This window comes from Panthera leo, chromosome A1 (genome assembly GCF_018350215.1).
Source record: "Panthera leo isolate Ple1 chromosome A1, P.leo_Ple1_pat1.1, whole genome shotgun sequence".
Lineage (NCBI taxonomy): Eukaryota > Metazoa > Chordata > Mammalia > Carnivora > Felidae > Panthera > Panthera leo.
In genome coordinates this window covers 85,410,919-85,483,007 of record NC_056679.1, presented here as the reverse complement: position 1 = coordinate 85,483,007, position 72,089 = coordinate 85,410,919, and the positions used below count along the sequence as shown (strand labels likewise).

At 39.0% G+C, this 72,089-nt stretch overlaps 3 pseudogenes; 1 reads left to right on the top strand and 2 right to left on the bottom strand.

Moving 5' to 3' along the window:
• Window positions 1–18,463: 18,463 nt before the first annotated feature.
• Window positions 18,464–47,234, bottom strand: LOC122199783 (annotated as a pseudogene).
• Window positions 21,829–21,923, top strand: LOC122203145 (annotated as a pseudogene).
• A 15,005-nt stretch (window positions 47,235–62,239) lies between the features above and the next one.
• LOC122229651 lies at window positions 62,240–62,857 on the bottom strand (annotated as a pseudogene).
• Window positions 62,858–72,089: the final 9,232 nt, after the last annotated feature.

Genomic DNA, 72,089 nt, shown 5'->3' with positions numbered 1-72,089 from the left:
AGGTTTTCAGATACTGGGCCTGTTAATAATAAGAACCAGGAAAGACATAAAATCTTATGAATTCTGCCACAAGAGGGAGCAAGCAGTGTGAAGCAATACATCCACAGAAAGTTGGAGAAAGCCACATATATAACAGGACCAACAAACAGTGTATCCCACTGCCTAGTAAAGATCTGAGATGTCTGCTACTTCAAATGTAAAAACTCCAAGGAACATGAAGAATCAAGGAAACCTGTCACCCCTGAAAGATAACAATAAACCTCAAATATTTAAAATCAAAGACAGAAGATTTTTCTATCTATTTGATAAAGAGTTTAAAATAGCTATTTTGAGGAAACTGAAGAGCTTCAAGAAAACAAAAAAGAGAATTCAATGAAATTAGGAAAATAATACGTAGAGGACAGATTAGGAATTTAACAAAGAGAGAACTCATAAGAGAGAAACAAATTCTGCAGCTGAAGATTACAATAAATTAGGCAAACGATGGAATAGAGGGCATTTAAAATAGACTAGGCAATATGAAAGACAGAATTAGTGAGCTACAGAATAAGAACTGTGAAATTACCCAATCAGAGGAGAAAATGAAAAAGAAAAAACAGGAAAGAAAAAAAAAGCAGTGAATAAATGATACAGATGTACAGACCACTAGCAAATGTACAAATAGCATCACTGGAGTTGCAGAAGGAGAACAGAGGGGAGCAGAAAGTTTATTCAAAGAAATAATAGCTTAGAACTTAGCAAACCTGGAGACAATTGGACATCCAGTTTCACAAAGCTAATAGATCATTCTATTATATCAATTCAAAACAACTTTCTCTAAAGCATATCATGATGATACAGTCAAATATCAAAGACAAAGAGAATCCAAAAAGCACCCAGAGAAAAATATATTGAAACCTACAAAGTAAACCCCTGAGGCTATCAGTGGATTTCTCAGCAGAAACCCTCAAGACCAGGAGACAATGGAATGGCATATTCAAAGTGCTAAAAGAAAACAATTTCCTGAAAAACAAACAAACAAACAAATAAACAAAGCAAAAAACAAAAACAAAAACAAAAGTGCTCTATCTGGCAAAGTTATCCTTCAGATACAAAAGACAAATAAATAATTTAACAAACAAAAGCTGAGGGAAATTCATCACCATTAGATGTGCCTCGCAAAAAATGCTGCTGTAGTTCTTCAGGGTGAAATAAAAGGACAATTATCAGAGACATGAAAACATATCAAAGTACAGAACACAGGTAAAAGTAAATATACAGTTACATTTAGAAACTACTAATCCTATAATGGGATTGTGAGTTATTAACTTAAGTAGGCTAACAGAAAAAGAGTTGTTTTTTTTTTAATTTCAATGCCAGTTAGTTAACATACAGTATTATAGTAGTTTCAAGTGTTCAATACAGTGATTCAACAATTCCATAGAACACCGTGCTCATCACAAGTGCAGTCCTTAATGCCCATCACCTATTTATCCCATCCTCCACCCACCTCCCCTCTGAGAATCCTCAATTTGTTCTCTATAATTACGGATCTGTTTCTTGGTTGCCTCTCTCTTCTTTCCCCTATGATCATTTGTTTTGTTTCTTAAGTTCCACATATGAGTGAGATCACAGCAGACTTCTCAATGGAAACAGTACAAATAAAATACAGAAATTTCTTTAAAGTACTAATATTTTAAAATAAATATGGAATTCTTCATCTAGCAAAATATATTCAAACGTATATATAATACAGAGACTTATTCAGACATACAAATGTTAAAAGAATTCATTACATCCAAAATAAAAGAAATTTTAAAAGATGTTCTCCAAAGTGGGTGGGAGGACCCTTTTTCACTGCTGGAGGGAATGCAAACTAGAGCAGCTACTGAGGAAAAGAGTATGGAAGTTCCTCACAAAAATTAAAAATAGAACTACCTTAAGATCCAGCAATTGCACTATTAGATATTTATCCAAAGGATACAAAAATACTAATTCAAAGGGATACATTTACATCAGTGTTTATAGCAGTATTATCAACAATAGCCAAATTATGGAAACAGCCCAAGTACTCTTGTTTTGATGAATGGATAAAGAAGATATGGTATATACATCTACAATGGAATATTTACTAACCCATCAAAAAGAATAAATTCTTACCATTTGCAAGGACATGGGTAGAGCTAGAGATTATTATGCTAAGTGAAGTCAGTTAGAGAAAGACAAGTATCATGTAATTTCACTCATATGTGGAATTTAAGAAACAAATGAACAAAAGGGAAAAAAAGAGACAAATCAAGAAACAGACTCTATAGAGAAAAAAAAACAAACAAACAAAAAAAAAAACTAATCATTACCAGAGGATAGGTGGGTGAAGTGACAGAGTGAATAGGTGATGGAGATTAAGGAGTCACCTGTTGTGATGAGCACCAGGTAATGTATGAAATTGTTGAATCACAATACCCTACAGCTGAAACATTACACTGTATGTTAACTGACTGGAATTTAAATAAACTCTTAAGAAAAAACAGACCTATTTTGTTAAATGTTTTATGTGCACATGAAGTGAATGTACATTTTGCTGTCCTTGACTAGAATATTTAATAAATGCCACTAAGGTCAATTTGAGAAAAAAATAAGTTGTTCTCTAATTGTGAGGAAACTATAACAGATAAAGATCAGGATCTACAAAAAGAGTGGAAAGAATGAAAAATGATAAAAGTAGAGAAAACTATATTTTAATATTCAAATCTCTTTAAGAAACAATGGAATGACTAACAGAAAATGAATAACATAGTGGTGTGGTTTTTCTAATTTAAGTAAAAGTAAAATGTATGTCAAGTATAGTGCAAAATCCAGAAGAGGGGTAAACAGAAGTAAACTACTGCATGTTTTTTAACTTTACCTGAACATAGTATTACTTGAAGTTAGATTATGATGAATTAACTATATATACTGTAAACACTTGGTTAAGAATCTATCAGGCAATAAAATGTAATCACCCAAAACTATTTAATCAAAAACAAAGCCAAAATAATAGGAAAAAGACAGCACAGAACACATGGGCCAAATAGAAAATAAACAGAAATGTGGTACAATTAAATGCAAACATATCACTAGTAACGTTGATTATATGTAGCCCAAGTGACGCAATTAAAACACAAAATTTGTCAAATTAGACACATATAAACATGACTATGTTCTGTGTATAAGAAACTCACTATAGGGCACCTGGGTGGCTCAGTAGGTTGGGCGTCCAACTTTGGCCCAGGTCATGATTTCACGGTTTGTGAGTTCAAGCCCGGCGTTGGGCTCTGTGCTAACAGCTCAGAGCTTGAAGCCTGCTTCAGATTCTGTGTCTCCGTCTCTCTCTGCCCCTCCCCCTCCCCAGTTCCCTCTCCCTCTCTCTCTCTCAAAAATAAATAAACATTAAAATATTAAAAAAAGAAACACTATAAAAAACTCACTATATAGAAACAAACATTAAAAATAAAAGGAGGGAAAAGCACTATGCTAATAATAATATCCAAATAGGTGGAGTGGCTCTTTATTCATATCTGGCAAATCAGATTTCAGAATGTATAATATCATCAGGAATAAAGATGGCCATTTAAAAATGATAAAAGAGCCAATGTATCAAAAACAAATCTTAAATGTTTATTCACCAAATAGATATGCTTCAAAATACATGGGAAAAACAAAACAAAACAAAACAAAACAAAAAAAAACCTGGTAGACCTGGAAGGCAAAGCCAACATATAGGATTACAGTCAAATATTTAAATCTCTTAGTAATTGATAGAACTAAAAAGATGAACATCAGTGAGGATACCTTAGACTTACACAAAACTTTGACACTCAGAAAACACTCCACAAGGCAATGGCTGAATGCATATTTTTTTTCAATTCTTCATAGATTATTTACAAACATAGACCACAATTTTTTGCCATAAAATTAAATGACATATGAGCCAAACACAAGGCATGGATCTAGTCTGAGTCTTATTTAGCATGAACCTACTGAAAATATCATGAGATGATTAAGGAAATTTAAATAGTTACTGAATTATTAAGCCATGATTGTTAACTTTATTGGCAACAATATTATGGTAGTGGAAATATAAAACTATAGATTTTATTTTATTTTTTTAAATTTTTTTAACGTTTATTTATTTTTGACAGAGAGAGCATGAGCTGGGGAGGGGCAGAGAGAGAGGGAGACACAGAATCCGAAGGAGGCTCCAGGCTCTGAGCTGTCTTCACAGAGCCCAATGCGGGGCTTGAACTCACAGGCTGCAAGATCATGACCTGAGCTGAAGTCAGATGCTCAACCGACTGAGACACCCAGGCGCCCCTAGATTTTATAGATACATAATGAAATACTTGAGGAAAATATATATTGAAGTACTACCTAACAAAAAAAAATGTCCTTTCTAATTTTTACAAAATTATTCTTCTGGTTTCTCTTAGCCTGTAGTCAAAGGAAACCTGAAACCTAGAACTTCATATTGATAGCTCACAGAAAGAGCTCTCTAATCCTGTAGCACCAGTACCCACAGTGACCAGATGGGCATATATAATAGGATGGAAGCAGAACACTCCTCTCTGACTACGGGATCTGTAATCCTACAAGTATGGGAAGCAAGCATTCCTGTTGGTCTTTTGTTCCACATCCTCTCATTGCCTGGGAGGGAAACAGGCACAGTCATGGGAAGTGCACATCAGAACAACGTAACAAAAGTTCCAGTTTCTAGTAAGAAGACCAGGAAAAGACCCCTAGGAATACGAAAATGGTGGGGAGGTAGCTGAGATAATAAGCAATCCTATGAATCTGTGTATAAACTAGACTTGTATCCAGACTGTAGAAGCCTGAATCTAAAAGTAAAGAGCATATCCAAATCTTTGAAAACAAAAGTATGTGGTAGACTTCCATAGACTCCAAACCATGCACACTGAATGGGGACAGATAGCAATCACACTGGAAATACCGACGTAGAAAGCAAAAACCACAGGTGACAGTAGGACCTATGGCTGAACCTAGCCAGGTGAGATGCAAACTCAAAGATCATCATTCTCCATAGGATGTGTTCAAACACTTGAGTCCCATAGAATTCAGTTGACCACAATACAATGCCACACTGTCTGGCAAATAAAATGTAAAATCTTAACATCTCTAATAAGAAAAGTTAGCATACATATATATATATATATATATATGCACAGATATGTGTGTGTGTGTGTATTCAATATATGTATATATTTTAAGTTTGTTTTGAAGTTCATTTATTTATTCTGATAGAGCACACAAGCAGGGGAGGGACAGAGAGAGGGCTCCTCACTGACAGTGTGTAGCCTGATGTGGGACTCAAACTCACAAACCCATGAAATTATGACCTGAGACAAGACCGAGAGTCAGACGCCCAACCAATTGAGCCACGTAGGTGCCCCATGAAAATATATTCTTAAAAAGTGATGAAAAATTAAAAGGTTCATCTCAACAAGCGGGGCACTTACTAACAATGTTAATAAGCCCCATTTTCTTCTCTAATTGTCCTCAGGCAGTAAGAAATCAGTGCTATGAGGGGTGGGGGCGGGAACTCTTCCCAATTAGATTAAGGTCTTTAGTAAGGAAAGGAAGAATGGACATGAAGTAGTCAACTAGAAGTCTGTGCCACAATCCCTCCCATGCCCCTGTTGAGGAGTCCTAAATTACAGATCTTTGTATCTGTATACAGATGGAGATATGAAGACCATAGATTATTTATCACAAAATACATCACATATGTGAGACACTCCATGTGTCATACATGTATGGATTAAATAAAAAATCCGTATTTCACTTGAACTACAAGGCCAGTGGTTCAAGAGAGATAACCAATGCCAACTAAATGGACACAATGACTTGTCCTTACAAATCTGTATTTGATACTCATTAAGTCATTAATACTTCAGGCTAATTTTTGACACATGTCACTCTTGTAAATATATGAAAAGTTGCTAAAATAAATTGGTTATTTCTGTGACAATGACAACAATGTCACTTAGGGATCATTCTGCCTTCAGAAATGTTAAAATGTGAAAATTTCATACTTGTATATCCAAAACCTTATTCATGAAATAGGAAAATTTCCAACATTGTTGAATATTTTGTGCATATTTTCAACATGACATCTCTTTTCCACCACAGGCATACTTTTCTCAAGAGAAACTACCAAATATGTAACCATGTCTTGTTTGGTCTCATTTTCAAACCATTCTAGAAATAGGGTTCTATGTTTGACCTGCTTCTGTCATTCAGCAGTGAGACTCACCCATGCTGATGTGCACAGCTGCCAGTGTTGTGTACTATCCCAAGGCACATACATAACCACAATTCATCAATTCTCCAGTTGATGAACATGGGAGAGATTTTCTGTGCTTTGCTCCATAATTCTCATGGTTTTCTTCTGGAACACGTGTGTGAGTTTCCTGCGGGTACTGACCTAGATGTGGAATTGCTTAACTCTAGATGATGGCTTTTCTTACTCTAATTACTGAAACATGGGTCTCTACTCTTTCTCCTCCACCATGAGTATCCTTTCTTTATTAATCCAACAGATGTAACATTTCTGTCAGTCGACCTTCAGAGGAAAAAGAATGAGGAGGGAGAAGGAGGTGCTCCTTGGCTGACAGGATGTGACCTTGAGGACAGCCTGAGGACCCAAAGACAGACAGTGGTGAGGGCGAGGAGCAGCTCTACTGTGGGCTCTAGGAGGAAAGGTGTGAGTGGGACTGTGCCAGGCAGGGAACTGGGGTCTCAGGCGCCAGCTTAGGGGATGTCACAAAATCTTTTGAGGTCATTACTATGCTGTGGAACATGTAAATTAAAAAAGACAATAGTGTTTTATGGTGAAAAGGCAAGTCTTAATTATGCAATGCACAAAGGAAGCTATCTGGAAATAGCTTGCTCTCATGACCCTTATGATGGACTTACATGGTTACCTCCTCCGCGGTCACAGATGGCAAGCCCTCACCACACCCTGCTGACTGCCTGACTGCCTCCATGCTCTTCCCCTCCACACTGTCCCTACCTCACCAATATTATTATTTCTTAGTAAAGAGCTTATCTCACTGAAGCTCTTGCTGTCAGGAACTGGTTTCTGCTGTCTGTGCATTAGGAAGAGCTCTGAAGCTCTGAAGAAACAACTATTGGGAGGACTCTGAAGAACTGAAAGTGAGTCAGGATGAGAAACAGTGAAGGTAACCCCACTGACAATGAGGAAAGGAAGTTATTTTTATTGTGACCCTCACTTAATTCACTCATGGATTCTACCACTGAACATTATCATTCCTTGTGTTAACAAAAAGCCCACAATCAGGGTACCTGGGTGGCTCAGTCAGTTAAGCAACTGACTCTTGGTTTGGCTAAAGGTCATCATCTCGCCGTGAGTTTGAGCCCCACATTGGGTTCTGTGCTGACAGTGCAGAGCCTCCTTAGGATTCTTTCTCTCTCTCTCTGCCACTCCTGCATTTTCTTTCTCTGTCTCTCTCAAAATAAATAAATAAACTTAAAAGAAATAAAATATTAAAAATTAAAAATTAAAAAAAAAGCCCACAATCAAATACGAACTTGTGCACATGGTATTTGAAGCCTGTGGCAATCTGGACCCACTCATTTTAAACATCTCGTTGGCAACTGCTCCTTCACTGAACTTGAGCCACACTTGACCAGTGAGTGTCTCCTGAACATGTTTCCTCTTTCCCTTTAGCATGTGGTACTGGGGAAGCATTGTTCCAATTCTGACTCATGCTTCAGTTTTATACCCTCAATACAGCTTATCTCCCTACAGAGACTGTGAACCCCTTACAGGCTTTACTCACTAGGTTGCACACCTCACCCTATCTTGTTCAGAGCAAAGACTCTGACACACAACAGGCACAAAGCCAGCGATGTACCTAAACAGTAATGATCTGGTCCTATTAAACTGGAACACTTTGATATACCAAGACCAAGTCAGATCTGTCCAGACTAGTTCACTAACAGTGCATTTGCTCATCCCCTTGATTCTTCCCACCTCTATGAGCAGCACTACCATCCACTCATCATGTGGAAAACCTGTGTGTCATTTCACATCCTCGATCAGCCCTCATTCCCTTGCCTAATCATTCATATGTTCTATAGGGTCCATGACCACAACTGTTCCAGGTGCCTGTTGTTTCGGCCTTTTACCATCTCTCCCTGCATGGCCACAGTCCTAATGGCTTCTCAGATTCCATCTTTCCTGAGCTCACGTATGCAGGGACCATTAAAAGTACAGGTGTGGTCAAATCACTTCTGTGCCCCACATGTCTCTGTAGGTCCAGCACTCCAACTGCCTGGGCACATTTTCCCCCATGTATCCCCTGCTGCTCCAAGGACACTGAGCTGTGAGCTTCCTAAACTCACCCAGCTGGCTCCACACTTTGAGACTGTGTAAGCTCTAGATACATAGATACGTGTAAATATCTATATGTGGATGCACTCCCCACTCCGCCTTGCTTTTTTATATATACCAGCTATTGTCACAGGGCAAGGCATGTAGGAGGCATTTCAGTGCTTCAAGAAATGAATAAATTGACCCACTTCAGAAAAATTATGTTTCCCCATCTTTGAAATGTGTGGGTGACTTGTGATGGCATGTGATCTCCATGCTAGTTGATTATCTCTGACTTTCATGAATGGCTAACGTGTGTTCCCTCCAGACTAGGAAGAGATGAACAAGAGTTGCAGGGATAAAGACCAAACCTCTGACGATGGTCCCCTACCTGACATGGTTTTAGACCAGCTACTCCTCAGTTTCTGAGATAACCTGAAAGACAAAATAGAACAAACCTAGTCAAAACAAGTACAACGTAGTGACAAGATCTTGATACATAAACACCATTTTTCAATAGAAAAGAGCCAGAGCAGGAGGCGCTTATGTAACTCAGTCAGCTAAGCATCTGACTTCAGCTCAGGTTGTGATCTTGCAGTTCGGTGAGTTTGAGCCCCACGTCAGGCTCTGTGCTGACAGCTTGGAGCCTGGAGTCTGCTTCGGATTCTGTGTCTCCCTCTCTCTCTCTGCCCCTCCCCTGCTCGTACTCTGTCTCTCTCAAAAATGAATACACATTAAAAAAAGAAAAAAGGGTGAGACTCCTTGGAGAAGCAGTTGATTGCAAGGATGCTATAGGAAAATATGAGCTGGGATATCTGGAAGTGCCAGAAAGTTCTAAAAAGAAAAGTTGGGGCTTGTTGAAGAAACAGGATACAACGTGAAGGAGTTTTTATTGGTCTTAGAGTAGTAAAAAAATAAAATAATTATAACCCATAGAATATACAGACACATCATAAATAAACAGTTGAATAGAAACAAAAAAGGGATCCTAACAGTGGATCCAAATTAATACATGCAGAAAATGGGGCACCTGGGTGGCTCAGTCAGTTAAGCGCCCGACTCTTGGTTTTGGTTCAGGTCATGATCTCATGGTTCATGAGTTTGAGCCTCCCGTTGAGTTCTGCACTGATGGTGCAGAGCCTGCTTGGGATTCTCTCTCTCTCTCTGTCCCTGCCCCACTTGCACCCATTTGCTCTCTCTGAAAAATAAACAAACACAGAAGAAAGAAGAAAGAAGAAGGAATGAAGAAGAAGAAGAAGAAGAAGAAGAAGAAGAAGAAGAAGAAGAAAGAAGATGGAAGAAGATGTGTCGCGACCAGCGTGACAAACACCGAGGTCAGGGTCCTGAGGGTAGGGGAATGCAAGAAAAAAGAGAGAGAAGAAAGTTTGGGAACAGGAAGTTCCCCTGGGCTGATGGCCCAAGTGATGGCTTTATTGTTGCTGTACACAATCTTTTATATCCAGACTCTTATGGGTCAGGCCATTCTAAGAATAAACAGGTTTCACATAATCGCTGCCAACCAAAACATTTAGTTCTGTGTTCCTGGTGAATTTTCTAAACAGGTCACAACAAGACCTTGTTGATAAGATTGCTAGCAAAACACAATTCCCATGTTTGTTTCTATCTGACTCGGGGTAGAAAAAGGGAGGTAGCATTACTGCCAACACCTGCAGACCACAGGCTTCAGGAATTACCTTTCTCAGCCTTGACAAAGCTTTCGTATGCCCTTGAAAGTGGGGGAATGGGAGGGGGAACCACCGGGTTGGCTAAGTCAACAGGGAACGTTGTTCGACCTGGTCTCAGCCTGGCGCCGGGGCCCGGCCTCCCACATGAATGGGAGGGGAACCACTGGGTTGGCTGAGTCAACAGGGAACATTGCTCGACCCGGTCTCAGCCTGGCACCAGGGCCCAGCCCCCCACATGTCCCCCTATTGTTTGTAATTACAACATGTGCATCCTGGCTTGGTATATGGTAAAGGCAGTAAGACCCCATCTCCAGAAATAACACAGCAAGACAAGTATAACAGATATTATGGAAACAATTCCAATAAAGATCCAAAAGGAATGCTGAAGAATATTAAATGGATTAAACCCATTAAGTTGGTGCAGTATGGTTTCAGCGAGATCTCCAGGGTCAGGGAAACTGAGTGAGCTACTTGCAAAGGCATTTATCTCTTCTTGTAGCTGTAAGAAGTCTAAGCTAGTGTTAGCATCATGCCAAACCACTTGTAAATGACGATGCACTTGTCCCCATGTCACATTGGTATACTCTAAAGGGGTAACACAGATATGCTTATATGCATCATGACAAAGAAAGTCTGGTACGCAAAACAGCAAACTGATCACCAAGATACATTAATGCTTCTTGTAGTGCCTCTAATTGGGCTTCCAATTTACGGTCTATTCGTTCTTGAGTGGCAAACACCTTGGATACATTATGAGCCAATTCATTTACATGGGATGCCGTTTGGGCACTTTCATGTAAGAATATTACAGATACAGTTGCAGAGGCAATTACAGTCACTGCTGCTATGAGTCCAGCAATTAGGAGTCCAAGAAATCATCTGGTCCTGTGTAGCCGTTCACAAGCAGGACAAGTCAGCCGGTATAACTGATGACCATCTTCTTTCACTGGAGTAATGGTCCCATCTCCAACAATCAGATAATAGGGTGGAGGAGCACAGGCATGCAATTGCAGAACTGGAGAAACATAATATTCTGGAAAACTAAAGCTGTCATTAGTATATATTTTATCAAAGGTAGCATATAACTTCCAAAGATCAGAATGAATTCTTCCTTCAGGGGAATGCAAAATGGTTTGTGGGATAATCTTGTGGTGTACCTGTACCTCGTTAGGAGGTGGACCCACAACCCTGGGATTAAGAGTCCCATGCTCTACCGACTGAGCTAACCAGGCCTTTCGGGAATAATCTGTAATGGTATAGTTTATGCCTTTAGGAGTCATCCTCAATGAAGAGGATTGGGCACATTTACCCCAAGGTGAGTCCCCAGTAAGGCCTTGACCAACTGAGGGACATATAGGAAAATTCTGAGGGGGATCACGCTGTCCAAAAAACATCCCTTCTCCTAATAATTCTCTCTTTTGCCAATAAGCGGCAACAGAGTGGGGTACCCATTCAGAAGGACGCTTGCCATTTTGCCACATAGTATAAGTAATAGACCGCCTTACTGGTTTCATACCCAAACACTCATAAGCAAGTTTGTACGGCGTAGACTCCCTTTGCAGGCAGATGGGTACTCCTGCAGAGAGTGCCGTCCAATTTATAGAGGCCGACACAGTGGGCAAAAACCCTGCATCTTCCCCTCCCATAAAGGTGAGATTGGTGTATACTTTGGGTGTGGGGTCTCTCCATGTTACAGGTTGTACTGTAGGAGGACCTACCATGTATGCCCAATAGAGGGCAGACTCCCCGGTTGTAGTGAGAATGCACAGGCATGCCAAGAAGACATGTGTGGCCTTTACCTCTCTACCTGAGGCCATCACTACATCAGTGGCCTGGGTCAGCAGGTTCTTTATCTGTCCCCAGGTGGGTGTACCCGCCTTATGACTCCGCCATTGTCGCTTTTGGGGGGGCTCCGTCGCTGTCAATTTGGCCATTTTTCGGCGCAACCGTAATGTCTCTGAGGAGCCGAAGCGGGACCCAGCGTGGCGCTTCCTCATCCTGTGGAAAAACACAAGCATACCCTCGCCCTTTTCAAAGGACTCGGTCTGGCCCTCGCCAAATGCCTTCCGGCATATCTTTCCATCTTGCCATCAAGAGAGGTTCTTGATTCCTTCCCCAGCGACGCTCTGCGGCAGTCATCCCTGCTTCATTGACATTTAAAAAATTTAAAACATACAACACAAGAGTGAGATGTACATGTGGGGAATAATTTATCTTTCCCTTTAATATCTCCCCCTCTTTAAGTTTTTGCAGATATTGTTTTAGAGTCAGATGAGCTCGCTCAACAATAGCTTGTCCTGTGGAATTATAAGCAATACTAGTTGTATGCTCAATTCGAAGTCGGCGGCAAAATTCTGTAAAAGATTTAGAAGTATAAGCACTACCATTGTCAGTTTTTATTTTATGAGGTTTGCCCATTGCTGCAAAGGCAGAAAATAGGTGATTTTGAACATCAACAAATGCTTCTCCTGAGTGGGCTGAAGCATGTATATAGCCAGAGCAAGTATCTACAGACACATGTATATATTGCAATTTCCCAAAGGGTAAATATTGGGTGACGTCCATTTGCCACAAGTCATTGGGCCAAAGACCTCGGAGATTAATGGTATAGACCGGCTGTGGGAAGAATTGCGGACAGATGCCGCACTGTTTAACAATTTGTCTGGCTGCTTCACGAGATATTTTGAATTCTCGTCGAAGGGCTGCAGCATTCTGATGAAAATTATCATGACTCCTTTTGGCTGTTTCCAAAGGAGTGGTAATGGGCAGAGCTTGCAATAAATGGGTTGCTGCATCGGCTATCCAATTCCCAGCAACTAGGGGACCAGGCAGATCGGTATGAGCTCGAATGTGGGAAATATAATTTGGACTGTGCCGTAAATTAAGAAGTTTTTGTATAGCATGAAATAGATGATAAAGTTCCTCATCTGCTGTCAGTATAAAGGCAGTGGGAAGCTGCATCACGGCTTTGACAACATATTGACTGTCAGAATAGACATTTATAGATTCTGGGTAAGTTTTAGGGCTACCTGTACAGCATAAAGCTCGGCCCTTTGGACAGATTTAGTCGTATAATTTAAAGTGATCAAATTTTTATGTTGAGAAGTGACATAATACACTGCAATTTTACCCTCTTTACTAGCATCCACAAAAATGGAAGCAGCATCTTCAATCAGCTGACAAACAATAGGATTATAGGGCAAAATATCTATAACACTGAAACCTTGTATTAAAGAATCAGAAGGTAAATGAAATTTAATTTGACCTGTAAAATTAGCCAAGGCAAGTTGCCATTCGATAGACTGGGCAAAAGCAGTGTCCACCAGCTTCTGTGTCAGAAAGGCACATGCAATAAATTCTGGGTCGTGTCCAAAGAGCTGAACAGCTCGGGATCTTCCTCTAATGATAAGAAGACAAACCATAGATAGCAAAGGATTAATGACATGCAGAGAGTGTAAGGCTAAATGTAGCCATTCAAGTGGACCATGAGATTGCCACAGAATTGCAAAGGGGATGACCTGAGGTTTTAATATTATTAGATACAAAGGCTGAGAAGGGTCAATTCTAGTGACTTGGGCCTGTTGAATGGCCTGTTCTATATGTCTTATAGCTTCTTTAGCTTCTTGAGTGAGACTTCACAGGGATGCTGGAGAACTATCTCCTTTAGAATATTAAACAAAGGCAGTAATTGTTCTGTGGTGACCCCTAGTGTATTTCTAATCCGTTTATATCTCCTAATAACTTCTGAAAATCATTTAGAGTAGTCAAATGTCTGGTTCTAACTGATACTTTCTGAGGTCGGACAGTTGATTTGGAGATGAGATACCCTAGGTATTCAAAAGGTGCTTCCCTTTGAACTTTCTCAGGGGCAACAATCAAATTATATGCTTTAAGGCATCTTTGAAGAGAAATAAAAGCCTCCTGTAATAATTCCTCAGTTTCAGCAGCCAAAAGTAAGTCATCCATATAATGGATACAATATACATGGGGAAAACTCTGTCTAAAAGGGGTAACTGCTCTGGCCACAAATTCTTGACATAAAGTTGGACTGTTAGCCATGCCTTGTGGTAAGACCTTCCACTGATACTGCTTAGCAGGTTCCTGTAAGTTAGTGGAAGGCAGGGAGAATGCAAAATGTTCTCCATCGCCAGGGGCCAACAGAATGGTAAAAAAACAATCTTTTAAGTCCAAAACTAGTAATTGATATGGTAAAGGAATGGCCGATGGGGAAGGGAGACTGGGTTGCAAAGCCCCCATGGGCTTCATGACAGCATTAATTGCTCTCAAATCTTGCAGCAACCTCCATTTATTTGACTTTTTTCTAATCACAAAGATTGGGGTGTTCCAGGGACTGGTGGAGGGAACTAAATGACCTAATTGCAGGTGTTCCTCTATGAGGTGAGCAGCAGCCTCCTTGTTAACAGTAGGTAAGGGCCATTGGTCAACCCACACTGGAGTGGAAGTCATCAACTGGAGAGGCATAGCGTGGGGAGTTTCCAATGGCCCTAGGAAAAACCCAATCCGAAATGGTCTCTTTTAGGCTCGGGGACATATGGCTCAGGATTCCCCTGCAACTCCTTCCCTAAGCCTTTCCCCTCAATATAGCCCATTTCCTTCATAAGGTGCATAGCAAGATTAGTCTGTTTTTGAATCAGGACTGCCTTAGTCTCCAGAGTCAAATTCATTGCAGTTAATATGTCCCTGCCCCAGAGATTAAGATTTATATTCAAAACAAAAGGCTTAAAAGTTCCAGTCATACCATCAGGCAGTCTCCAATGTAAATAATCAGAGCTTTGCAACGGAACAGAGGCATAACCAACACCTTTAATTGCAATATTAGTCATTTGAGTAGGCCATGTGACAGGCCAATTTTTTTGAGAAATAACTGAGACATCTGCACCTGTATCCACTAGTCCCTCAAAAGGGACTCCTTGGATATGCAATGTAAGCATAGGCTTTTCTACAGAGATCACTTTAGCCCAATAAAGATCTGTGGAGCCGAACCCCTGATTTCCCCGGTAAGGTTTAACAGCCTTATTATTGGAAGATATCCGGGGTATCAAGATCAATTGTGCTATGGGAGTCTTGGGCTCAAGCACCAAAGTTCCCATAGTTAAGCTGGCCAAAATTTTTATTTCTCCAGTGTAATCTTCATCAATAAATCCAGGATAGATCATCAATCTCTTAAGAGTCCAGCTGGATCTTCCCAATAATAACCCCCAAGTATTCCTGGGTAGAGGCCCCCATATCCCTGTGGGGATGGCTTTGGGGGGCTGACCTCCTTCTAGGTAAACGGGCTGAGCTGGGGTAAGATCTAGTCCTGCACTGGCAGGGGTACCGCGGTGTAGTTGGCTAATACCTGGGAGGTCTCCAGTGTTGGACACAATGGGTGGGAAGGTGCCTGTGGGAACATTGCCGCAATTGTTTGAGGGGCCTGCATCTGGCCCTGCTTCCAGTTTCCCTGAAGAGGTTTGCCATTACAATCAGTTTTAGAGCGGCATTCATTGACCCAGTGATACCCCCGTCTACATCTGGGACAAATAATTGCTGGCTTATTATTAATGTTAGGGCCACTTGGCAAACCGGGGGTGGTTGGAATTATTTCTGTACTATGACATTGGGCCATCATATGGCCCTTTTGGCCACATTTGAAACACACTATTCCACCCAACTTCCTTGGATTAGTTCTTACGTTTTTACCCTGAAGCTGGGCATGCACCTGTAAGGGGTCCATTCCCCTTAAGGCGGCTGCCAAGGTAATGCCCTGAATATAAGATGGTCCAATCTCAGCACATAGTCTGACATAATCCTCCAAAGTACCCTGATTTTTCCAAGGACGAATGGCTGCCTGACAAGCAGAATTAGCATTTTCATAAGCCAGTTGTTTTACAATAATGGTACCTGCCTCCCCATCAGTAATGATACGACTGACTGCAGTCAAAAGGTGCCCAACAAAATCCTGGTACTTCTCATCTGGTCCTTGCCTAATTTTAGACAATTCCTCAGTTCTGCCCCTGTAGAGGGGAGTTTTTTCCAAGCTGCAATGGCACAGATATTAATTTGATTATACGCAAATTCAGGATAATTCAGGTGGAGGCCCACATCATAATATTGTCCTGTACCTGTAAGCATGTTGAAATCCACTGGTATGTCAGTTCTTTTATTATACATAGCCTGTTTTTCAGCATTCTCTGCAAATTCTGCTTTCCACAAGAGGTTATCTCCCACACTCAAACAAGCCTGAGCAATGACCTTCCAATCTCCTGGGCATAATGCCTCCCTGCTCAAATTATCAAGCGTAGACAGGGTAAAGGGAGCTGTTGGACCATACTGGGCTGTAGAGGATTTCAAATCTTTCAGCAATTTAAAACTTAGGGTGGAGTACACTCTCTGTCCCCCCTGTTGAATAACAGGGTAAGCGTGAAAAGCAGAGGTGTCTTCCCCATACTGTGTTGCTTGATACAGAGTCCGCTGCAAAGGAATAGCTCCCATAACAGGGTAAGGTTCAGTGGACTGTTGATTCTGAGTAATAGGGAAAGCCAGTCGAGGTAAGCCTCTATCTTGTGCCTGAAAAGAAGGTCGTTTTAAAGGTACCTTCTGGACCAGAGGGGTCAAGAAGGCAGGCTTCCTCTGATCTTCCAAATATGGCCCATCATCTCCCTGATCCCCAAAACGAGAGTCATCATTATTTTCTGGATCTTGCATAGATAACTGTTCTAGGAGGGGGAGAGGAGGTAAAGGTGAAGGCACCTGTGACTGTCCCAAAAGGGCATTGAAAGTAGCTTCTGGAGGGAGAGGAGCATCTGAAGTCACTAAGGGTTGGGCTACTTCCGAGCTAAGAGAAACTATTTCAATAGAATCCTGCAGATCAAGGACCTCCAGGATCAAAGACTTTTTAATACGGGTCCAAGTAGACCACAAAGTCCCTGGAACTGCAGCTCCATAAATCTTTATTTGATTCTTAAGTTCCTGACCAACTCGCTGCCAATCCTTTAAATCAACTGTACCCCCGTCTGGAAACCATGAGCAATAATCATGCACTATGTCAAAAAATTCCCTAAGGGCTGACTGAGAAACCTTAATTCCCTTCTCCTTCATAAGAGCCTGCAAGGCAGTTATAAAATATCCCTGTTCCATAGACTGTTTCTGTCCCATAGTTTTACTCCCGTCTTCTGTGCTGCTGGCACAGTTCCCCTGATTTAGATGCTGCGCGGTCCGCTTTCGCTTTCCTTCTTGTTGTCTCAGGTCCCTGTTCGGGCGCCACTTGTCGCGACGGGCGCGACAAACACTGAGATCAGGGTCCTGAGGGTAGGGGAATGTAAGAAAGAAGAGAGAGAAGAAAGTTTGGGAACAGGAAGTTCCCCTGGGCTGATGGCCCAAGTGATGGCTTTATTGTTGCTGTACACAATCTTTTATATCCAGACTCTTATGGGTCAGGCCATTCTAAGAATAAACAGGTTTCATATAATTGCTGCCAACCAAAACATTTAGTTCTGTGTTCCTGATGAATTTTCTAAACAGGTCACAACAAGACCTTGTTGATAAGATTGCTAGCAAAACACAATTCCCATGTTTGTTTCTATCTGACTCGGGGTAGAAAAAGGGAGGTAGCATTACTGCCAACACCTGCAGACCACAGGCTTCAGGAATTACCTTTCTCAGCCTTGACAAGGCTTTCGTATGCCCTTGAAAGTGGGGGAATGGGAGGGGGAACCACCGGGTTGGCTAAGTCAACAGGGAACGTTGTTCGACCTGGTCTCAGCCTGGCGCCGGGGCCCGGCCTCCCACATGAATGGGAGGGGGAACCACTGGGTTGGCTGAGTCAACAGGGAACATTGCTCGACCCAGTCTCAGCCTGGCACCGGGGCCCGGCCCCCCACAAAGATGAAAGAAGACAAAGAAGAAGAAGAAGGAGGAGGAGGAGAAGGAGGAGGAGAAAGAAGATGGAAGAAGATGAAAGAAGACAAAGAAGGAGGAGGAGGAGGAGAAGAAGACGAAGAAAGAAGAAGAAGAAGAAGAAGAAGAAGAAGAAGAAGAAGAAGAAGAAAAGCAGCGGAGGAGGAGGAGGAGGAAGGAGAAGGAAGAAGATGAGGGAAGGAGGAGTGGGAGAGGGAGACAGAGAGGGAAAGGGAGAAGAAGAAGAAGAAGAAGAGGAAGAAGAAGAAGAAGAAGAAGAAGAAGAAGAAGAAGAAGAAGAAGAAGAAGGAAAGCAGCGGAGGAGGAGGAGGAAGGAGGAGGAGGAAGGAGAAGGAAGAAGACGAGGGAAGGAGGAGTGGGAGAGGGAGACAGAGAGGGAAAGGGGGGAGAAGAAGAAGAAGAAGAAGAAGAAGAAGAAGAAGAAGAAGAAGAAGAAGAAGAAGAAGGAGGAGGAGGGGGAGGAGGAGGGGGAGGAGGAGGAGGAGGAGGAGGAGGATGAGGAGGAGGGGAATTTTAGTTTTCTTCCTGAGGAGCTATCTACTCACTGCACAGTGGAGGTGACCTCCATGCATGTCCCCTCACTCTCAGAGTTCACAGTTCAGAGAGGGGCATAGCCAGTCCACACCAAACTCACAATATGTTTTCTGATTGTGGTGCTCATTTCCTGTGCTATCCGTGATTTTAGCATTTGGGATTCTCTGCAGTGAGAAAAGGAGGGTCCAGTTCCTTCTCCTGTACCATGAGCTACTTAGGCTATCCTTTCCCTCACCCTGATTCACCTTGCACACCTGAGTCCTAGGCATCTGAAAATGAGTGAATGAGGTAAAGCCAACAGAAAGCAAGAAGGGAGGGATATATGGGCACCCACCAGGACCCATTCAGGGTGGAGCTGAGCCTGGAATATTCAGGGAAGGGGGAGCCGTGTCCTTGGCCCTGCAGGCTGCTCTGCTCCTCTGTTTTCTCTCCCCAAGTAGTTCTACGTGACGATAGGGAAGAACTGTCCTCCCCAACCCTACCGAGATGGTCAGGCCTTTGGGTGGGAGTTTGTTCCTTTTCCTGTCTCTGCCCTGAGGCTTCCACCTGGAGCTGGGAGACTCTGCTCACATTGCCTTCCCTCTGAAGGGCTGACATGAAGGCTTCCACTTTCGAGCCTTCAGTGGTCTCTGTAACAGGTCTGCTGATGGTCTGCCCTCCTGAAACCACACTGCTGCCCCTGAGAGTTACCGGTGCCCCTGGAGCTGCCAAGCAGTCAGGCCCTGTGGGTGCTGGGATCAGAAAAGACTGTGTATTCCTCAGCACACAGCATGTGTGGGAACCATGCTGCTCGACTCCTTCCCCACCAGTGTAAGCAACAGACGTGGCTGCAGACACATCAGCAACCATGGGAAGGCTCTGGATGCTGAGCCGATCTTGGTCCCCTTCTCTGTGGAGATCCATGGCCTGTGCCAAGTGGAGAAAACAGGGAAGCAGAGAAGAGCATAAGTGAGACTGGAAGGGACTGTCACTTGCCTTCCTGAAGCAAACCACTCAAGAGTTTATAATTAGGAGAGACTTTGAGGTCATCAAGTCCAGCAGATGCAGTAATCCCTGCTCTTGCACCCCCACAGCACTCACCCCACTTTTTGCGCATAGTTCCACTGCCAGAAAAGAACCACTACCATTCACCAGCGACCATCCTCACACTTTTATCTCATACACATCTTAGCATTTCTGCAAAACAGTTTCCTAAAAGTGAGGCTGCTGGTCAAGAGCTATGCCATTTTACAGTCTTATGCTTAAGAACAAAATGTGCACATATACACAGGGCATGCTGCCAGGCCACAGATGTATACAGAAATCAAGGAAAGACTTTCTACTATTTGAAAGTATCCCACAGCAGATCAGATTGCCTGGGCTGTCATGGTCATCGTTCCAGAATGCACTGGACAGCGGGGATGCTGTTGAGGGCATTACAACACTGGGTATGAGATTAGAGGAGGTGACATCTAAGGGACCACAGATATTCAGAAGTACTTGGAACCTTTCCAAGGTAGGAAAGTCTATACACTGTGCCTTATTTGGCCTGAATCCTTCCAAATGAACTGCCTTCTCCCGCTGAGCCTCAGAGAGAAGCCTGGAGGAGACTTAGCAGCTCTTCCAAATCACCCTGGCCCTTCTCCAAGAGTCTCTGCAGAGACTTACTGCTGGGTTCTTCTTGTTCTCCCCCTCCAGCACAGGAATGGAGATGATGTCACCCGCCGGCTGGGCCAGGGTCCCACTGTAAGCCTTTACTGGTGGCCTCCGCAGGTACACTAAGTCTTCCCAGCATGCAAACAGATCTTCCTTTGCATCTGGGGGATGCACAATTGTAGGTAAAAAGAGCGTCCAGTGACAAGCTTCAAGTGGAACTTTTTTTTTTTTGTAATTGTAGATGGATATCTTCACAAACTTCAATGGAAGCAGCCTGTTGGGGAGCAAAGTGGAGGATTAGGTTGGGGCAGATGGGAAGGAGGAGTAAGGGGATCTCTAGGGCTAGTCAGAATTTAATCCTCTCTTGAAGCATTCCATGAGTCCTGTCCACTTGATCTCAGCCCTCATATCCACCTCCTTAGCACTGACAGGTGCAGTCTGAATTCAGGGTACATCATTTAACTCATCGCACTCCTGACTAAAGCTTGATGGCTCCTGGGGCGTCAAGGTGGTTCAGTTGGTTAAACATCAGACTTCGGCTCAGGTGATGATCTCATGGTTCATGAGTTAGAGCCCCATGTTGGGCTCTGTGCTGACAGCTCAGAGCCTGGAACCTGCTTCAGATTCTGTGTCTCCCTCTCTCTCTGCCCCTCCCCCATTTGCTCACACACACTCTCTATCTCTCAAAAATAGATAAATGTTAAAAAAAAAAAAACCTTGATGTCTCCTGACCACCTCCCAAAACTGTAGGAATTAACCCCTCACTGCCATGCAAGGCCTCCTACTATTTTTTCCCAGCTTTTCTTCCAGTCTTATTCCCATAACACTTCTTACATAATCAACAACCACTTTCCCAACAAAGCCTTGTGGATCCTATAGCTGTGTCTGATTTCTCCTCCTCTGAATCCACCCCACCACTACTGGTCTGGCCACGGAGGGCTCTGTGTTATGGGGAATCATGTGCCTGATGGTCATGTTCCTTCTGGATACATCTTACAGGGAGGCACTAAAATTCCTGGACTCACCTGGTCAGCTCCAAGCTCTTTGTGGACTTGAAGCCCTTTCCCTGGGTATCTTGGTCATTTCTGGCACTGACTGCATAGCTCACAGCTGGCTGTGCCAGCAACAAGATATCAGGTATTGTTAGGTTTTGGCTAGTGTATGCAATGCCCACTGTCACCACTTGCACGCTGTTGTGCACATCAATCACTTCTCCTCTTTTGTTGATCTGTTGTTGGAAGAAACAGGAAAAGGGCCTTATCTTACATTCTCTTGCATCTGCACTCCTCTGCTCTGCTCCTAGATAAAGTGGCCACCGCAGTTATTGGCCTGTGGCAAGAACTCAAAGGGATGGTAGCGTTCCCTCACAGGTAGTTCAAGCCCTGTATCAACAGAACTGATTCACATCTCCCTCTGCAATATGACCTGTCATAGGAGCCAAACCCCCCTTCCTCAAGGTGCATGTGTTATTTTCCTACCTAGAAGTGCATGTGATCACTATTAAAATAACAAAAACATGCACAGCTTAAGACCCAGCAATTCAACTTCTGAAAATGTATTCTACATTTACTTGCACACACACAAAGTTGTTCATCACCATAATTTCAATAATAAGACACTGGACATAACTCGAGCACTTCTCAGTAAGTGTCTAAGTAAACAAACTTAGAATTTTCCCCCCAAAATATCGCTTCTCAGCCTTTTGGCTAAGATCAAGTGTAGAGTTTGTGCAAAATGAACGTTTTATTAATTTTTATTTTTAAAAAGCTTTTTCACCTCAAAAATTCTAATGCAAAAAAACAATGAAAGGCAAAGGGATCATTCTGGACTAAAGGATTAAAGAGGTGTGACAATCAAGTGTAATCCATGATTCTGGATTAGGAAATACAGCTATTATTCAGACAAATGAGAAAATGTAACACACATTCTATCAATATCAAATTTCAACAAATTGCATCATGGTTGCATAAGCAAAAGTCCAAGTTCTGAGAAGATGCATGAAGAATTTAAGGATAAAGGGTCATAATGCAACCACTTACGCCAAACTGTCAAATAGTTGAGCAAGATTAATCATTTGTGTCTTGTGTCTGCATGTGTTTACTGATCCCTAATCCTGCCTGTACATTTCAATCAACTGGAAGCTCAGACGCGTCTGCTGCCCAGAGAGCCTTAGTCATTCCACAGGAATCTTGGGAGTGGGTACTGGGTACAGTGTTTCCTACACTTTGTGGGTAATTCCAAGGACTTGTCGAGGTTGAGAATCAATGATAAATCATGCAGCTCCCTGGCTGGTCCTCATGTGTTTCCTTTCCCCTCCTCTCCCACACTCACAAGGTGTGTAGTTGCTCACACCCAACATCTGGTTTGTACTGCCATGACCCACACCTTCATCCAGAAACCAGTACAGACTAGAAATTCCTTGAGCTGAAATCCAGAAAACCTGGGCCTCAGCCACCTGATGGCATGAGAAACTCACTTTACTCTCTGGAACTCAGTTTGCTCCTGAGCAAAATGGGGATGTCTGTTGTGCCTGCATAGGAAGGTTGTTGTGAGGCTCACAGGAAATGGACACCAAATTGCTTTTTGCTTTGGATATTGGAGATAATCAGAAAAATAAGAAGAACTGTGGAGCCTCAAGTTCCTACGACACACTGAACGAGAAAAAGCAAGCTGCAAATGGCACAGCCCGTGTGAAATCATGTCGAACATCCATATGTACGAGATGAGAAGACTGCACTGTGCCTCCCAGAGTCATAAAGCATTTAGTAAGCATATAGGAGGGGACAGAGGCATCTGGGAGGCTCAGTCGGTTAAGCTTCTACCTCTTGGTTTCACCTCAGGTCATGATCTTGCGGTTGTGAGTTCGAGACCCACATCAGGCTCTGCACTAACAGCGTGGAGCCTGCTTGGATTCTCTCTCTCTCTCTCTCTCTCTCTGCCTGTCTCCTGCTCTTTCTCTCTCAAAATAAATAAGTAAACTTAAAAAAATAAGTAAATATATAGGAAAGGACAAAACCTGCATGAGAATAATGACCAAATTTGAGATAGTGGTAACTGGGGAGAAATGGAAATGCAACAAGGGAAGTGTGTCCAGAAGAGTAAACCATATTCATATTTGGTTTTTGTTTTCCTCTAAACAATAATACCTCTGATGCAAGTATGGGAGGGATCAGCCACCTGGTAAAACTGGGTGTGTACATAAGTAAGTGAAAAAAACAAAACAGAACAACTGTATGTCTCCTCTACCTGCTGGAGATGTCACTGAAGACTCTCTGTGCACTCAGCATGTAGCAGGTCTTCAATAAATTGCTGTGGACAGAAAAGAATGAAAGGGAGGGAGGAGGAAGGGGTAGAGCACCTCACCTGTATAAAGTCACTCTCAAATATGAGCAGGTGCTTCAGCAGGGCGTACTCCCCCTTGCACAGCAGCCCCTGCAGCTTCCCCACAGACTTGTTGAACATGTGCAACATCTGGAAGCTTCAGGAGCCATCACACAGCAACTTCAGGTCGCTGTCCATGGCTGCCTGTCACTAACACACCAAGAAAAGGGAGGCAGGTTACTTCTTGCCCTTAAACTTAGACAGTTTCCTGCAGCCAGCCTCCCCACACAAGGAGCTCATGAGCACACACATCCTGTAGCGTTGTGATTCAGACAGAGGAGTCCTTTGGGCAGATTCGGCCCCCAGCCCTATACAGTCTGTCAGCATGTGGTGCCTGTGTAAGAGCCAGAGGAAGGCATCCCCAGCACCCGGACGACCACACAGCCCAGAGCACAGGCCAGACTGCAGACCCCTCCCCTCACCCCTCAGCCAGCTGCCTTTGTGCAGTGAATGACTTGCAGGACCTTGTGCAGTGAATGACACACAACTGTGCACACAGTCCCTGCTGGCTCCTGACTCTCTCACAGACCTCAGGCCTAAAACAGCTCACTACTTTCACTGTGGACTCACCACGCCCAAGGAAAGTGTCCATCACTTCCATCTGAGCAAAGACAAACCACTTTATGTGAGCTTTTCACTTACTCCACCCTTCGGAAGGCTTTTCCATGTAGACCTATGTCCCCTTCCTCCTTGCTCTGGATCAGGATCAACCCAACCCTGACCACAGTCTGGATCCTCCCCTGTCCTGCTCGGGGTTCCCCTGTGTCAGGTTCTCCCCCACACTCCTCTGCCCTCACCTTCTCGGGGATTCCCGCCCCATCCAGGGCAGACTCCTCCATCCAATTATGATGAGGCTGTCCCCGCACTTCCTAAGGTCCAGGTCAGGTTCCTCCTCAGGGCTCTAACCCTGGTCTAGGTCATGGTCCCACTCTGTTGTACCAATCTCACTATGCTGCGCAGGGTGCCCCCTCTCCGGAGACCCCACAACCCCTTTCCTCGGAACCCCCCCGTGTAGAGGGATGTGGACTGACCTCAGGGCCTTCGCGTGGGCACCGCCAGTCCAGGACCACACCGACGTCTGAGAGCTGAGGTGGAGCGGCCACCGGGAGCCGTGCCCTCTGCGTCCCCACCCTCCTCCTGAACAAAAGCCCACCTGAATGCCCCCTGGAACTTCCACCTCCCCACCCCCTAGGCTGCCTTTACAATTTTCCTGTCCATTGTGACCTGTAGCTATCATGCAACACTGTATCCTCATCCCAGTAGCCACCTCCTCAGAAAGGGACATCAATCTGCCGCAAACCCGGCCAAGCCATGAGGGAGAGGACAGAGCCATGCTGAAGGGGATGGAGAGGACGCATGCGCAGACACCCCCTGCGCAAGGCCTGCACGCTTACTTCTGTGGGCACTAGACTGCTGCGCATGCGCAAATACGGCCCACACTGCTCCTCTGAGGTCAGGCCAGCAGGTGCGCAAGCGCAGTCACTGTCTACCCACAGCCTGGGAGCCTCTGAGAGCCATAGGTCAGGAGCGGATGTGCACACAGACGCCACAGTCGGGAGCGCATGTGCACACAGACCCCACTGTTGTGGGTTCTGTGGGGTGAGACTGAGCGCAAACAAGAAAGCGACCCTTCTGGGCTTTACCAAAACGGAGGGAACAAATATGGTGCCCGAAAGGTGCTCCTGTCTCTGTCTGTTTCCTGCTACTTTCTGTCTCATCTCATTGTGCACCAAAACTGCAGTAGGTGGCTGATGTCAGCCTTCTCTGACCATCTCAGGTAAGGTAAGGAGACACCAAAACGTGGGAGAACCAGAAAACCAGTTAGGTGAAGGCGTGCAAGCAGTGTTTTCCGACAATAAGGTGTGATAGGAACATAGTGTGTTACGATGACCTAAGGGTCTTTCTAGTGTCTATATGAAAATTAAAAAAAGAAAAAACAAAAAGAAAACCTTAGTTTTTACAAGCTAAACAAATTACTCCTTGTGAAGAGCAAGTATTTGGAGAACTGCTTGAGGGCACCCATCTGGGATTTGCGATGCCCGGTAGCTAACAAGTCTCAGCGGTTCTTCCCAGCATTCTGTAAGTGTCCTCTGTGGCTCTGGTCCTCAGGAAAACAAGGAAAACAGAATTTACTAACCTGCTTTAAGGTCGGCTTTGTTTATTCACGCATACAGTCTGGTGTAGAGGACAGCAGCCTCCCGGTGGAGCCCTACTGCAAACACTCTATGCAGAAAAGTAGTGACTCCCCGTGGGATGTGCACAGTGAATCCCAGAAGCGTGGCTCTCCCTGTCACCCAGCAATGACAAATATAAAGATGGAACCTAACGGAGGCTCTGGCTACATCTGTCAAACTGCCCAAGCCACGTAACCACTCTTCAGACTCTTTGGGGCTCTTTGGGGTTGGTGAGGAGAGTTGTCCTGACTGTGCTGTTCCCTAGCCCCCACTGGATCATCCTCACAGACGCACCTAGCGGAAGTGCACGATAGGGCAGGATGAGATCTTAAGATCTGGGCCCCAGTGTCCCCATTTCACTTTTGGCTCCCTTGATCTTCTCTATTCTTCATTCTCTGTTTTATTCATCTTGGTTTCAATACTTCATTTTTACCTTTTTTCTGCTTGTGCATTAGTTTTCCAAAACTTACTACTCGTTACAAGTTTGTATCCTTTAGCATGTCCCTACCCTACTGCTGCCCTGCCCCTGTTAACCACTATTCCACTCTCAGTTTTTACGAGTGCGGCTTTTTTAGATTTCATATATAAGTGATGTCATGCATTGTTTGTCTTACTCTGTCTGACTTATCTCACTTAGCAAAATGCCCTAGAGTTACATCAGTGATGCCCCAAATGCCTTCCTTTTCGTGCCCAAATAATATTCCATTGTACATAAACACCACATATTCTTTATCCATTCATTCATTGACAAAACATTAACATCTTAACTCCTGTGAATAATGCCTCACTGAATGTAAGAGTGCAGAATTTTCTTTGAGATACTGACTCTATCTTCTTTGGTTATATTCCCAGAAGTAGGATTATTAGATCATATGGTAGTTCCTTTCCTTTTTCTTTTTCTTTTTTCTTTTTTTAAATTGTTTTAGGAACTTCCAAACTGATTTCCATACTAAGTGAACCAATGTACATTTTACCAACAGCACACAAGGGTTCCATTTTCTCCACATTCTCCTCACCACTGACCACGTCTTGTCTACTTCATGGTAGTCATTCCAACAGGTATGAGGTGATGTCTCATTGTGGTTTTGATTTGCATTTCCCTGATAATTAGTGATGTTGAGTATCTTTTCAAGTACCTGTTGACTATCTGGATATCTCCTTTGGAAAAAGTTCTGTTCGGTTCCTGTATCAGTTCCTGTTCAGTTTTTGATCAGATTGTTTGTTGTTGTCCAGTTGTATGATTATTTATATGTCTCAACTCCTTATCTGACATATGGATTGCAAACATTTTCTCCCATTCCATAAGTTATGTGTTTATTTTGTTGTTTCTTTTGCTGTGCAAATTCTTTTTAGTTTGTTGTAGCCCCACTTGTTGATTTTTACATTTGTTGCTTGTATTTTTGTGTGTCATATCCAAAAAAAAATCATTGTCAAGATCAGTGTCAAGAAGCTTCTTTCATGTTTTTTTTAGTTTTTTTTTTTTTTTTTTTTTTTTTTTGGTAGAAGTTTTAAGGTTTCAGGTCTTATGTTCATCTTTAATCCATGTCACATGACTTTTTTTTAATGTTTATTTATTTTTGAGACAGAGAGAGACACAGCATGAACAGGGGAGGGTCAGAGAGAGAGGAAGACACAGAATCTGAAACAGGCTGCAGGCTCTGAGCAGTCAGCACAGAGCCCGACACGGGGCTTGAACTCACGGACCGTGAGATCATGACCTGAGCCGAAGTCGGACGCTCAACCGACTGAGCCACCCAGGCGCCCCGCATGTCACATGAATTTTTGTGAGTGATATAAGGTAGAAATACAAATTCATTTTTCTCTATATATGGCTATCTAGTTTTCCCAACACCATTTGTTGAAGACAACATTTCTCCATTTAGTTTTCTTGGTTCTTGGCATGTCCTCTTGGTGAGGATGTGTGGCTATAAATTCTTTCTTGTCCATGGGTATCTGTACAAGTCAGCAGACTCTAGTTTTTTCCCAACTTCACCTGAGAGGGTGTGGGGCAGGTTTGCTGAATCCAGCTCTTTACAATGCCCATACTTACATCTGTCTGCCTACATCTGTAAGCAGATGTTCATGCGGGTGACTCCCTTGGAGTTTGGTGTTGGGTCCAGCCACTTCCACAGAGTCACTTTTGATCATGTATGAATGTTTTATTTATTGTTAATAAAGAGGAAGTTGCAAAGGAGGGACACCTCATGCCACCATGATGCTGACTTCCATTTAAAATAGATTTAACATTGTTTTAATGTGCTTAAACTTTAAGTCAGAATAAATAAGAAATAGAGTTAAAAACCAAAATTATAATACTGTGTTCAATGTTCTTCATTATTGGAGATCTTTATAGCTTCATATGACCTACAGTTACTGTCTATGATCTTTTCATTTCAACCAGAATACTCCCTTTAGTGTTAATTGTTGGGCACATCTATGGTAATGAAAGTCCTGGGCTCTGCATATTGAGATAAAAAGAGTATTTATACACATATGAGAGACTTCAAAAAATGATATCAAATACAATTGGATACTTGTATCTGGAGCTTAAAGTTGTGGCTTGATCTACAGTTAAATTTTTAGAAGATTGTGGGTGCCTGGGTGTCTCAGTCTGGGTGGCTGACTCTTGATTTCAGTTCAGATAATGATCTCATGGTTCATGGGATCAAACCCCACGTTGGGCTCTGCCCTGACAGTGCATAGCCTGCTTGGGATATTCTCTCTCTCTCTCTCTCTCTCTCTCCTCTCTCCCTCCCTCACTCTCTCTCCCTCCCTTCCTTCCTCCCTCCCTCCACTAATCATGACCTCTCTCTTTCTCTCTCTCTCCCCCAAAATAAATTAAAAATGTGGAAGATTTTAACATATAGATGGTATTTGAAAATATGCGGATAAAGAAAATTTCTCAGCAAAAGAGTATAACACAAATAAATGAGCAAGCACAGAGGGAATTCAACATATGAATTTTAAGTTATGGGAGAGGAACAAAAAAAGATGGGGGGAATAAGAAAGAACAGTCACAGAAGTAGTACATTTATAAGGTGGTTAAGCAGACTCTTCTAAGGGATGAGAGAGGTCTCAAAAGGAAGAGGCATTATGTATGGAAAGTGAGGACTGAGAATTTTTTGTAAAAGTTCTCAACACAGAGTTAGTGTTTTCCTGGAAAGGGTGGAGTTTTTGGCCTGAGGAGGGTGCACACCATACAATGACGGTGGAGGGAATGGTTTTATAAAGAAAGAGAAGCATTTGTGCATGAAAGCAAAATTACCCTGAAAAAAGCATTTGTGAAAAGGTGAGAAAAGGTGGGATGTTAATGGGGTATGTGTATTTTTGTTAGATGGTAAAATTTATTGTCTGAGTAACTTTGAACACTTGTGGGAAGTGTCCATCCACTAGTGGACAAAAATCTGTATCATTGATAGTCTGAGACTAAAATGGAAGGGAACTAGGGAAACTGGACATATCAAGATTCAATAAGAAAAGCATTTACTGTAGGAGGGAAAAAGGCAGATCATTGCAATCTGATAAGCATTTAAAGAAATAGAGGCCAGACAATGTGCAAGATCTCACATGGGAACTTATCTTGATTACATTTCAGTTTTTAAGTCCAGGATAATGCCATCAGATTTTTTTACTATAAAAAGTGAGGATAGGTTTTGAAGAATATGTCAAAGGCATTTCATAGTCCTTTTGCAAATTGGAATTGACAACTGACTAAAGTCATAGGTGGATTTGGCATCAGATTTAGTATCTAGGGAGTAGGATATGATCAACTTATTATGACCTTGTCCTACCTGTTTGTCTTTGGTTTAAGATCACTAAGCCTGTAGTTTGGAATCTGACACATATGTTGAAAGGCAGGTTAGATCTGTCCAGGTAGTTGGAGATAAGGGCAAAGGAGTGACAGATATTAGAGTCTCAGATGGCAAAGAGCAAACAATAAGATACAAGTTAAAATTTAAAAATTGCTGTTGTCATAGCTTTTTGAGCTATAGGGACTGATACAATGTCATACTTAATAGTATGGCTAACCAAATTTGTAATTTCATATGGTTCCATTATAGATGACAACAAAGTGCAAAATATGGTTAGGGACAAGTGAGATTAAAAAAAAAATACATTACAGGAAAGAGTCAAAGACCTGATGTGTTGTCAAATTGGTGAGACCAAATGGCAGACTTAGGTATAAAACAAACAAAGAAACAAACAAAAACACAGGTGTCATCTATAAGGGAGACTAGGTAGTTCAGTGAATAGTCTCAGTGAGGGATGATTTAGTTTGTACTTCCCTAATATGAAACTTTAAAGATGTTTCCAAAATGGAGTGGGAGAAAAATATTCTCAGCAGCATTAAGAACAAGGAGTGGGGCACCTGGGTGGCTCAGTCATTTAAACGTCTGACTCTTGATTTCAGTTCAGGTTATGATCTTATGATTTTGTGGGTTCTAACCCTGTGTCAGACTCTGCTGGCAGTGTGGAGCCTGCTTGGGATTGTCTCTCTGTCTCCCTCTCTCTGCCCTTACCCACTCATGTTGTCTCTTTCTCTCTCAAAATAAATAAATAAACTTAAAAAAAAAAGAACAAGAAGTATAGCATGCCCACACACTGGCCTTGAAATACAATGGGAGAGAGATACTAAGCAATTCAACCTAAATTAGTCCCAGGTTGATTTTTTTAATTTTTTATCTTTTATTATTATTTTATTTATTCTAAATGAAGTATAATTAACATACAATGTTGTATGAATTTCAAGAATACAACATGTTGATGCAACGATTCCCACATCACACAATGCTCACCACAATACGTGTAGTCATAGTCTGTCACCATACAGTGTTCATACAGTATCATTGACTACATTTCCTATGCCGTACTTTTCATCCCCCTGACCTACTTGTGTTAAGTACAGTACTTCTGGATTGGAAGATTGCACATCTTAATCCTTTTTATCTATTTTATCCATTCCTCACCCCCACCTTCCCAGTGGCAACCACCAGTTCTCTATTTTTAGCAGTCTGGCTTTTGTTTCTTGGTTTCTTTGTTCATTTATTTTGTTTGTTAGATTTCACATATAAATGGAATCATATGATATTTGCTCTCTCTCTTCTGAGTTAAGTCACTTAGTAGGATACATACTAGATCCATCCGTGTTTTTCAAATGGGAAGCTCTCATTCTTTTTTATGGCTAATATTCTACTGTATGTACACACATCTGCTTTATGATTTATATATCAGTCGACACTTGGGTTGCTTCTATATCTTGACTATTTTTTTATTTTATAGAGAGAGTGTGTATTAGTGAGAGGAAAAGGTGGGAGAGAGAGAGAGAAAGAGAGTGAGAGAGAGAGAGAGAGAGAGAGAGAGAGGATCTTAAGCAAGCTCCCTGCTCAGTGCAGAGCCTGAGGTAGGACTCAGTCCCACAACCCTGGGATCATGACCTGGGCTGAAATCTAGAGTCAGATGCTCAACCAGCTATGCCATCCAGCACCCCTACTTCTTGAGTATTATAAATAATGCTTGTACAAACATAGGGTGACTCTGTCTTTTTGAATTAGGACTTTTCTTTGTGTAAATACACAGCAGTGGAATTAATGGAGCATATGGTATTCTTATTTTGAATTTTTTGAAGAACCTCCATACCGAATCCACGAGTGGCTGCCCCAGTTTACATTCCCACAATAGTGCACAAGGGCTGCTTTTCTTCCACAGCCTTGCCAACTGTTATTTCTTTTCTTTTTGATTTGATTCATTCTAAAAGGTATAAGGTGATATCTCATGGTAGTATTTTTTTTAATGAAATTTATTGTCAAATTCGGTTCCATACAACATCCAGTGCTCATCCCAGCAGGTGCCCTCCTTAATGCCTATGACCCACCCTCCCCTCCCTCCCACTCCCATCAACCATCAGTTTATTCTCACTTTTTAAGAGTCTCTTATGGTTTGGCTCCCTCCTTCTCTAACTTTTTTTTTTCCTTCCCCTCCCCCATGGTCTTCTGTTAAGTTTCTCAGGATCCACATAAGAGTAAAAAAAAAAAATATGTTATCTGTCTTTGTCTGTATGACTTATTTCACTTAGCATCACACTCTCCAGTTCTATCCACGTTGCTACAAACGGCCATGTTTCATTCTTTCTCATTGCCAAGTAGTATTTTATTGTGTATATAAACCACAATTTCTTTATCCATTCATCAGTTGATGGACATTTACGTGCTTTCCATAATTTGGCTATTGTTGAAAGTGCTGCTATAAACATTGGGGTACAAGAACCCCTATGCATCACCACTTCTGTATCCCTTGGGTAAATTCCTAGCAGTGCTACTGTTGGGTCATAGGGTAGATCTATTTTTAATGTTTTGAGGAACCTCCACACTGTTTTCCAGAGTGGCTGCACCAGTTTGCATTCCCACCAACAATGCAAGAGGGTTCCCAATTCTCCACATCCTCTCCAGTATCTATAGTCTCCTGATTTGTTCACTTTAGCCACTCTGACTGGTGTGAGGTGGTATCTCAGTGTGGTTTTGATTTGTATTTCCCTGACACGGAGCAACGTTGAACATCTTTTCATGTGCCTGTTGATCATCCGGATGTCTTCTTTAGTGAAGTGTCTATTCATGTTTTCTGCCCATTTCTTCACTGGATTATTTGTTTTGAGTGTGGAGTTTGGTGAGTTCTTTATAGATTTTGGAACTAGCCCTTTGTCTGATATGTCATTTGCAAATATCTTTTCCCATTCCATTGGTTGCCTTTTCGTTTTATTGATAGTTTCCTTTGCAGTGCAGAAACTTTTTATCTTGATGAGGTCCCAATAGTTCATTATTGCTTTTAATTCCCTTGCCTTTGGAGATATGTCAAGTAAGCAATTGCTGTGGCTGAGGTGAGAGAGGTTTTGTTTTTTTTGTTTTGTTTTTTTTGTTTGTTTTTGTTTTTGTTTTTGTTTTTGTTTTTGCTTTCTCCTCTAGTGTTTTGATGGTTTCCTGTCTCACATTCAGTTCCTTTATCCATTCTGAGTTTATTTTTGTGAATGGTGTAAGAAAGTGGTCTAGTTTCATTCTTCTCTATGTTGCTGTCCAGTTCTCCCAGCACCATTTGTTAAAGAGACTGTCTTTTTTTCCATTGGATATTCTTTCCTGATTTGTCAAAGGTTAGTTGGCCATACTTTTGTGGGTCCAATTCTGCAGTCTGTATTCTATTCCATTGGTCTATGTGTCTGTTTCTGTGCCAATACCATGCTCTCTTGATGATTACAGCTTTGTATTAGAGGCTCTAGTCTGGGATTGTGATGCCTCCTGCATCGGTCTTCTTCAATATTACTTTGGCTATTCGGGGTCTTTTGATATTCCATACAAATTTTAGGATTGCTTGTTCTAGCTTCGAGAAAAATGCTGGTGCAATTTTGATTGGGATTTCATTGAATGTGTAGATAGCTTTGAGTAGTATTGACATTGTAACAATATTTATTCTTCCAATCCATGAGCATGGAATGTTTTTCCATTTCTTTATATCTTCTTCAACTTCATTCATAAGCTTTCTATAGTTTTCAGCATACAGATCTTTTACATCTTTGGTTAGATTTATTCCTAGGTATTTTATAATTCTTGGTGCCATTGTGAATGGGATCAGTTTCTTTGTCTCTATGCTGCTTCATTATTAGTGTATAAGAATGCAACTGATTTCTGTACATTGATTTTGTATCCTGCAACTTTGCTGAATTCATGTATCAGTTCTAGCATACTTTTGGTGGAGTCTATCTGCTTTTCCGTGTATAATATCATATCATTTGCAACCAGTGAATGCTTGATTTCATCTTTGCCAATTTTGATGCCTTTGATTTACTTTTGTTGTCTGATTGCTGATGCTAGCACTTCCAACACTATGTTAAACCACAGTGGTGAGAGTGGACATCCCTGTCGTGTACCTGATCTCAGAGGGAAAGCTCTCAGTTTTTCCCCATTGAGGATGATATTAGCTGTGGGCTTTTCATAAATGTTTTCTATGATGTTTAAGTATGTTCCTTTTATCCCAACTTTCTTGAGGGTTTTTATTAAGAAAGGATGCTGAATTTTTTCAAATTCTTTTTCTGCATCGATTGACAGGATCATATGGTTCTTTTCTTTTATTAATGTGATGGATCATATTGATTGATTTGTGAATTTTGAACCAGCTCTGCAGCCCAGGAATGAATCCCACTTAATCATGGTGAATAATTCTTTTTATATGCTGTTGAATTTGATTTGCTACTATCTTATGGAGAATTTTTGCATCCATATTCATCAGGAATATTGGCCTGTAGTTCTCTTTTTTGCTGAGTATCTGTCTGGTTTAGGAATCAAAGTAATGATGGCTTCATAGAATGAGTCTGGAAGTTTTCCTTCCCTTTCTATTTTTTGGAACATCTTCGGAAGGTTAAGTATTATCTGTGCTTTAATTGTCTTGTAGAATTCCCCAGGAAAGCTTTCTGGTCCTGGACTCTTATTTGTTGGGAGATTTTTGATAATTGATTCAATTTCTTTGCTGGTTATGGGTCTGTTCAAGTATTCTATTTCTTCCTGTTTGAGTTTTGGAAGTGTGTGGGTGCTTAGGAATTTGTCCATTTCTACCAGGTTGTCCAGTGTGTTGGCATATAGTTTTTCATAGCATTCCCTGATATTTGCTTGTATTTCTGAGGGATTGGTTGTAATAATTCCATTTTCATTCATGATTTTATCTATTTGGGTCTTCTCCCTTTTCTTTTTGAGAAGCCTGGCAGAGGTTTATCAATTTTGTTAATTTTTCAGAAAACCAACTCTTGGTTTCATTGATCTTCTCTACAGTTTTTTTAGATTGTATATTGTTTATTTCTGCTCTGATCTTTGTTATTTCTCTTCTTCTGCTGTGTTTGCGGTGTCTTTGCTGTTCTGCTTCTAGTTCCTTTAGGTGTGCTGTTAGATTCTGTATTTTGGATTTTTCTTGTTTCTTGAGATAGACCTGGATTGCAATGTATTTTCCTCTCGGGACTGCCTTCATTGCATCCCAAAGTGATTGGATTGTTGAATTTTCATTTTCATTTGTTTTCATATATTTTTAAATTTCTTCCTAATTGCCTGGTTGACCCATTCATTCTTAAATAGGGTGATCTTTAGCTTCCATGATTTTGAGGTTTTCCAAACTTTTTCCTATGGTTGATTTCAAGTTTCATAGCATTGTGGTCTGAAAGTGTGCATGGTATGATCTCAATTATTCTATTCTTATGAAGGGCTGTTTTGTGACCCAGTATGTGATCTATCTTGGAGAATGTTCCATGTGGAGTTGAGAGGAAAGTATATTCTGTTGCTTTGGGATGCAGAGTTCTAAATATACCTGTCAAGTCCATCTGATCCAATGTATCATTCAGGGCCCTTGTTTCTTTATTGATCTTGTGACTAGATGATCTATCTATTGTTGTAAGTGGGGTATTAAAGTCCCCTACCATTACCACATTCTTATCACTAAGGTTGCTTATGTTTGTGATTAATTGTTTTATATATTTGGGGGCTCTTCTGGAATTTCTATGATACGGATATTGTTCAGTTTGATTGCATCACTTAGTTCTCTAATTCTCCCCTCATACTCCTGGATTTTTTTAACTCTCTTTTTCTCAGTTTCCTCTTTTTCCATAATTTCATCTTCTAATTCACCTATTCTCTCCCCTGCGTCTTCAATCTGTGCTATGGCCGCCTCCATTTTATTTTGCACCTCATTTATAGCATATTTTAGCTCCTGATGACTATTTCTTAGTCCCTTGATCTCTGTAGCAATAAATTCTCTGATATCTTGTATGCTTTTTTCAAGCAGAGTGATTAATTTTATGACTGTTATTCCAAATTCTTGTTCCATTATATTGCTTAAATCATTTTTGATCAATTCATTAGTTGTCGCTACTTCCTGGAGTTTATTTTGAGGTTCTCCTCATTCTTCTGTTTCTTCATTTTGGGTAGTCCCTGAGGTGGCTCCAAACTTCAGGGTACTTCCCCTGTGCTGTCAGGAATAACTTGTGTTTGTGGGTGGGGCCACAGACCTGATGTCTACCCCCAGCCCACTGCTTGGGCCACAGGCAGACTGGTGTGTACCTTATTTTCCCCTCTCCTACAGGCAGGACTCACTGTGGAGTGGTGTGGCCCCTGTCTGGGCTACTTGCAGACTGCAAGGCTTTTGGTGCTGCTTTGATGGGATCTGGTGTATTAGCCAGGGTGGATCCACAAGGTGCATAGAAGCAGAAGGGGCAGGTTTAGCTCCCTTTGCTGTAGGTGGTCCCCTGGGGGAGGGGCCCTGCAGCACCTTGAGGGAGGCTGACCCATCAGAGGGATGGATCCACAGAAGCCCAGCATTGGGCGTTTGTGCGGTGCAAGCAAGTTAGGTGAAAGGAACTGGTTCCCTTTGGAATTTCAACTGGGGATGGGAGAGGGAGATGGAGCTTTTCAGGGCCTTTGTTCCCCTGCCGAGCTGACCTCTGTCTTCTAGGGCTCAACGACTCTCCCTCCTGTTGTCCACTCACCCTCCCCGCACTCCGAGAGCAGAGCTATTGACTTTTAACATTCCAGATGTTAAGTCCTACTGGCTGTCAGAACTCATGGAGTCTGGCCCCTCTGTTTTTGCAAGCCAGACTTCAGGGGTTCTGCCTTGCCCAGTGGGCTGCCTCTTCACTGCTCTGGCTCCCTCCTGCCAGTCTGTGTAGGACACACCTCCTCTCCGCCTTTCCTGCCCTCTTCCATGGGCCTCTTTTCTACGCTTGCCTGCAAGAGTCCATTCTGCTAGTCTTCTGGCAGTTTTCTGGGTTATTTAGGCAGATGTGGGTGGAATCTAAGCAATCAGCAGGATGAGTTGAGCCCAGTGTCCTCCTACACCACCATCTTCCTCTCACTGTAGTCTTGATATGATATCCTGGATGATTAATGACATTGATTATTTATTTACTTATTCATTTTTATTCACATGTAATTAAAATATAGTGTTGTATTAGTTACATATGTACAATATACTGATTCACCAATTCTATACATTTCTCAATGTTCATCAAGAAAATTGTAATCCTAATCCCCTTTATCTATTTCACCCAAACCCCACCAACCTCCCCTCTTGTAACCATCAGTTTGTTCTCTGTATTTAAGATTCTTTTTATTAGGAAGAGAAGATGGCAGCCAAGTAGGAGAACCCTAGGCTCATCTCCTCCCACCAACACAACTAGATAATTATCAAATCATTCCAAAGACCCCAGAAATCAACCTGAAGACTGTCAGAACAAACCATACAACTAAAGGGAATGAAGAAGACACATTGTAGGACATAGGAAGTGTGGAGATGTGTTTTAGGGGGGAAATGGATTTCCGGTGTGCAGATCAGAAGGAACCGTTGTTGTAGAGAAGGGTAAGAGGGAATAGAGTCTGCATCGGAATGCACAAAGAGAACATTTCCTCAAAGCCATTGACTGGGAAAATAGAGGAGCTGATTTTTGTGAGGTCTGACAACCAGATGAGCTTAAAGCCTGGAGTTTTAAAGGTTAGTGAACATGGTTTGGATAGAGCCCTGAGGGTGCTGCCCTACTCCTGGAGAGAAAGCCTATGGAAGATGGCAAGGAGAAGTGTGTAAGATTCCTAGGGTAGACATTGTTCACATATTCCTGGAGCACATATTTGAGAGGTGGCATTTAAAGAGATGTCTTTCTGAGACAAAGGAGCCCACAGGCACCATTTCCCTCCACCCAGCATAGATTCAGAAACACCTGCTGAGAACAGCTAACCCTGACACTGATGCCTAGCTTGCTTGCTGGAGGTCCCATGCCACTGTACTCTGGTGAAAATTCACTTCTTGGTCAAACCTGCATTGGTCCCAGCCTGATTAAACCCACCCCCAGAAGATCAGCACTGGCCCTTGCCACAACATGTCCAATGAGTTTGGAGTTTTAAGGATCAGCAGGTTTGGCTGGGATACAGTCCAACAAGCACTGTGTTGCTCCTTCAAGGTAAACAGCCAATAGGCAAACAACATGAAAATGGAGATCCGAAAAATGCATGGGACACATGAGGGGGAGATTATTATCTCTGCTAGGAGTGCTTCCCTAAGAACAGCAAGTGCTGAGATACCTCACCCTGGACAAAGGAGCTGGCTTATGCATTTCCCTCCCCTCCTTCCAGCATAAATCAACTTCAGTACACAGCACCAATACTGGCTTTCTAACCTGATTATACCAAGTCCCACCCTCATGTACTCTGATGCTACTGCTCTTCTCAGCAAATGTGCCTAAGTCCCAGTGAAGTGCATCCTTCCCTAGAAGACTAGCAGAAACTCTCATGCACAACACATGTGTGACCAGAGAGTTCTGTAAGGCTTTAGTTCTAGTGGAAGTATCATCAATACTCAACAAGCAGACCACAGCACACCTATTTAAAACTCACCACACTGCCCAAGGTCGAAACACTGACCTCTGCAGATGACTGACCAAAACACAGCAGCAGAGTGCAGACAGCAAACACCAGAGACACTCACTGAAGCACTAGGCTCTGAAGATTATAAGACCTCTTCGTCATAAAGCCATTACTCTCAGAAACAGGAAATGCAACAGGCTTTTTTAACACATAGAAGACAGAGGCTTAGACAAAATGTCAAGACATAGGATTTCATCCCAAGAAAACAATAAGATGAGGTCATGGACAGATATCTAAGTAAAACAGATATAAGTGATATGCCTGATGGATAATTTAAAGTAGCAATCATAAGGATACTTGTCAGGCTGCAAAAAATAATGGGATACTTCAGGGAGGCTCTTACTGCAGAGATAAAATAGTTAAGAAAAAACAAATGAAAAATGCAATAACAGATTCAAAACAGACTCAGTGCAATAAGTGATATAGAAGACAATATAATTGAAGCTGAACAATAGAAAATGAAGAATTATGGAACAGGAGAATAGACTTGGGGAACTCAATGACTACATAAAACATCATAACATTCATGTCAAAGGAGTCCCAAAAGAGGGAGAAGAGAGAAAAAGGAAAAGAAAATTTATTTGGGGAAATAATAACTGAAAATTTACCTAATCTATAAAATGAAACAGGCATCCACAGAGAATTCCCATCAAAATCAACAAAAGCAGGCCAACATCAAGATATATTGTAATTAAATCACAAAATATAGTGACAAAGAAAAAATCTTAAAAGCGGAAAGACAAAATAAGTCCTTAACTGACAAGGGAAGACCCACAAAGTTAGCTGCAGATCTCTTGACAGAAACATGTCAGGCTGGAAGGCAGTGGTGTGATATATTCAGTGTGCTGAATGGGGAAAAAATCTGTAGCCAAGAATACTGTATCCAGCAAGGCTATCTTTCAGAATAGAAGGAGAGATAAAGTTTTCCAGAAACTAAAGGAGTTCATGAAACTAAATGAGTTCATGACCATTAAACAAGCCCTACAAGAAATATTAGAGGGGGTTCTTTGAGTGGAAAGGAAATACCAAAAGTAACAAACACAAGAAAGTAAAAGAGAAAATCTCCAAAAACAATGACAAAACAAATACTAAAATGGCACTAAATACATATCTGTCAGTAATTACTCTGAATGTAAATGGATTAAATGCTCCAATCAAAAGATATAGAGTAGCACAATGGGAAAAAAACCACAAAAACAAAAAGAAGATACAACTATAGGCTACCTACAAGAGACTCATTTTAGATACTAAAGACACCTGCAGATTGAAATTAAGGGGATAGAGAAACATTTATCATGCAAATGGTCATAAAATAAAAACCAGAGTAGCAACATTTATATCAGACAAACTCAATTTTAAACCAAGTCTATAACAAGAGATAAAGAAGGACACTGTATCATAATAAAGGAGACTATCCAATAAGAAGATCTAGCAGTTATAAATATTTATGCCCCAACTTGAAGTGCCCAAATATATAAATAAGTTAATCACAAACATAAAGGAACTCACTGACAGTATTAAAATAGTAGAGGACTTTAACACCACACTTATGACAATGGACAGAACATCTAAGCAAAAATCAACTAGGAGAAAGTGGCTTTCAAAGACACACTGACCATATGGACTTAACAGATATATTCAGAACATTTCACCCAAAAGCAGCAGAATACAAATTCTTTGCAAATGCCCATGGAACATTTTTCAGAATAGATCACATACTAGGTCACTAATCAGGCCTCACCAAGTACAAAAATACTGAGATTATACCATGCATATTTTTTGGACCACAATGTTATGAAACTTGCCACAAGAAAATATTCAGAAAGACCACAAATATATGGTGGTTAAACAACATGCAACTAAAGAATAAATGGGTCTACAATGAAATCAAAGAATAAATTTTTAGAATGCATGGAAACAAATTAGAATGAAAAGTTGACCACCCAAAACCTTTGGGATTAAGAAAGGGTCATAAGAGGGAAGTATATAGCAATACAGGTATATTTCAAGAAGCAAGAAAAATCTCAAACAACCTGACCTTACACCTAAAGAAACTAGAAAAACAACAAATAAAGCCTAAAGGCAATAGAAGAAGGGTAATGATGAATATTAGAGCAGAAATCAATGATGTAGAAACTAAAAAAAAAACCAAAAAAACAAAAAAAAAACAAAAAAACAAAAACAAAAACAAAAAAACAAAAAGAACAAAGAACAGATCAAGGAAGCCAGGATCTCGTTCTTTGGGAAAAAAAATGAATAAAATTGAAAAACTTCTATCTATATTTCTCAAAGAGAAAAGAGAAAGGACCAAAATAAATAAAATCACAAATCAGAGAGGAGAACTAACAAAAACACCACAGAGACACAATTATCAGAAAATATTATGAAAACTTATATGCCAACAAAATGGACAACCTGGAAAAAATGGATAAATTCCTAGATAAATGTAAATTACCAAGACTGAAACAGGAAGAAATAGAAAACTTGACCAGACAAAAAAACAGCAAAGAAATTGAAAAACTAAATCAAAAGCCTACCAACAAACAAAAGTCCAGGGTCATATGGCTTCACAGGGGAATTCTACCAATTATTTAAAGAAGTGTTAATATCTAGTCTTCTGAAACTAACAAAAAAATATAAGTGGAAAGAAAACTTCCAAACTCATTATGTGAGGACAGTATTACCTTGATCCCAAAACAAGACAAAAATTCCGCTAAAAAGAGAACTACAGGCCAATATGTCTGATTAACATGAATGCAAAAATTCTCAACAAAATACTAGGATATTGAATCCAACAGTACATTAAAAGAATCATTCACCACAATCAAGTGGGATTTATTCCCAAGCTGCAAGGGTATTTCAATATTTGCAAATCAATGAGATATACCACATTAATAAAAGAAAAGATAAGAACCTATAATCCTTTTAGTAAATGCTGAAAAATAATTTGATAAAGTACAACATCTATTCATGTTTAAAGCCCTCAACAAGATAGGTTAAAGGGGACGTACCACAACTTTACAAAGGCCATATATGGAAAGCCCATAGCTAATATTATCCTCAATGGGGAAAAACTGAGAGGTTTTACTCTATGGTCAGAAACAAGACAGAGACGTCCACTCTTATCACTGTTATTTAAAACATAGTACTGGAAATCTTTGTCTCAACAATCAGACAACACAAATAAATAAAAGGTAACCAAATTGGGAAGGAAGAAGTCAAACTTTTAACTATTTGCAGATGACATGATACTCTATATAAAAAGAACAAAAGACTTCACCAAAAAATTGCTAGAAATGATACACAAATTCAGTAAACTCACAGGATACAAAATCAATGTACAGGAATCTGTTACATTTCTATACACCACTGATGAAGCAGCAGAAAGAGGAATCATGAAATCCCTTCCATTTACAATTACACCAAAACCATGAGATACATAGGAATAAACCTAACCAAAGAGGTAAAAGATCTATACCATGAAAATTATAAAACAGTGATGAAAGATATAAAACAGTGATGTAACACAAAGAATTCGAAAAAAAAAATCCATGCTCATGGATTGGAAGAATGAATGTTGTTAAGATGTCTATATTGTCCAAAGCAATCTACACATTAAATGCAACCTCTATCAAAATACCACCAGCAGTTTTCACAGATTTCTAACAATCCTAAAATACTAAAATTATGGAACCACAAAAGACCCCAGGGAGCCAAAGTAATCTTGAAAAAGAAAAGTAAAGTGGAAGGCATCACAATTCTGAACATCAAGTTATATTACAAAGTTTTAGACATAAAGACGGCAAGGTACTTTTACAAAACAGACACATGGATCAATGGAACAAAATAGAAAACCTGTAAATGAGCCTATGACTATATGGATAATTAATATTTGACAAAGCAGGAAAAAATGTCCAACGGAAAAGAGGCAGTCTTTTCAACAAATGGTGTTGAGAAAATTGGACAACAACCTGCAAAAGAATGAATCTGGACCACTTTCTTACACCATAATAAAAAATAAATTCTAAATGTATGAAAGACCTAAATGTGAGGCAGGAAACCATTAAAATCATAGAGGAGAATGCAGGCAGTAACCTCTTTGATATCTGCTGATAGCTAATTCTTACTAGATATGTATTCAGAAGCAAGGGAAACAAAATCTACAATAAACTATTGGGACTTCATCAAAATAAAAAGCTTCTGCACAGTGAAGGGAATAGTCAACAAAACTAAAAGACAACTACATAATGGGAGAAGATAACTATAAATGAGGAATGTGATAGAGTTATTATCCAAAATATATAAAAAACTTGTACAATTCAACACCCGAAAAAAAGGAATAATACAATTAAAAAATGGGCAGAAGCCATGAATGGACATTTTTTTTCCAAAGAAGATACAGATGGACAACAGACACATCAATAGTTGCTCAAAGTATTTATCATGAGGGAAACGCCTCTCTATTCATGCAGACAAGTGGGAAAAATGTGGAGATGAAAGCAGTACAAGTGGGAAAGTATATTTTATTAATTTATATTGTTTTACATTGAGATAATAGAAAATACATCTCCTTTCTATCATGACTTTCTGCTCTCACTTGGGAAAATTTCATTATGGACTCGGTATTAAGAAAAAAAATTTTTCTGAATGTTGAGCCTGATGTGTGTGTTATTTGTACTATACAGAGAAATGTATTAAGTAACTACTTGGTGATATATATATATATATATATATATATATATATATATACACACACACACACACACACACACACATATATGTGTAAAATATCTTGACATCTGGAATATATTATCAAATTTTCAGGAAATAAACAAAAAAATTTCATAAAGGTAGTTTTTTTTTTAACATAAAAACTGAGCTAATGGTACCAGTGCAGAAACATATAATAATGAATGTTCTTCAAGAAGATGAAACATGATGTCAGCTGGTAATTTAGTGGTGGATACCTCAAGGGATGAATACCACATCTAAGTAAGCAGTGAAGCAAGCCAAGATCAGTTTCTAAACCTTTACTTAGTATTTCCCACTTCATTCACAGACTAGTTTAGCCAGTGGCATGTGAGAAGAATATGCAGGAATTGGGTTTCCATCTTTATACATGGTCAGATTTTAAAAGGTGATAGGAACTAGTTCTATCTTTTATTGACCCTTGATTGATGGAGAATATCTAAGAGTATTATTTGATGATAGCACACAGTTGTCTTTATCAGTGTGATTTTATATTTATACAATGATTTATAAATAAGGTCCTAAGTATGGTACATTTATAAAATGATTATAAATAAGGCACTCAATATGGTGACCCCAAATATACTTGGTTTCAACCAGTATTGTCATGGCTCATGCCACACTTGTTAGATCACAGAAGTTATCCAGCTGCTAGTTAGGGGACTTAGTAGAAAGGATAGGAAAACATAGGTAAGGAGGAAGGGAGGAGGAGGAGGAGAAAAAGAAAAATAATAATCTGCACATGTATATAGAGGCTGAGCACTCATGCCTGCTTGGTGCATATTATATTGAATAATACATATGATTCTGTTAAGTGGGTTTAGGCATTTATTTAGTCTTTGAAAAACCTATACACACACACACACACACACACACACACATTATTCTTTGTAATGTGGGTTTTTGGCAATAAATATTTCATAGCAATAGCTCAAAACATAACATACACTTTAAATAAATATGTAATGAATTTCTGATTTTCAAGAGTGTGTATGAATTACATAATTTGTCAAACATGTTTGTTGATATTTATCAACCATTAAGTTTGCCATAATCGTATCCTTGTGTGGAAATCAGAACTAGATTTTTCAATATAGCCACTGTTACTATACTCCAAAGATGATATTTTACCAGGTGTGTAAAATTTTACATGCAACTGTATAAAGCATGACGATTTACTTAAATTAATACTTTCTTTAATTAACTTACCTCATTTATAGTCCATATTTCCTTATGCATGGATAGCAAATGATGCCTTATCTATTAATATATCAGTTTAAATTTCAGGAATGGAGTTTTTAGAGCAGTTAAATGATATACTGATGTTATCTACTACAAAATAAGTTAAATTAATTTTTATAATGTTCCTTTTTTTTTTCATTGAGTACATAAAATAAAGTCACAGGAATTGCATTCTATTGCCAGTATAACTTCTGACTTTATTGTGAATCCCATTATAATTTAAATTTGATAGTTGTATACACAATTTTCTTAGGCTTCATAATGTGAATACAAATTTTGGTAGAGAACAGTGTCTGGTTACAAAAATATTAACTTATGAAACATACAGCTGATATTTGAAGAAATATTTCTGTTACATAAAAAATCATAGTTATGGTGAAGATAGCTGTAATCCATAACTATTGTCATTATGTTTCACAATAATCAGTATATGCACACATACAAGGAAAGTAGCATAAATTTAAAAATTTCTGTAAAGCTCATGGTAGAGAGGAGAAAAGCCCTCTTTAGTATGATCAATATATGCATTCATAGGGGTACTTGGGTGGCTCAGTCAGTTAAGCATCCAACATCAACTCAGGTCATGATCTCACGGTTCATGAGTTCAAGCCCCGTGATGGGCTCCAGCCTGGAGCCTGCTTCAGATTCTATGTCTCCCTCTCTCTCTGCCGCTCCTCTGCTCACACTCTGTCTCTCTCTCTCTCTCTTTCTCTCAAAAATAAATAAACCTTAAAAAAATTAAAAATATATATGCTTTCCTAATTTGCTCCATATCGTCATTAGTTCTGAGAAATCCATTCAAATTTGGAAAAAAATATATTGTGTAAAATTACCTAAATATTCAACAATGCTATTATCGTTTTTAAACAATTTACATTTCATTTGGAAAATTACTTAAAATTATTTATTCAAAGTATTAATTAATTGTCACTAACCTCAGTTAAAATGTAATTATTTAAATATAAATAATTATTAACTATTAAATTATTAAGCATAAATTATAATTATTTGAAACATAATTTGAAAAATATGAAAATTTGAATACAACCAAAAAAAAAAAAAAACTAAGAGAACACATGATATAAAAGGTGCAAGTTAGAACTTCAAAAATGCTTCTAGTGGTCAAATAATCCATATAAATATGTACTTTCCTTTGTTTTATTTATTAAAGGTATGTATAGATTTTTTTTCCTCAAGACTTCACACAACTACCTTCCCTTTCTTGTTTCTCAAGCTACAAATGAAAGGATTCAACATAAGGTTGATGACCATATAGAACAAAATCAGTTTGTCTCCCTCTGATGAATAGAGAGATTTGGGCTTCATGTTAGTGATCAATCCTGTTCCATACTGTATGGTCACCACAATAATGAGGGAAGTACATTTGGAGGTCTTTGTTGTTGTTGCTGGTTTTCCTTAGTTGATTCTACTTTCATCACAGCCACCAAGAAATGAAGGTAAGAGAGTATAATGAGGGGGAATGGGAATAACATTGTCCTAGCCCAACCTATGACCATCATGGTCTTTTGTAGGGATACTTCAGCAGAGAACATGTGTTAAGAAGAATAGGCTATTACCAGAAAAATCTATTCAAGAATTTATGGGCCATGAAATAGGATTGTGAAGTAGAGAGGCAACACTACAGATGTCTAGGCCCCCAGAGGCAATGCCACAAACAGACAAGGTCATAGAGGTAACAAATGATCGTGGAGAAATCCAAAGCCGTCAATACAAGCAGAAAGTACTCAGTTGTGTCCTGGTCAAGCAGAAGTAATATATGCCTTTTCTGCTCGTAACAGTTTAAGAATACCTGGAGGAAAACAATGATACAAACAGCATGTTAAGAAAAGCCAACCAGATACAGAGGAAGAAATATATGGTTATCTGCAGAATGGAGTTGAGAATGACTAAGGTGATAATGACTGTGTTTCCAAATAAATTCATGAGATAGACCAGAAAGAAGTGGAAGAAAAGGAGAACTGGAACTGGGGCAACTGGAAAATCCACAAAAAACAGGTTGGTGATGGTCCTGGAACCCTCATCCCTGTTTTGCCATTACAATTTGTATGTAAAAATGTAAAAATCCCATATAGAAATAATAAAATGTACCAAACATCTCACACCACCAAATGCAACCCTAATTACATATAGCTTGAATAAAAATGATATTTTATTGGGCATACATTTGATTATTTAGAAAAAAACATCAGAATTGTTCTATCAGTTTTGCTATGATCCAAACATTAACACATTTGAGAGAAGAAAATAAAATTAAGTCCCTATGTGTACTACAAAAAGGGCAGATAATTTCCCCCACCTCTTTCCAAGTTGAATGGACTGGCTTAAAAACTAAAACGTTTAATAGAGGCTGTATGGTACAATTATATGAATATATACAATTACATTGCTTCTATAAAACCTCACAAGCAATACTAGGGACTTTCCAATTTTATGTAATGTTTCTTCAAATTGACTTTTAAAAAAGTTATATATTGAAGTATAGTTGAAATACAATTTTATATTAGGTTCAGGTGTATAATATAGTGATTTGACAATTCTCTACATTATGCAGTGCTCACAATTCTAATTATCATCTGTCACCATCTACAGTTCTCCTAACTCTTCATAGTTATGTGGCAAGTATCTTTTCACCATGCAGTTTTTTATTCATGACCTCAAATATCTCATGCTCAAACTTCACAACTCTACATTAGACTTTCAAGAATAATTTTCACAAAATTTTAAAAGCATGTGAATTTCAGAACAGTGAGACTTGCCAATTTTTTTTTTCATTCTTCAACCATAAAAATAAAAAATACCATATCGGAAACATTAACACTTAATACATATATTCTAAGTATTTTGTAACCTCAATATACAGAAAGAAGAATATCTTTGATAGTTGAAATAATTTGGTATCAAAGTTTCTACCACTGACTTCATAAAAAATCATTTCCTGTAAAGGGTGTAAATTGTCCTTAACGGTATTACACACAAATCCAACATGCACACAGGTCTATAATGATCCAGTTCAGGTAGTCACTTACCCAAACCTTGTGTTGTTGACCCTCTTGATTATAGTAAGTGATTAGTCTGATGATATGATGCAAATTCTGTACAGCACCTTGGAGAATAACAATACCATGTGTTCTTCACATAATAGTGACTATCCCTAAAGAATATATTTTGTAAGAGTATCAGAAGGAAGCAGACCCTAAAATGTAAGGTGAACAAATAGGTTTAAAGTTTGCATAGTATAAGGTGAACCCTGAAATTAATTCATCATTTTCCCTCCACTCAATATTTTCATTTCTTCTGGTTCTACGCTTTTTCTTTCCTGTCATTTTTTCAGTGACTTATTTAAGAAGGTTTACATAAATTATGCTCCATCACATGGGTCAATTTCTCTTGATAGACTTGCTTTTCTTTCTGTGTATCCCAAAACTCTAGGAAGATTAAATGATAAGATATAAATTTCCAAAGTATACAGGTGTGCAGTGGGCACACCTTTTATTTTATTATTTTTTTAATATTTATTTTTGAGAGAGAGTGTACAAACGGGAGGGGCAGAGAGAGAGGGAGACAGAGGATCTAAAGCAATCTCTGCACTGACAGCACAGAGCACGGCACAGAGCTCAAACTCAAACTGTGAGATCATGATCTGGGCCAAAGTTGGATGCATAACTAACTGAGCCACCCAAGCACCCCTGTGCACACTGTTTTCAAAAGGGAGTAACTGCAGTGTAAAAAGAACGAAGTTACTTATCTGTCTGGTTCTTTTAAAATGTTTTAGTGTTTCATTTTTATTGAGATATAATTGGCATAAAACATTGTGTAAGTTTAAGGTATACATGTTGATTTGATACATTTCAATATTGCAATATGATTACCAGAACATCCTTACCTTATGATGGTAAAGGAACTGCTTTATGCCTACTCTGGCTTGTGCTGGCAGCCCCCAAGTGAATTTACCCATCCTACATGTCACTGTGCAGTCCTCAACTAAAGAGTTACTCCTAATCCTCAATTAGCAAATATATCTTCTTTTTCTCAACTAAAATATTTCTTTTTTAGCAATATGCTACTCAGCCCCATGGAAGTCACATGAATTACAATGAGTCTACTCTAATAAAACCAGGTCTTCTCAGGGGGCCTGGGTGGCTCAGTTGGTTGAGTGTCTGACTTCTGCTCAGGTCATGATCTCCCAGCTGCTGAGTTCAAGCCCCACAATGGGCTCACTGCTGTCAGTGCAGAGCCCACTTCAGATCCTCTGCCTCCTCTATCTCCCCGTCCCCCACTTGAACTCTCCTCAAAAATAAATAAGTGTTTAAAAAAACAGGTCCCCTTATTTGTACATTATCAATTTTAATATATACATTATCCAGGCCTCTCTTCTACTTTAATATTTCCTTTTTCTCTTTCTTAATTATCCAGTTTTCTGTTGCACAAAGAGGAATTGAAAAATAGGTAAAAATGCCATTATGAGTTCTTTGGCATTTGTCTGTTTGTTTGTTTTCTGTTTGATTTAGGCAAGGGTGACAAATTCCAAGTGAGAATATAATTTACTTAGTGAAATGTATTAGCATGTACAAAGTTCCAAACAGAACACTGAGAGGAGCTAGTTATCTTCAGATTTAAAAAGCTACACAATCAAACAAAAATTATCACAAAGAAAGTCTAACAAATGAGAGAAATAATCTGTTATCTTTGATGAAACCTGTTAACACCATCACCTCAACAAGAGAAGAAACTCAAAATAGAGATTTTCAAAAAGAATTCTTAGTGGCACTATATTCATATGGGAGCAAAATCTTCTTATGCAGAAGTGTTTCCAGACTAGGATCATTCAAGGGAGGGTTTCAAATGTTTTGGCTTATGCTTTGTATTCTATTAGAACAGATCATAATCAACAAGATGATGTAAAGTAAATTTTATTTCAATGTGAGCACGTATTCCAGTGGTATCACTAAAGTATGTCAATACAAAATCCACAGTGGCTAAAAGGGTTTTGAGTATCTGTTTGTTCATACTTTTCAAGTATGAGAAAATAATATATTTCTTGCCTTACAATTATGACAACTGTAAAGTTACTGAAATAAAAAGCAAGAATGTGCCGGATTTTGAGAACTGGAGCTAATGAATTAGTGTTTGTGTCCCTTGTGAGTAGGATGGTATACATGTGACACAGAGAGATTGGTTTGCAAGACGGTGATATCCTTCCATTTGGCAAGCAGAGAGCTCTGCAATTTAAGACATTTTGGACATTTAAGACAGCAAAGAATTCGTACCATTGGTGTTTTCAGGGCACCATTTATCTATCCCAGTAACTACAACAGCCTTTATGATTTGATTAAATTTTCAAGCAGTGGGATGGAAATTTTTCCGTATTAAAAATGATGTAAATTGACTTGAATGTCCTTAAAAAAGAAAAATGAATTTGTGACATTGAATTTAAGAAATATAACTTTTTCTTGTTACTCATTAATTTACTTAACACCTTTAGCATAAAACATATGCCAGGTAGATTTCTAGGAAATGGTGATAGAGTAAAAGAGTTTTGTTTTCTACAGAAAAAAAAAAACAAACAGAAATCTTCAATTCTAATGGGGAAATAAACCTCAAAATAAATGCCAGTGTTATTTGACATAGATTTAAATATCTATGGATAAAATGAGAAGTTGGAAGACAAATTTGAGGTATTGAAAAAAATGAAAACCATACAAAGGTAAAGAAAGAAAAATACAGACGTCAATAATGTAATAACTGAAATTAAAAACCCAAAGGATAAGATTTACTTCAATCTTAACCACATTCAAGCATGATTTTTGGGAGAAATTAACAAAGTAATTATAAAATTTATTTAAAAAAACAAGAGTATGAATAATAGAAAGAATTGTGGAAAAATATTTAATTGAAATCTATCAGATTTAGATGATTTACACTGTCTGATGTAGAGGTTTACTCCATTGCTCCAGTAATGAAGACTACGGATTGGGCATTAAATGTAAATAAATGAAGGAGAAGAAAGGCTGTAGAAATAGACCTGAACATTCATGAACACTTATCTCCAACAAATGAAGGAAGGAAATATAATGGGGCAGGACACATTGATCAATATATCATGAGGGAGAGTGACATTAACAAAAAGGTGGCATAGAAATTTCTAAAACCCATTGCCCCATATCATGGAAACTTCCATTTGAATAACTATTCAGGCACAAAAATACCTTCACAAGAGCCAAGAATTCCAAGTAAGGAATTAGAGCTCTGGGATAAAGCACAGAGACAAGAAAAGATACATTGAGTAGGGTAGGAAAGATAGAATCACATTACCTCTATCATTGTTCCCACATACCTGGACAGCACCAGGGCAAGAAAATAGACTTCCCCAGGGGAGGAGAGTGAAGTGACAGCCCAATTCAACCATGTCCCCTGTTCTAGCCAGCCCCAGCACCAAGATGACCCCATGGCACTAGGTGGATCCCTGAAGGCTCCTGCTAACACAAGCTTCTGGCTGTGCACAGCACATATCAGCTCCAGTGGTCTCAGGTGATTTCTGCAGACTTAGGCAGTTCTGGTGATCCACAGGCAGCCACCATGAACTCAGGTTCCTGGCCCACTCTGGCCCTGTCTAGCTCCTGCAGCCCAGGTGGTTTCTGTGACCACAGGCTCCAAGCAGTCCCTGCTAACCTGGGCTCCACCTGGGCAAATTAAGGCCTCTACCTGGGCCCAGTACCAGGCCAACTACCACAGATCCATGCTTTTATCTCACCCCGGCATCAAGCCAGTTCCCATGGCCAGAAACCCCAGCCCATCTCAGATCAGTCCAGTCCCCAAGGACCTTGGCTCCAAACACTCCTCATCAAGGAAATACAATCAAAACCACAACAACGTATCACTTCATACCAGTTAGAATGGCTACTATTCAAAGGACAAGAGATGACAAGTGTTGGCTAAGATATGGAGAAAGGAACCTTTGTGCACTGTTGGTGGGAATGTAACTTGTTACAGCCACTAAGGAAACCATCATGAAGAGTCTTTAAGAAAATTAAAAATAGAAACCAGCATGTAGTGTAGTAATCTCATTTTGGTTATATATCCAAAGAAATGATATAATTATTAAGAGATTTGTGCACCCCATGTTCACTGGAGCATTATTCCCAAGAGCCAAGATATGGAAACATGTTTCCACTGTTTCCAACCTGTTTCCACTGATGGATAAGTGGATAAAGAAAATGTGGTATATAAATATATAATAGAATCTTATTCATCCATAAAATGGAGGGGATTCTGTCATTTACAACATGAATTACTATTTAGTGCATTGTGATAAGTGAAAAAGTTAGAAAAAGAACTATATGTTCTCCCTTATTATATGTGGAGTCTAAACAATCTGAAGTCAGGGATTGCCTGAGTGGCTTGGTCGTCCAACTTTGGCTCAGCTCGTGATCTCATAGTTCGTTAGGTTGAGCCCCTCATTGGGCTCTGTGCTTTCAGTGTAGACCCTACTTCAGATCCTCTGTCCCCCTCTCTCTGCTCTTCTCCCACTTGTTCTCTCTCTTTATCTCTCTCTCTATCTCTGAAAAATAAATAAACATTAAAAATAAAATAAAATAGGGGCCTGGGTGGCTCAGTTGGTTAAGCACTAAACTTCAGCTCAGGTCATGATCTTATGGTTCGTGGGTTTGAGCCCCAGGTCAGATTCTGTGCTGACAGCTGAGAGCCTGGAGTCTGCTTTGGATTCTGTGTCATCCTCTCTCTCTGCCTCTCTCTCTCTCTCTCTCTCTCTCTCAAAAACAAGTATTTAAAAAAAAATAAAATAAAAATGAATAAATGAATAAAATGAAATAAAATAAATAAAATCTCTAAGTCAGAAATAGAAATTAGAATGTTGGCTGCAGGCAGATGTTGGTCACGTGGCACAAAATTCCACCTATAAGAGCCATAATGTCTTGAGATCAAATGTATAGAATGGTACCTATAATTAACAATACTGTATTATGCACTTGAAAGTTTTTTATTTTTTATTTTTTTAAATTTATTTTGAGAGAGACAGAGGGGGGGGTGGGGAGGGGCAGAAGAGAGGGATAGAGAATAACAAGCAAGCTCTGTTCTGTCAGTGCAGAGTCTGACTCAGAGCTCTACCCCACGAATTATGACATCATGACCTGAGCTGAATTCAAGAGTTGGACACTTAACTAACTGAGCCACCCAGGCACACCTGTACTTGAAAGTTATTTAAAAATTTGATTTGAAATGTTATTGCTATAAAAATGGCAATTATTTGAGAGAATAGAGGTGTCAGTTAATCTTACTGTGGTAACGATTTCACAATATATTAAGTTTATCAAATAATCATGTTATGTACCTTAAAGTCACATATGCTATATTAATAATATTTTAGTAAAGCTGGTGAAAGTTACAGAAAAACATATATCACTCAGGCAAAATGTACAAACATAAAATCTAACATGTGCCTATCCTATGACCCAGCAATTATACTTCTAAACATTTAGTAATTTTATTAGTAATATATGATTATAAAAAGTTGGTATGGGGTGCCTGGGTGGGGCAGTCAGTTAAACGCCCAACTCTTGATTTCAGCTCAGGTCATGATCTCAGGGGTTCCTGAGTTCGAGCCTGGGTGGGGCTCTGTGGTGACAGCTGAGAGCCTGCTTGGGATTCTCTGTCCCTCTCTCTCTCCCTGCACCCCTCTCAAAATAAACACTTGAAAATAAATAAAAAGTTGGTACATAAATGTTTATACCAGTTTTTTCTATAATAATAACATATCAGACCCAATCAAAATAATCATGAGGAAAAGAATGGAGAAACAGAGTATGATAAACCCTGTATAGCAAAATGTCATTCAGCAATTAAAAAAAATATTGATACTTACAACCGTGTGCCCTCTGTGGCTACTGCTGTGTACTGACCTCTTCCTCTTTCTTCTCTGCTCCAGGGATCCCCCCTGCAGGCCAGGTTCTGACACCTGTGGTATGAAGGGTGGCCACTGAAACAGCAGCAACAGAACCTGGAAGATAGCAGCCTAAGTGACCAGGGGAGAGTCAATGCCCAGGAGAAGGTTCTGACTGGAAAACCATCTGAAAAGCTGTGGGGGGGGGGGGCAGAGTTCCTATTGATGGGGCCTGGAGGGCATTTCCGATGGTCAACGCCCTGCACCAGGCCCAGAAATCAGGACAGTAGACACTGAGCTCCTGACCCAGGAAGAAGGACTACAAGAAGGGAGGCAACAGGTGGCTCAGGAAAGGCAGGAAAGTATGTTAGAGGTGTGGCCCAGCAACACCAAGCCCAGTTTCAGGAAGGTCAGACACGAAGCTCCCATGCCATCAGGGCCACGTGGTATACAGTGGGGCCAACAGGGAGTGCCCACCACACTCCGTGCCTGTACCACCTGAATGGGGAGCCTACTGACCTCCACAGGGTCACCCCCAGCCCATCCAGGTTCCGCAGCGCCATAGGCACACAGAGGGAGAAGGGGAGGCTCCAACCTGTGGGGAAGGGAAGAGACCATGACAGGGGAAGGATACTAAGGGACAGAGCACAGCTACAGTCCACCTTCTGGGGTACACCCTGCACAGTCCCACTTACACCCAAGAAGGTCTTCTACCATCACAGGCAACTTTGCACAGGTCCCAGTGAGGGCAGCCCATGAGCCTGTGCTGAGGTTAACTACTGACAAGTACAGCACCACCAGACAGCCCAGAACAAGTACTGCCACTCAGCCCAGGGTGAGCCCTCAAGCACAGGGCAGAGGTCACAGCCCACTCCTCTTCCCACCTGCATCCACAGAAGATGCTCTGGCACCTCTAAGAACTTCAAGTTTCTGACTGGGAGTCCAGAGCTTGAGCGAGAAGCAGAACTGCCTGAGCCTAGTCTGGCAGGGAAGGAGGGGTGGCCCTGGTGGGGTCAGCCTGGAGGGGCATCCCTGGTACCGCACCTTCACTGAGACAAGGGGCTCCTGGCTTCCAGACCCAGAGGCCAGCCTCCCTCCAGATTCTCAGGACCCATTACCTGGCTCTGCCCCAGCACAGAGCAGGTGCACAGGGAGACAAGCCTGGGCTGGGAGGTAGAGTGTCTCTTACTCACAGGGTTAGACTTAGGGAAGCCACAGGCCTGTGGGCCTCCAACAAGGACCACTGCAACCTTGTTTGTTTTGACTTTGGACTTTACTCTTCAGTCAAATTGTGGACAATGGAGGGGAAACATAGGTTATGCACAGAAAATGGTGCCTACTTCTGTTCTCATAGGTACAAATCTGTGGACAGAAAGAGACCTAAGTCCATGCTGGCATCTGTGAGCAGTTCTCAAAGGCTTACTTAGTTTTATTTTCTTGGATTTTAAGAATTCTGAAAATTCTTATTTATCCTGGGTCTTGGGGAACAAATGGTCCTTTAAATATCCCATATCAGCAATTTTATTCTCCAAGATAAGTGGTATCTGTCAACATAGTTCCTGTGACTGTAGGAGAGAAGAGAGTGGTTTTGTAAAAACACTTCAGGAACTTTACTGCAAAAGTTAGAAGAATTGGCTCAATCATCTCTATGGTAACAACTTGAATTACTTCTTGGTTACAACTTAATTGTTTCCATTTCCAATTTCCCCACTTGTAGAAAATTCTAGTCAGTCTTTTGTACAGGACACAACACCACCTGCAATGTGAGTGTGGTCTTGGCATTCATGTGCAAATTCTCCAGAAGGCATCTGACCCCACAAACTGTACAAAAATATTCAGTTACCTCAAGTTCAGTCCATGAAAACGTGTCATGTACAAGTCTTCTCAGCCCTGATACCAATCTTGCCAGTCCTGTGACCCAGACTCAGTCATGGCCTGACTGTGTGATAGCCCCCAGGGGGAAGTGCCTTTGGACCCAGTGGACTCCTACATCTACAGGCCAAATAAACAGACACTGTTTTAGTGTACTGAAATTCAATTTGTAATTGGACTAAAATTATTTAGTAATTTTCCCTTATAATCCATAGAATACACAGTGATATTTTATTTTTCATTCTATTTTGTTTGTTTGCTTATTTTGAGAGAGTAAGAGACAGCATAAGTGGGCGAGGGGAAGAGAGAGAGGGAGAGAGAGAGAGAACCCCAAGCACTCTCCACACTTGTCAGTGTGGAGCCCTATTTAGGACTCAAACCCATAAAACCGTTTGATCATAACCTGAGCCCAAACCAGAGTCAGAAGCTTAAATTACTGCACTACCTACGCACCCCTATTGATAATTTGTGAATTCTCTCTTTTTTACTCAATAGGGTCATACATATTTTATTATTTTTTCAGAGAACCAATATTTATTTGGCTTGAATTCTTGTATTCTGTATATATTTTCTACTTAACTTTTAGTTAGGTTTATCCATATTACTATTTTCTGTTACCTACTTTCAGTAAAGTATGGCCTTTCTGGTTATGTTATGTGGAAATTTGCATTACATATTTTCAACCTGTTATTCTGATGAAAGCATTTAAAGTTACAATTTCACCATGAAGTGCTGCATTAGGAAGAAGCCACAAATTTTGTGTTGTGCTTTTGTTGTCAATATTAAAATACGTTCAAGGTATTTTCTATTTCTGTTCTTTATTTTTTCTTATTCCCAAGGTTTACGTAGAAATAGTTACTTAATTCCCAATTTGGGAGGGATTTTTATAAACATTATTTTTATTGAATTCTAATTTAACTCTATTATTAGAAAATATGCTTCATATGATTTCCTTCCTTTGAACTATATTGAGAATGATTTATGGGCCAGCCTGTTGTCTGTCTTGATGAACTTTCCATATTCACTTCCTGAGAGTACGAAGGTATTCGGAGCATCTCACTCCAATATATGCCACTTTAGCATGTTGATTGCTTTTTTGTTATAGGCTCTAACAACCCTCCTTTTTATTATGAAAGCAGGAGATAAAACTCCCTGTGAAATGTGCCCTCCTATACAAGGAGGAAGACATCCTTATCACCAGAGACAGGGAATTTAGGATTGACGAGGCTGTAAAAACAAACCTTGTTAATTCTTCATCATTTCTACCTGTAGCCCAAACCCCTCTGCTTTGCAAATTCTTCAGAAATTCATTGCTCCCTCTTTTGAAAAACATGACATTTCCTGCTCTGGTCACAACTTTGGGTCTTCATTGCCTCGTGAAGACTTTCATGGATATGTAAAACCTCAATGAAACTTATACACTTTTCTCCTGTTAATCTGGTTTTGTGTAAATTTAATTCTTCGGTCCAGACAGAGACTCTAAGATGGCACAGAATTTTTCCTTCTCTACACATTGAACTTGTGTTCTGAAGATAGTGTGTTGTTTAAATGTTTAACTGAATGAAATTTTGACAGTATTTGGAAATTCTATATGCTTACTGATATTTTTACTGATAATTACTTAGCATTTATCAATCACTTAGAAAGAGGATTTTAAAATCTCTTTGATTTGTGGCCAAGTTTTCCTTGCACTTCTATAAATACTTGGCTTTATTGAATTGGATGTTCTGTTACACTGTTACATAATTTGGAATATTATGTCTTTCTTGAAGCTGTCTCTTTTTTCCATTATGTAATACTCTTGATTATGTCTTGCAATAGTCTTCACTTTGAAATTTACTTGCTAAATGTCACTGGTTATTCCATTTTCCCATTGCTTAATATGTCCATTGTATATTTCTTTATTCTATGCTTTACTTCTTTAAGGTATATTTTATTACTGATTTATTATTTTTACCTAAATACAAGTTTTTAGCATACAGTGCAATACTGATTGCAGGAGTAGAATCCAGGGATTCATCCCCTACATATAACACCCAGTGCTCATCCCAACAAATGTCTTCCTTAATACCCCTGGTCCATTTAGCCCATCTTCCCACCCACAACCTCTCCAGCAACCCTGAGTTTATTCTCTATATTTAAGAGTCTATTATATTTGTCCCCCTCCCTGTTATATTATTTTTGCTTCCCTTCCCCTATGTTCATCTGTTTTGTTTTTTAAGTTCCACATATGAGTGAATCGTATGATATTTGTCTTTCTCTGACTCACTAACTTTGCTTAGCATAATAGACTTTAGTTCCATCCACATTGTTACAAATGACAAAACTTCATTCCTTTTGAATGAAAATTCATTCAATAAAAAATTCTCCTGGACAGCCATCTGGCCCTGGACTCTTGTTTTTGGGTGATTTTTGATTACTAATTCAGTTTCTTCACTGGTTATGTGTCAGTTCAAATATTCTATTTCTTCCTATTTCAGTTTTGGTAGTCTATGTTTCTAGGAATTTGTTTGTTTCTTCCAGATTGACCAGTTTATTGGCATATAGTTGTGCATAATATTTTCTTATTATTGTTCACATTTCTGCAGTGTTGGTTGTGATTTCTCCTCTTTCATTCTTGATTTCATTTATTTGGGTCCTTTTGTTTTTGATCAAACTGGCTTGCTGGGGGTTATCAATTTTGCTAATTTATTCAAAGAACCAGCTCCTGGTTCCATTACTGTATTCTGTTTTTGTTTGTTTGTTTTTTAATTATATCGATAACATTGATTTCTGCTCAAATCTTTATTATTTCCCATCTTTTGCTGGTTTAGGGTTTTATTTGCTGCACTTTTTCCAGCTCTTTAAGGTGTAGGTTACTTTGTTTATCTGAGACCTTTCTTCCTTCTTTAGGAAGGCCTGAATTGCTATAAACATCCCTCTTATGACTGCCTTTGCTGCTTCCCAGAGATTTTGGGCTATGGTGTTATGATTTTAATTGGCTTTCATGCACTTTTTATTCTGAGTTATCCAATTCTTATATTGTGCTCTTTTGCCTCAGTTTCCCTCTTGTTTTTATGCTTCATTATTTTCCATAATATTGTGTTCTATATCACTGATTCATTGCTCTGCTTCATCCACCCTTGCCACCATGGTAATCATCAAGACAGCAATTCAGTTACAGCATTTTAATTTTCATCCTGACTAGATTTTACTTCTTTTTATCTCCACAGAAAGCGTTTTTCTGCTTTATTCAACCCAGACTAGTATTCTTATTATCTTGGCTATAAATTCTAATTCTGGCATTTTGATTAAGTCCCTGGCTTTCATTTATTCCTGTTCTTTTTTTGGGTGAATTACTTCATTTTGTCATTTTAACAGAAGAAAATGGACTAATAAAATTTTTAAAAAATTAAAAATTTGAAAAACAAAAAAGTCACATAAAAGAAGCTAGATCCTAAGTGTGTTTTGGTCTGTTTGCTAAAAGAAGCTTGATAGATAGAGAAGAAAGGGAGAGAAAAGAAAAGAAAAAAAAAGTAAGAAAACATTTACAAAATTTACAAAGATTTATACAATAAAATAGAATAAAATGAGATGAAGAAAGTAAAATAAAATTTTAAAAATTACAAAAAATATAGAAAAAAATAAAAATATTTTTATGAAAACAAAAATTAAAAATATTTTTTCTCCTTTTGTATCCAAGAATAAGAGAAAAGAAAAACAAAAAGAAACGAATAGATGGGCCAGAAAACAGAATGAAATTCGAATGAAATTCCATCCATTTCCCCTAGAAGTCAAACTATGAAGCATTTTATTGTCCATACACTATGCAGGTGGAGAGACTTGTGGTGGTCCTCTAAGGCTTGGTTGATGCAGTTGGAAGGGGCTTTGTGTAATGGTTCCGTTCTTCACTTCACTTGCTGCTTAGTTAATGGGGGTGGATCTGCGTTTTGTGAATGTGCAGGTCCGTCTATGCTCATGCATGGGAGAGGTGAAAACGGTGGCACACAGCTTTCCCCATCTCTGGCACAGGAACATTGCAATCTCACCTACTGACCATCAAGCACCCCTTCATTGTCTCCAGCTTCTGTCCACTCCCTGCTTCTACACTATCCCTGTCCATTTCCAAGCCATCAGCCTGCCAGGCAGTACCTCCCTCCCGACATTTATCTTAGATGGGGCTGTGTTTCCAACCCCCTCATTTCTGACACCCTGTGGCTGGGACCCTCTGGGGGAGGGTCTCGCTGAGCAACGCCAGGTATTGGCTTGCCCTTGGGAACATTTGTGTGATCATGCTGCTGCAGAGCCTCAGATATTGTAGCCACACGTTGTCTTGCCCCAGAAAGTTTTCTTACAGTTGCACAGCAACAAAGGTTCAGGGGTTATGGTAAATTGCAACACACAGCTGGTACCAGGTTTGACCACACTCTGGCATCTTTGTCCCAATACCAGAAAACATGACTGTTCTCTGGGGTCTGCTAGGATCTTTGCCTCTGGGGAGGCAAATTCTACCAAATTCCCTCCTAACACAGGAACCACTTCTCCTCTTGTGGCTAGCAGACCTCTTGGACCTTGCTACCTACTTCCGGGGGATCCGCCCTTCCTCCCCACCAGAGCACCACCAGGCACTGATCTGCAGAATTTCCAACTCTGCTCTTCGCTGTTTATAGATTCTTACTGGTATTGAAACCTTCTCCTTTCTCCCTCTCTTGTTCAGTCACTTGTGGGTCTTTCCATTCTTTCTCTTTCTCTGCAGCCACTTTTGGGGGAGTCTTTTTCCTGTACTCCTCCCCCTCCTTTCTCTGTCTACTCTCCACAAAAAGAGCTCCCTACTTTCTGTGTCTTATCTTTCCCCCAGTTCACCTGTGCCACATACCTGCCAAGTTCTGGGGCTCAAATTATGCAGATCATTGTGTTAATTCTCAGATCAATTTTCTATGTATGCAAAATGATTTGGTGCTGATCTAGCTGTATTTCTTGGTTGACAGAAACAGAGAACTTCCATGCTGCTCTGCCATCTCGGCACCTCCTTTCTATCCTTTATTTATTTATTATTTATTTATTTATTTATTTATTTTTTAACGTTTATTTATTTTTGGGACAGAGAGAGACAGAGCATGAACGGGGGAGGGGCAGAGAGAGAGGGAAACACAGAATCAGAAGCAGACTCCAGGCTCTGAGCCATCAGCCCAGAGCCTGACGCGGGGCTCGAACTCACGGACTGCGAGATCGTGACCTGAGCTGAAGTTGGACGCTTAACCGACTGAGCCACCCAGGCGCCCCATATCCTTTATTTTTTTTAATGTGTATCTCTCTTTATAACACATCATTTATAGACAGTGTAATTCAAATTCTTCTTTATCCAGTCTGACAATTTCTGCCATTATTTGGTGTTGGGGCTTTAAGTCTATTCTTATTTAATTAAATATCTGATTCAGATTTTAAATCTACCTGAAAAATTATTGTCCCTTCTTCCTGATTGCTACTGGTGTTGTTCTTCAGTTTATCCTTTTCCTGCCCTCTTGTTTCCTTTCTTTTTCTTTTTTTTTTTTTTTTTTTGTTTTGTTTTGTTTTCTTTCTTTCTTCTTCTTCTATTTCTTCTTCTTCTGGTTGATGGCACATTATTTTAGTGTTCCTTTTCCTTTCTTCCACATACTGTCACTGTACATCCATACTTCCTACTTGCCGCTTCTTCCCTCTGAAACAGACATGAGATTTCAGGTGTTCACTTCCTGAACCTGCTGATACTTTCTGTTCCTATTGTTTATTTCACAAATATAATAATCATCATTCAAATTTTATCATGTATATTAATTCTGTTATTGCACATTAGAGAATTTTATGCTATTTTGTGTATGCTTACTTTCTTGTTTTTTAGATGAAATGATAAAATGGAACCAAAATCTTTCATTTTTGGTGCTTTTTGCTCAAGTTAATTAATCCATGTTTCCTTTTGGAATAATTTCCCATCAGTCTGAATATATCCTTTAATATTTCCTGTCATCTACATATACTGGTGACAAATTATTTCTGCTTTGTTTTATTTTAATCAGGGAAATCTTATTTTATCATAATTTTGTTTTTTTTTATTAAAAATTTTTTTTAACGTTTATTCATTTTTGAGACAGAGAGAGACAGAGCGTGAATGGGGGAAGGTCAGAGAGGGAGGGAGACACAGAATCTGAAACAGGCTCCAGGCTCTGAGCTGTCAGCACAGAGCCCAACGCGGGGCTCGAACTCACAGACCGCGAGATCATGACCTGAGCCGAAGTTGGACGCCCAACCAACTGAGCCACCAGGCGCCCCTTTTTTCTTTTTTCTTTTTTTAATTTTTTATCATAATTTTGAAGAATATGGATGTTTGGATTCCTGAGTTTGTCTTGTTGTTTTTTTTTTTTTTTCACCCCATAAAGTGTATTTTTCTCTTGCTATCTGCCAGCCAGTTTTTCATGGAAACTCAATCTAGCCATTTCTCTCAGTATTCATTGTGCCCTTTCTTACTGTGGTTACTTGCAAATTTTATCTTTAAGGCAGGCTTATAGCAACTTGACTAGGATATGCCTAGATGCTGTTAACTTTGTTATGATTTCAGTGAGATTTGCTAACCTTTTTTGTTTGTTTGTTTTTCTGGAAATCTATCACTTTAAAAATCTGAACTGTGAATTAACTTAATCACTATTTTCTTCATATTTTTTTCTCACAACATGTTTCCACTTGGGGAATATAAATATTCAGAGAGTAAAGAATGTCATATTGTGACAAGTCTCCCTTTGGGGCTACTCATCTTTCTCTCATTGGTCTCCATCTCTTTCTCAGTTTAGAAAATTCATATGAATCCACCTTCATGTTCAATTTCCATTTCTCTGCTATCTCTAGTCAGCAGTCTAGAAGTATAGAAAACTTCCTGGATATTGTATAAACTCAATTTTTTTCTAAAGCAGAATTTCTAGTATTACCAGTCATCAAATTATTATTTCCTGGTTTGAGAAATATATTGTCCTCTTTGTCCTTGTCAAATCCATATCTGAAATTTGCTTCTTTTTTTAATTTGTTCTTCAATTATCATATATTGTTACAGTCCATGTGTCTTTATAAATGATTTAGGTATTCCTGAATAAGAGTAAGATTAAATTATAATTACCTTCTATTAGCACTTATAAATGAAAATATTAATTATTGTAACAAAATCTTCAAAATCTAACATACACATGAAACCTGTATATTTGGTTATCAAGTTAAAACACTTTCATAGCAGACACTATTTGTTAATTTACATACATCATGGGGCTTTGCTGGAAACATGGATGCAGCTGAGGATCCCAGAATTAAAATGACTCTCACGGATCATGTCACTTGGACCTCATCCCCTTGAGGAAGTTCCGGTCCTTGGCCAAGCTGTCCTTCAGAGCATCTTTCATGGTTTCATTCTGTAGACCGAAGATGAAGGGATTCAGGAGGGGTGTGAGAACACTAGAGAGGATAAAGAGGATCTTGTTGAGATGTAAGCTGCTCTTCTGGGAGAGGTGGACATACACAAAAATGGAGATCTCATAGCCCATGGAGACCACAATGAAGTGAGAGACACATGTAGCAAAGGCTTTGCGTTGACCTTGACCTGAGGGTATCTTCAGAATGGTGGAGATGACATAAACATAGGAGACCACCGTGAGTGAGAGGGAGCTGATGAGCAGGACAAGGGAGCTGAGGAAGTCTAACAGCTCAATGATGTGGATGTCAGCACAGGCCAAGTGGAGGAGGGGGGCACTGTCACAGAAAAAGTGATCACATTGGGGCCACAGTATGGCAGCCCCACCTTAAGGACAGTGGATGGGAGAATGAGGAGAAAACCACCCACCCAGGAGAGGATAACAAGACGCACACACAGTGAGCTGGTCATAATTGCTGGGTACTGAAGGGGGCTGCAAATGGCCACATAACGATCATAGGACATGACTGCAAAAAGTATAAACTCAGTACATCCAGAGAGGAAGTAGAAATAAGACTGGGTGAAGCATCCACCAAAGGATATGCTCTTTCTGTCTGACAGGAAGCCTGCCAGCATCTTGGGAACAGCACAGGTTGTGGTTAATACTTCACTGAAGGAGAGATTGCTGAGGAAGAAATACATGGGTGAGTGAAGCTTATAATCCATGAGAATCAGCATAATGATTAGGCTGTTTCCAAGGACTGTCACCAAGTAAGCCAATGAAAAAATAAAGAACAGGAGACCCCAAGAGCTCTGGTGGTTGGTATCCCCACAAGAATGATCTCAGTCACCAATATCCAATTCCCTCTTTCCATCTTTGTGTCTCTCTTTTACTGTACAGAGAGTTATAGCATAGGAAAAAGAATGGTGAATCATTCATCAAATTAAGAAATCAAGGAGAAATTTAAAATAAAATTTTAGCTACTTTTTATAGCAAAATTGAGCAAGACAATTGATATTATGATTGGGTACACCATATCCTACAAAAATACAGCTGAAGAGCTATGAAAATCAATTTTGATAACTCCATCTTCCCTTTCTATATCCTGTAACACTTTGGTGGGGTGTGCTATATATATAATTACAACTGTATTTTTTATCAATAAGAACTTTGTCCAGTAAGTGTTCTGATAAAATACACAAATAAAAGATTAGTTGGTACCTGTAATTATAGAAGCAATTTACTTCCAGTGTTTGTCTCGTGAGGATTGGGCTGTCCCGATGTTACAAGGGCACATAGAGAGTACAGACTCCAGTTTCAAGCCAATGGTGCATCTAGGTTTCAAGAGCCACGTGGATAGTGGGTACATCTGGCAGCCCACATTTTCTCACCTGAGATTCCAGTGCTCCAATGGCCAGTAAAACAGAAAAATAAAAAGAATCAGCTTATTCTGTTTTGCAAATTAAATTCCTTTTTAAATTTTTATTTAAATCCCAGTTATCTCTATAGATTTCAACTTGCCCTTCCTTTCTAGCCTTAGTTTTCATTACATTGTACTGAATTCCATTAAGGTGAATCTTTTCTTGAAACTTTGCTTCTGAAAATTATACAAGTATGTGTTATTATTTTCAAAAGTGTTGATTTTTTTCAATTATGTTTTGAAATGTTATATTAGAGAACAAGAAAATGATTAAAGGTTTGTGTCTGAATTAGTTACAGAAAAGACATACTGTGACTTGACAGAAAAAGTATATAAAGAATCCTCCTGTCTGAGAAATTATCTTATAAAAAATAAGCACCATAATACAATTATAGAGAGAAAATATATTCTTCAAGATAATATACCTTGCAAAAATCAGAGGTATCAAAAGTGATTTCCTCCACAAAAAAAGGGATAAAGATAAACATAATCTACATGTTCAATAACAATGCAAACACAGCAAAAAACAAAAAAAACAAAAAAAAACAAAAATTGTGTAAATAAAAATCATAAATCTGTAATAATAAGAATGGTACTGGTAAACATTAATATATAATTGGTACTGTTACACATCTAGGACTGGAATGTAAAACCAATACAATTTTCCATAAACACAGAAAACATAAAATGGCTCAGGATGTAAAAAATTTAAGCACTGGTATAAATATTTTAGGAAATGGTATAAATATTTTAAGAAACATATGTAAGCAATTGAAATATTTGTTTTAATATTAATGGCAGAAAATCATTAATATTAATGGTGGAAAATCTTATCAATAGAAGGATTACAAAATTAGTCAAAAATCAGTTTAAAATGTCATGAAACTATATGACATGAGAGATCACATCAAATTTCTGGCAGGCAATTTTTAGAAATATAAGCAGAAATAAAAATAATATGATAGTAAGAGAATTTGACATAATATTTCCTATATATTTCAGAATGAATGAAGTAATTAATTGTACATGAGTAAATTAACTATTTAGAAATAAGTTATAGAAAATATAAACAATATTATTAATGGAATCTCAGGCCAAATCCCCTATGTGGAATCAATATTGCAAAATTTTTTATAAGGAAGGCTGAATTACAACCAAAATATTGGATTGGATTTTATTTTGGAAATGGCCAAAATATTTCAAATATAATATTTAAAATATAATGTCTATTTTTAAAGAGTCTCATTTTTAGCAAAGCAATAAATATAATTTCACTGTGTTAGCTAGTATACTATTATTTAGACAGAGCAAAACATCAAATAATATGTCAAATTTAATAGAGATTCATATAATTATTTTTATTTAATTCTGTAAAGTAGCTATAAGGGAAGAAAGTTAACTGTCACAAATGATATTCATATGGGGCATATTCTATCCGTAATCCATAATCTCAAATTCTTTTTAACAACCCATCCTCAGGAGACATAAAACATCAGAGGATTAGAAGGAAATGTAAACTAGACAGAGCCCCAGGCTAACAAATATACGTTTAATATTTTTAGTGATAGCAGCAAATGAGGCAGTGTTTTTGATAATCTAACTTCAGGCAACAGGCATGAATATCAGAAGCAGAGATGAGATAGAGGGAGGGAGGGAGGGATAGAATGAAAGAAAAGCTCTCTCACAATGGATAAGAAATCCACTTGTTACATAAGTTTGAAGAACTATTTGATGAAATTTGCCTTGAAGCAAATCTAGACATTGAATGTTTGGGCTGACATTAAGAAAAGAAAAGGGGAAAATTAGATATTACAGAAATGGAGAAATTTTTGACATCCCAACAAAAGATGTGTGAGAGCATGGAAGTTTATTTCTTATTAAAATAAATCAGTCTTGACTTTCTGAAAGCAAAATGTCAAGTTTTCTTCTAATCATACTATATTCTTCTAACTTCCCTAGCATCTCACTTTCACACAAATGTAAAACAGTTGATGTGGGTGCATTTGTTCGTCTTACTAGAAATGCTTTTACACAGGGAATACCTTTGTTAAGTCCCTCATCTTCTTTCCAAACACAGTAAACCTCCTCTATTACCCCATAGTCTTTCTTACAAGAAGTGCCCCCTGTCCAATAAAAATGACTTTGATGAAGAAAAGGCAGAAGAAATTTCTATCTTTGTACCACTGGTTTTCCTTTTGAAACTGAACTCTTGGGCCCAGGAAACACGGATTTCCATAAAAACTGTTCAGTCCCAACCCCTTGTGATGACAAAGTATCACAGGACAATTCCACAGCACAATGCATTCCAGATGCATAGTTTTGGAGGCTAACATAGTTTTAAAAGCAGCTCCTCAGCCTATGTGCCCACAGGGACTTTGACTGGGTGGGGAGGAGTCATGTTTTCATTCTCTCTGTGTTTGTGAAACTTTTTTAATGAGTCTATTCTTCTGAGACTCCCATGTACAAAGAGAACTTTGTGTTCCCAGGAGAAGTTTTAAGACTAAAAGGATGATGTACTTCAAGTAAAATTAATTATTTTCTGTGAAAACTTGGCTAAAATGTTTTAAGCAATTTTTTTAAATCTATATTCTGTTCTATGATATCAGGAGCATATGTACTCCATTATTTGTTTTTATTACTTTTCAGCTGATGACTATGATTTAAGTGCAAATATGATTTCACCATAATGTGTCTGTCTAATAAATATGAAAGATTTATTCCCCAAACTTCTAATTATTTCACTTGAGGTCTATGTCAGAGATGGGAACTATTAATTAACGGCTAAAAGAGCCCTGGATAGGGGCAAGATCCATAGGATACTCAAAATAAGTTTGTGTGGATGTATGGATGGAGGTCTCATATTTATGAGTCCATTTTATTAAAAAAGGAACTTTTTTTTCATTTGTCTAATGTTCCCATATGTATTCTTGGTAGTCTTACTTGTGTCTTGTTTTATATCTCACACCATTTTATTTCTACATTTTTAAAATTTTATTTCAAATTATTGGTAAATGTATATTGTATTCTTGCTCTGGCAGGAATAGTTTTCTATGATCTAAAAATAATATTCTCTTTCAACACTGTTAGATTTGCAAATTCACGAATGAGTCTCTGAACCTTTCTCATTTAGGTAAAATGAAATTGGTGTTTAGTGCCTAATATAGATGTCCAGCTAACTGTATTCTTTCTGAATGCAATTAAAATGACATGCATCCTAGGGTCCTCTGAAGATTATACATATACACACTGTGTAGTTAACCTATATTCATGCTTTTCATAAATTTTTGTTGAAATTATTCAGAATAAATACTTAATTCACTCTGGGTATTTGAACACAGTATAGTGGCATATAATAAGTAGTTGATGTACTTTGTTAATGTTTGAATGAATGAATGAATGAATGAATGAATATGGGAAATACACAGTATCGGCTGTTATTCATGAACGGTAGCAAAATCTGTAAGAATCATTACTTTTCAAAAAGAGTATTTTAAATGAAACTTTCTCACTGTATACTGAAGCCTAGTGAAGGCCCTTTCCAAAAGGAATAGAGAATTTGGAGGCTACCAAGTCATTGAAAAACAGATAAGAAACTGGGTTCATATGATTTTTAATTTATCCTAAAAGCTAATATAATAAACAGACATTATGACCTGACAATTTATTCTCAATGAGGCACGTCTGAGAGAATGAATCACATAATGTACAGGAGGAGCTGAGAAATTATACACAGGCAAAACTACTGTGAGAAAATGTATTTTATAATTTCTTTTGAGGAAGAAGAGAATAGTTGTGGCTTTCTCTATTCCAATCCTTTCCCTTGGTGAAAACCAAAATAGAACTCTTTTTAGAAGTTATATTTGGAAGTTATGAATTATGAAGATTCTCCCAATTTAGGGCGCCATAGGAAAAAACATGTTTCCTGACTTTGTTCCATGTCTTCCTCTTCCTCAAGGTGTAACTTGATACAGTCTCCTTAAAAGGGTTTTTGCTAGAACTCCACTGCCTACCAATCCATTTCACCTCCATGGCTGTGATTTCAGAACCCCATCATGGGACCATTAAGCTGGGCTGTCACACAGGTTTCAGGTTTGTAGTAATTACTTTTATCTATCTAAACAGAATGCTATGCATTTTAGGACAAGAACTATACCTAGCATTCACTACTGTTATGCTCAGTGTCCTGCATTGTGATCAAATATTACTATAATGGTTGCTATTATGAATTCCCACACAGTTTTCACATTAACCTCACATGATCAGAAAGTCATGAATCTCTTCAAACAGTTCATTTGAAAAAGCAACAAGATGTATGAAATATAACTTTGAAGAAAAGTTGAAAATACAAACTTGAAAACTTGAAAATACAAATCCATATTTATAATTATAATCAACATTTTATATGCATGCATCTTAATTTTAACAGTAATAATTATATACAATTTTATTATCTGCTTTTCCCAATGACTCTATATTATAAACTATATCCTATGTGTCTATTCCATACTTGTTAACTTATTTGTTGATAAGTAACTTACAAAGATGGTATTGGGAGTGGATCTTACATATCAGTTGCCTAATGTATTTACTATTGACAGGAAAATAATATAAGCAAAGATAAGTTTCTTCTAAAGAACAATAGGCCACCAGACATGGAAAGGAATAAAATGATTTTTTGAGAGATCAGTGTTTAAATAAGAGAGTTATTGCAATTGAAGAGCATGATAACAAGTATGAGCATTTTAACATGAGACGATATGAGAAAAAATAAATTAAGGGGAAGGAAAAGAGAATAATAAGGCAGAGGTGCTGAAAATGCATTGTGAACATGAAGTAGGTTAAATGTAATTTATCTTGATATAGAAAATACGTAAAAACTTGATTAAAATATTTATTTGTTACCTTTTAAAAAATCAAAATATTTCAATGAAGCACAATTTTAAATGAATGATTTCTGTCTGATTATTTTTTATGTGACCTAACATCACAAATAGACGTAAAATATATTTGTGCATCACTATCTTGCTATAAAGTACATTAAACTTCTATGTCGGATATCATAACCTCATTTGTCAGACTCAGAAATTCTTGGGTTCTGCCTATTATCCCAGAAAATTATTAATAATGTTTTCTTGCCTCATCATCAGTGTCCCACTTTAGACAAGAAATAACATAGTTACCCTGAAAATGACACACTTGGTAATTAAATTCTTAACTTATTTTCTTCTGCCTTAATATTCAGCACAGGGATCAAAAATTCAAAGCAAAATAGCAAAATAGGACACATTAGCTTTATTCACCACCCCCACACGATGTTTATATTAATAAATAAAAATAAAAGAAACAAATTAAAGTAGCCCTTGCAAAGCTAAAAAGTCCAATTAAAAGTCTACAACAACAGAGTGGAGGGCAATATGAAGAATCACCACACAGAGAGGACCACTCAGGACACTGACAGAGTGAAGAGATCTGGAAATGTGCGGAGAGGCTACACAGACACAGGGGGAAGCTACTAGTATCTGTCATGAAACAGGTGCCATTGCCATCTTGAGTGGCTTCCTCTGCTGAAGATCCCAACAGTCTTGGCTGTTGTGGAACCCACCAATCTCACAACAGCTACAGACTCTCCACAAATTTCACAGCATGGGGACCCTGCATTGTTCATCATCACAGACCCCAGTTGCCTGCCTTTGCAGAGGACACTGAAATCTCTCACCACTGAAGTAACCATCAGTCATGGCTGTGAGGTGCAGCTCTGCTCCATCATCTCAGAAGGAGCTGCTGTTGTGTTACCATAGGACCAAGTCTATGAATATCCCTACCTGCCCTGTGGACCCCTGAACAGGAGTCATAGCTCATCCATGTATGCTTGAGTGCCAAACTTTGGCTCTGTACACCTCCCCATGTACCCATCCTCCAGATTCCAGCTCCACAGCTATTCCTTATGTGCCCATGTTCCAGGCAGTAGGACCAATGCCATTGCAAGCTAGCCAGTGCCCCAGACTCCAGAGCTGTTGTCACACTGTGAGCACCCATGCACCAGTCCCAGCTCTGTGGCTGCGCCACTGGCATCCATCCATCAGACACTAGTGCAACCACCACTAAGAGAGGTCTCAAATAAACCACCTAATTTATGACTCAAGAAAATAGAAAATTAGTACATCAAACCCAAGTTACTACAAGGAAGGAAGTAGTTGAGAGCAGTAAAGAAATAAACTAAATGGAGACTAGAAAAACACTAGAAAAAAATAAAATTGACAAAACTTTAGCTAGACTCTAAAAAAGTGATAATATGCAAATAAAATCAGAAATGAAAAAGGTGATATTAAAACCAATGCTGCAGATATACAAAAGTATGGATAGTTATATGCAAGAAATTGGATAACCTATAAGAATAAGATAAACTCTTAGAAATATATAACCTACCAAGATTGAATCATGATAAATCAGAAAGCTGAGCAAATGACTAGTAAAGAGATTGAATCAGTAATCAAAAATTTCCTAACAATGAAAGCCCAATAACAGATAGATTCACTAGTGAATTCTACCAAACAAGTCAAGAATAATTAATATCAATTTTTCTCCAACTCTTCTTAACTATTGAAAAGGAAAGAATACTTCAAAACTCATTTTATTGAAGAAGCATTGTTTTTTACCAAAGCCAGAAGGGAATCTACTAGAAAGGAAAATACAAGTTAATATCCTTGATGAAAATAGATGCAGTATACTCAACAAAATACAAGCAAAGAAATTCCATAGCATATTGAAGGAAACATACAACATGATCAATTAAAATTTATCTCTGGAAAGCAAGAATGGTTTAAAATATGTAAATCAATAAATATTATTCTGCCACAAAAAAGGAGGAGATTTTGTGATTTGGACAATGTGGATGAACCGGGAAGACATTATATTAAATAATATAAGCCAGAGAAAGAAAGATAAAAACAGTATTGTATCATGAACATGTATAATCTAAAAACATAAACAAAAATAAAAAAAGTAGGACTCAGAAACTGAGGGTAGAATGGTGGTTGTCTGGGGCTGGGTGTTGGAGAAATGGGGAGATGTTGGTACAAGGGTACAAATTAGCTGTTATTAGATGAACAAAATATGAGAAGGTAATGTACAACATGGTTAATTTTGTTAATAATGCCATATTGAGTAATTGAGATTTGCTAAGAGGATAGTAACCATTCTCCACCAAAACAAAAAAAAAATAAAATGTTAGTTTTGTGATAATACAATGGTAATTATCTTGATTGTGGTGATTATTTCATAACATATACATATATTAAGTCATCACTTGCAATCTTTAAGTCTATATAATTTATTGGTCGATTATATCTCAATAAACAATTTAAAATTAAAAAATATATTTTTTCTGGAAATGAAAAGTCTTCTCTTCAAATCTGGAGGGATGTGTATGTATTTGTGTGTGTGTTAATGTGTGTGTGTGTACATGTGAGCATTTGTTATTTGGGTGTCTGTTTAAATGCTTTAAGGTTATTCTTACAAAAATGACTATAAGTACCTTTTTTTTTTGCTTTTTGCAGCTTATTGAGATGTAAATGGCATATAATTTTGGGTAACTTTAAGGTGTATAGTGTAATTGTTTGACATACTTATGTATTGTGAAACACTTACCAAAGTAAGATTGGTTAACACCATAGTTTACCTCACATAATTACCATCCTTTTAAAACCTTAGCATTTAATCAGTAAATATATTGAGCCTCATAGGAACTAACTTATATCACTCATTTGAAACCTCACTTCATTTTCATTATTTGTTCTCAGAGTAGAATGCACTTAGAGGAATACTCATTAATCCCCAGGCACTTTCACAGAAGTGGAAGGGAGAGGCCATGGAAAATTTATCTTATTTCAAACTGAAACAGGAACAAATAGGAAACTTGAAGACACTGATAAACAGCAAAGTAATTTAATCAGTAATTTAAAAATCGCCCAGTAATCAAAACTACAGGCCCAGATAGCTTCACAGGTGAATTCTTCCAAACCTTTAAAGAAGAGTTCATACTTATTCCTCTCAAACTATGCCAAAAAATATAAAAGGAAAGAATTCTTTCAAATTCATTTTATGAGGCCCACATACACCGATAACAAAACCAAAGTCTTCACTAAAAAAAAAGAACTATAGGCCAATATTCCTGATGAACATGGATGCAAAAAATCTCAATTAAATAATAGCAAACTGAATCCAACAGTAAACTAAAGGAATCATTCATCATGATCAAGTGGGACTTATTCCTGGGCTGCAAGAATGCTTCAATATTTGCAAATCAATCAATGTTGAACTCCACATTATAACAGAAAGGATAGGAACCATAGG